Source organism: Salmo salar, unplaced genomic scaffold, assembly GCF_965601325.2.
Source record: "Salmo salar unplaced genomic scaffold, fSalSal1 ptg000432l, whole genome shotgun sequence".
NCBI classification, from domain to species: Eukaryota; Metazoa; Chordata; class Actinopteri; order Salmoniformes; family Salmonidae; genus Salmo; species Salmo salar.
Window position 1 is genome coordinate 1,990,451 of NW_027675387.1, and position 72,089 is coordinate 2,062,539.

General features: G+C 41.7%; 3 protein-coding genes across 4 annotated transcripts in view; 1 reads left to right on the forward strand and 2 right to left on the reverse strand.

The window, feature by feature from the left end:
• The window catches only part of LOC145876087 (cell adhesion molecule CEACAM6), a 222,577-nt gene extending 213,849 nt beyond the window's left edge, over positions 1–8,728 (forward strand). The window contains exons 2-8 of one of the 2 annotated variants that reach the window (XM_082971875.1): positions 2,516–2,860; positions 3,257–3,511; positions 3,774–4,037; positions 4,250–4,346; positions 4,435–4,489; positions 4,604–4,707; positions 7,044–8,728. In XM_082971875.1, coding sequence (XP_082828001.1) covers positions 2,516–2,860; positions 3,257–3,511; positions 3,774–4,037; positions 4,250–4,346; positions 4,435–4,489; positions 4,604–4,707; positions 7,044–7,125 — 1,202 coding nt within the window. In that variant the 3' untranslated portion in view covers positions 7,126–8,728. The remainder of the gene's footprint in view (positions 1–2,515; positions 2,861–3,256; positions 3,512–3,773; positions 4,038–4,249; positions 4,347–4,434; positions 4,490–4,603; positions 4,708–7,043) is intronic. The other variant, XM_082971874.1, reaches the window with a different exon arrangement.
• A 13,350-nt stretch (positions 8,729–22,078) lies between these two features.
• On the reverse strand, positions 22,079–44,950 carry LOC145876052 (uncharacterized). The gene is made up of 2 exons (XM_082971823.1): positions 44,758–44,950; positions 22,079–25,281 (listed from the first exon to the last, which is right to left on the reverse strand). Exons 1-2 carry the CDS (start codon positions 44,948–44,950, stop codon positions 24,308–24,310), a joined length of 1,167 nt encoding a protein of 388 aa, XP_082827949.1. The 3' UTR covers positions 22,079–24,307.
• Positions 44,951–70,785: 25,835 nt separating this feature from the next.
• The window catches only part of LOC145876053 (uncharacterized), a 5,168-nt gene continuing 3,864 nt past the window's right edge, over positions 70,786–72,089 (reverse strand). The window contains exon 2 of the mRNA XM_082971825.1: positions 70,786–71,706. Coding sequence (XP_082827951.1) covers positions 70,904–71,706 — 803 coding nt within the window. The 3' untranslated portion in view covers positions 70,786–70,903. The remainder of the gene's footprint in view (positions 71,707–72,089) is intronic.

A 72,089-nucleotide genomic window follows, 5' to 3' on the forward strand; every position in this document is an offset into this window, starting at 1 on the left:
GGCCAGGACGTGACAGTACCCCCCCCCCCCCTAAAGGTGCTAACCCCGGAAGCACCTCAAGAATAACAAAAACCCCAAACAACAAAAAATCCCCCTAAACTAAAGGGAGGGTGGCTGCCGTCACCGACGGCACTTGTGCTACACCCCCCCTCCCCAACCCACTTATACAGGTGGTGGTTCAGGCTCCGGCCTATTGTCCTCCAGAGTGCCGACCGACCCGATCTGCCTCGGACCGTAGGCAGACTCCCCCTGCTCTGGATCATGGGCAGACCTCCTCCTCTCCACCCTGTATGCAGACTCATCAATTAAACCGTTAATTACTTTAAGTTCTGAAATGTCAGGCTTACTCAGTTTAGGGTTGCTGCTAGACTCCCTTGATTTTTGGTCATCAGCAGACTCTGGGCAGATGGGCCACTCTGGCTGATCCTGGCTGACGGGCCGCTCTGGCTGATCCTGGCCGACGGGCCGCTCTGGCTGATCCTGACCGACGGGCCGATCTGGCTGATCCTGGCCGACGGGCCGCTCTGGCTGATCCGGGCAGTCGGGCCGCTCTGGCATCTCCGGGCAGTCGGGCCGCTCTGGCGGCTCCTGACTGACGGGCGGCTCTGGCGGCTCCTGACTGACGGGCGGCTCTGGCGACTCCTGACTGACGGGCGGCTCTGGCGACTCCTGACTGACGGGCGGCTCTGGCGACTCCTGACTGACGGGCGGCTCTGGCGACTCCTGACTGACGGGCGGCTCTGGCGACTCCTGACTGACGGGCGGCTCTGGCGACTCCTGACTGACGGGCGGCTCTGGCGACTCCTGACTGACGGGCAGCTCTGGCGACTTCTGACTGAGCCGACGCACTGGAAGCCTGGTGCGTGGTGCTGGTACTGGGGTTATCAGCCTGGGAACACGCACTTCCAGGCTAATGCGGGGAGCGGGAACAGGACGAGTCGGACTGGGCTGATGCACTTGAAACCTGGTGCGTGGTGCTGGTACTGGACGTGCCAGACTGGGAACACGCACCTCTAGGCTAGTGCGTGGAGCGGGAACAGGATATATAGGACCGTGGAGGCTTACTGGCGGTCTCGAGCTTAAACCTGGCATCGCCCTTTCTGGCTGAATGCCTACTACCCCCTGGTAAATGCGGGGTGCTGGTATAGCGTGTACTGGCCTAAAAACACTTGGCCTCGCCATAATACTCATTACCCCGAAGCACGAGACATGTCCATTAACTGGCTTCTGTGACACAGTCCGGGGATTTGGCCTGGGGCTCCAAACTTGCCCCGCCAAACTACCCATATGCCCCCCCAAAAAAATTTATTGGGGCTGCCTCTCGGGTTTAATCGGCAGTCGTGTTCCTCGGTAGCATTCCCGGTCTTTGCTCCATTTCTTCCATGGGCCCTCTCCGGCCATAACTTGCTCCCATGTCCATTTCTCCCGTTTGTCCAATTCAAATTCCCTCTGCTCCTTCCAGTCCACCTGTTGCTCCTTCCTCTGCTGCTTGGTCCTTTTGTGGTGGGAGATTCTGTCACAGTTATCGATGGTGAAGGAGGACCAAAATCCAGCAGGACTGTGTTTGTTCATCTTGAACATTTATTAAACTCAAAATGAACACCAAAACAACAAAACAAACTCACGATCCCCGAACAGTCTTCTCAGGCTCACACACGCTAGACAAGAAACAATCTCCCACAAAAACCTACACCAAACAATTACCCATATATAGGACTCTCAATCAGAGGCAACGAGGAAGCACCTGCCTCCAATTGAGAGTCCCAAACCCCAATCAACCTAACATAGAAATACATTAACCATAGAAATACATAAACATAGACCATAAACCAAAAACCCGGAAATAATAAATCAAACGCCCTTCTACCAAAACACCACCCCGAACCACATAAAACAAATACCCTCTGCCACGTCCTGACCAAACTACAATAACAATTAACCCTTATATTGGCCAGGACGTGACACACATTACAGAGATACAGACACATTACAGAGATATAGAAACATTACAGAGACACAGACACACTACATAGATACAGACACATTACAGAGACACAGACACATTACAGAGATACAGACACATTACAGAGATATAGAAACATTACAGAGACACAGACACACTACATAGATACAGACACATTACAGAGACACAGACACATTATAGAGATACAGACACATTACAGAGACACAGACACATTACAGAGATACAGACACATTACAGAGATACAGACACATTACAGAGATACAGACACATTACAGAGATACAGACACATTACAGAGATACAGACACATTACAGAGATACAGACACATTACAGAGATACAGACACATTACAGAGATACAGACACATTACAGAGATACAGACACATTACAGAGATACAGACACATTACAGATACAGACACATTACAGAGATACAGACACATTACAGATATAGAAACATTACATAGATACAGACACATTACAGAGATACGTTGGCTTAATTCTGATAGCATTGTGTTGTGTGACCTTGTTTCAGTGGTACTGGGTCAGAATGTCTGGAGTGTGACTTACACCAAGAAAAGTATCTGTGCCTTGAAGGGGTCAACAGTGGAGCTGCACTGCTCTTATACATATCCCAGTGGTACAGTCACAACAACCCTCTGGTTCACTGAATCTGGGACTGGTGTAGAACCTAAAGATCTAGGTCAGGACCCAGAGTATGCAGGTCGTCTGGAGTGTCATGGAGATCAGAAGAATTGTCACACACTGAGGATCACAGACCTGAGAGAGAGTGACTCTGCTGAATACAAGTTCAGATTCTTAACAGATCAGACCGGAGGGAAATATATTGGCAGTCCTGGAGTCACTCTGTCTGTCACAGGTACAGTTACGTACATTCAATATAGTTCAACTGTTGAATTCCATTTAGTTCAAGAAAATTGTCTTGGTTTGTTTTTACAGTATCTGTCACTCATCTCACATCTATCTAGATAGTTGTAATGTGAGTGTGGTTCTGTATGTATGCTAAAGCATATGATGTGTGTGCTTCAGTGTATGCTGTGATTTTAGCATGTATGCTAATGAGAATGTTCTGTTAAAATCTGTTTAAATTGACTCTATTGAACCCAATACTTCCTGGAAAACAGTGGAAAGTATTACAGAGTTGACTATCCTGGCTAAATAAATCAAATTCATTAATGAATGACTAATTACCTTATAAAGGGCAGCTATACAGACACAAAGGAGGAGAATAATGATTTGTTTCCTCATACTCTAGATGTTGTGTTGGAGATGGATCCTACATCTGTGTCAGAGAGGGAGAATGTCACACTGATATGTAGAACCAAATGTACACTGGACCCCATCACAGCCTACAGTTGGTATAAGAATGGACAGCCTATACCAAACAGCAACACCTCCTCTCCTGTCTATAGCCTATTCTCAGTCAGCAGTGAGGATACAGGCCGATACTCCTGTGCTGTAGAAGGCCATGAGGATCTCCCCTCTGCTGAAGAGACTCTCACTGTCACATGTCAGTACATTGTGGGTTTCATTTGATATACTGATTATGTTGATTCTTGAATTGGGAATAGATTGTTTTCCATATGAATAAATATGAATAAATATTTTTGTGTGTAACATCCATTTCCTTGAATTTGTATTACCACCATATCATCATTCTTTTTAATTATTATTTTTCTGATTGTCTTTTACTATGAATTAAATGATTTCAAACTCACCTGTAAAATGTAAACACAAATGTTGCTATAAATGAATCTGGTCTTCAACACCAGATGGTCCAAGGAACACCTCAGTGTCAGTCAGTCCCTCTGGTGAAATAATGGAGGGCAGTTCAGTGACTCTGACCTGCAGCAGTGAATCCAACCCACCTGTGGACAAATACACCTGGTACAAGAAGAATGTTACCTCACCAAAAGCATCAGGACAGAGTTACAGCATCACTAACATCATCTCTGAGGACAGAGGAGAATACTACTGTGAGGCTGAGAATACAATAGCATCTAATAACTCTACAGCTCTGATGATCATTATAGCAGGTGAAGTTACATCTTCAATACTTCAATACAAAATGATGTTCAATAAGAAATGATGTTTCAAGGTAATCTTCTTCTAGTTTGCATCATTACACTTTGGTTTAAAACTATACATAGTCTTATACATACAAGTATTGCATTAATGTCCTGTATTGCAGTATATTAATTTTCAGTTCATAATAACATGTACTCATATCATCTATATTATCTTTTAGAGAAACAAACCTCAGTTCTAACTGCTGCTGTAGGAATCATAGTGGTTGTTCTGGGTGTCATACTGGCTTCATGTCTCTCTGGCTTCATGTGGTTCAGGTGAGTGAAAATGCATATTTTAAAGATTATTTCACTTTATTATCTTCATTAATTTGTTCATTCATTCATTCGTTCATTTATAAAACAGGAAGAAGGCCTCCAAATCCACCTTTGACACAAGACACACAGCAGACGACGGACAGGTGAGTCTGTTCAGACAGATGGAAGATCATTTTCGTTGCTTTGTGGGAAATGTCCACTCTTCATGCTGTCTGTCCCCAGGTCTATTTATATTGTCTGTTCTCTCTCTCCGTCAGGGAGACTCTAGTGCAGTGTATGTCAACATCTCAGGCATGGCCATGACCCCTGCTGCAGCACAGACAGTGGCCACCTTTGACCAGGAACAGGACGAGGATGTCCAGTAAGCTGCTGTGAAATTCAACCTCTCCAGTGCTGCCACCCTCTGAGCATATTCTACCATTACAACAACATAGAGTCAATACTGTATACAACATTGTGAACACACAGACAGCATCAAGGTCATTCATATGTTGCTGCTTATTGGAGGAGTAGACAAAGTCATTCAAATAAGCAAAACAGTTGACCATTAGTGACCCCTCATTGTTCTCTGAGAACTCCCTCCATCACTATCTGATGACATTTCATTGTTCTCTGAGAACTCCCTCCATCACTATCTGATGACATTTCATTGTTCTCTGAGAACTCCCTCCATCACTATCTGATGACATTTCATTGTTCTCTGAGAACTCCCTCCATCACTATCTGATGACATTTCATTGTTCTCTGAGAACTCCCTCCATCACTATCTGATGACATTTCATTGTTCTCTGAGAACTCCCTCCATCACTATCTGATGACATTTCATTGTTCTCTGAGAACTCCCTCCATCACTATCTGATGACATTTCATTGTTCTCTGAGAACTCCCTCCATCACTATCTGATGACATTTCATTGTTCTCTGAGAACTCCCTCCATCACTATCTGATGACATTTCATTGAACTCATACTATGGTGTAAAAGTAGGCATTTTGAAAAGTCACAGTTTTAATGTCTTAAAGGTTCCAGGGGTATTCTTCAGGCCAAATGGCATTTCCTGAAACTGCACTCTACAATATACATCTCAAGACAATTACTATGACATGTCTATAACCTGTTGGGGCTACAGGTTAGCAATGAACCCCGAGACGGGATTGCTAACAAGGCTGGAAATTCAAAACATCAAAAATCTAATAATTTCAATTTCTCAAACAATCAACTATTTTACACAATTTAAAAGATAAACATCTCCTTAATCTAACCACATTGTTCGATTTTCAAAGAGGCTTTACGGCAAAAGCATAAAGTTAGATTATGTTAGGACAGTACATAGCCACAAAAGTACAAACATCCAGTTTCAATTCAAGGTCAGGCGTCACCAAAAGCAGAAACCAGCTAAAATTATGCACCAACCTTTGACAATCTCCATCAGATGACACTCCTAGGACATTATGTTATACAATACATGCATTTTTTGTTCCATCAAGTTCATATTTATATCCAAAAACAGCATTTTACAGTAGCGTGAAATTCCGATTTTTTTCTTCTCTGAAATGCTTCCGGTGAACATAACAAAATTACTATTCGAAAACATTGGTAAATTATAATATTGTCATTCAAAGAATAATATATTATCATCTCGTAATTGCTACCGAATGGCCAGATCTCAAAATAACTTTACTGGGAAATCACATTTTGCAATAAACGGGGTGCTATGCTAAGAACAATAAGCTATGCTATACAGTTAGCATCATCTAATATCGATAATAACATTGTAAATATCCCCTTACCTTTGATTATCTCCACCAGAAGGCACTGCCAGGAATCCCAGGTCCAGAACAAATGTGGTTTCTTTTGACAAAGTTCATAATTTATGTCCAAATAACACCAAGTAGTTAGCGTTCATTATGCTCCCACAAAACGTGGTGGGGGGGGTGTAAAATCACGCCGAAAAGCTAAAAAAACCTAGTAAATAATCTATTTACGTTCGTTCAAACATGTCAAACGTTGTTTAGCATTAATCTTTTGGTCCATTTTTAACGTTAAACATCAGTAATATTTTCACACAACCTATCCTATGTCTAGATAAACAATTATGACAAACTCACGCTTCTCAGATTTATGCGCAGGCGCCAAAAAATGAAGTGACGACATGTCAACTTCCATGCATTCTAATTTGCTCTCTGTTTATCATAGACGCTTCAAACAACTTTATAAAGATCGTTGACATCTAGTGGAAGCCGTAGGAGTTGCGAAATGAATCCTTTCTCACTATGGTATCTATAAAACAATGACACTAAATAGTACAGTCACAAAATTCAAAAAAAATGTTTTATCTATTTTTCACAGGTTTTTGCCTGCAATATGAGTTTTGTTATACTTACAGACACCATTCAAACTGTTTTAGAAAATTCAGAGTGTTTTCTATCCGAATGTCTTAATAATATGCATATCCTAGCTTCTGAGTTGGTGTAGGAGGCAGTTAAAAATGGGCACATATTTTCTTCAAAATTTCTCAATACTGCCCCCTAGCCCCAACAGGAGTGATGTGATGAGGGTTTTAAGGAATGGCTCTGGTTCCATTCTAAATGGCACCCTATTCCCTATTTAGTTCACTACTGGTCAAAAGTAGTGCACTATAAGGGAGTAGGGTGCCATTTGGGAGTCACATTCAGTTTAATGGATGTTTCTTTCTCCAGGCCCACGGTGGAACAAGCAGCTGAGGAGGACCCCTCTGTTCTCTACAGTACAGTCAACAAACCCAGAACCAAGAAGACCTGAACACAACAAACCCAGAACCATGAAGACATGAACACAACAAACCCAGAACCAAGAAGACATGAACACAACAAACCCAGAACCAAGAAGACATGAACACAACAAACCCAGAACCATGAAGACCTGAACACAACAAACCCAGAACCATGAACACAACAAACCCAAAACCAAGAAGACATGAACACAACAAACCCAGAACCATGAAGACATGAACACAACAAACCCAGAACCATGAAGACCTGAACACAACAAACCCAGAACCATGAAGACATGAACACAACAAACCCAGAACCATGAAGACATGAACACAACAAACCCAGAACCATGAAGACATGAACACAACAAACCCAGAACCAAGAAGACATGAACACAACAAACCCAGAACCATGAAGACATGAACACAACAAACCCAGAACCATGAAGACATGAACACAACAAACCCAGAACCATGAAGACATGTAACCTTTATTTACCAATCACGGCCAGTTGTGACAGCCTGGACTCGAACCGGGGTGTCTGTAGTGACACCTCTAGCACTGAGATGTAGTGTCTTAGACCGCTGTGCCACTCGGGAGCCCCAACATCATGTTCTAGTGCTGTCCCCACCTAAAATAAATCTTGGTCAACCAAGAGTCATCTGTCATTTCTACCAATCGATTGGTTGAAATGTTATGTGTATTTTTCCATATATAGACACACCCCATGTGTTTTAATAAAATCAACTATATGTACTGAAATGGTCTGATGCTTTTAGCATGCTGTTTGATTAAATAATTAACTTCCCTGGGCTAGGTGGGACGCCTGCGTCCCACCCTAGTCAACAGCCAGTGGAATCGTGTGGCGCGAAATACAAATACCTAAAAAATGCTATAACTTCAATTTCTCAAACATATGACTATTTTACACCATTTGAAAGACAAGACTCTCGTTAATCTAACCACATTGTCCGATTTCAAAAAGGCTTTACAGCGAAAGCAAAACATTAGATTATGTCAGGAGAGTACCCTGTCAAAAATAATCACACAGCCATTTTCAAAGCAAGAATATATGTCACAAAAACCAAAAATATGAGTCCTACAGTAGGTCTATGTTGTTGTTAGGTGAAGTTATGGGTCCTACAGTAGGTCTATGGTATTGGTATAACTAGCAGTTTCTGCATTAGCATGGAGGAGTTTCTGCAACCAAATTGCGTGTGCATCTATTTTAGCAGATTAGATTACATTTGCAGATATAGTACATCCATAACTAGTGGTTTCCTCATTACCAGATATACTACATCCATAACTAGTGGTTTCCTCATTACCAGATATACTACATCCATAACTAGTGGTTTCCTCGTTACCAGATATACTACATCCATAACTAGTGGTTTCCTCATTACCAGATATACTACATCCATAACTAGCGGTTTCCTCATTACCAGATATACTACATCCATAACCAGTGGTTTCCTCATTACCAGATATACTACATCCATAACTAGTGGTTTCCTCGTTACCAGATATACTACATCCATAACTAGTGGTTTCCTCATTACCAGATATACTACATCCATAACTAGCGGTTTCCTCATTACCAGATATACTACATCCATAACTAGTGGTTTCCTCATTAGCAGATATACTACATCCATAACTAGTGGTTTCCTCATTACCAGATATACTACATCCATAACTAGTGGTTTCCTCATTAGCAGATATACTACATCCATAACTAGTGGTTTCCTCATTACCAGATATACTACATCCATAACTAGTGGTTTCCTCATTACCAGATATACTACATCCATAACTAGCGGTTTCCTCATTAGCAGATATACTACATCCATAACTAGTGGTTTCCTCATTACCAGATATACTACATCCATAACTAGTGGTTTCCTCATTACCAGATATACTACATCCATAACTAGTGGTTTCCTCATTACCAGATATACTACATCCATAACTAGTGGTTTCCTCATTACCAGATATACTACATCCATAACTAGTGGTTTCCTCATTACCAGACATACTACATCCATAACTAGTGGTTTCCTCATTACCAGATATACTACATCCATAACTAGTGGTTTCCTCATTACCAGATATACTACATCCATAACTAGTGGTTTCCTCATTACCAGATATACTACATCCATAACTAGTGGTTTCCTCATTACCAGATATACTACATCCATAACTAGTGGTTTCCTCATTACCAGATATACTACATCCATAACTATCGGTTTCCTTATTAGCAGATATACTACATCCATAACTAGTGGTTTCCTCATTACCAGATATACTACATCCATAACTAGTGGTTTCCTCATTACCAGATATACTATATCCATAACTAGTGGTTTCCTCATTAGCAGATATACTACATCCATAACTAGTGGTTTCCTCATTACCAGATATACTACATCCGTAACTATCGGTTTCCTTATTAGCAGGGAGGAGTTTCTGCAATCAAATTGTCCTCGTGCTGCATTTTATTAAACACAGAAAGGGGCCTATATTGGAGACCAAAAGTCGTCTGGCACACTGCTTAGGATTTCAACAACTTTAATAACTTATTTCTAGCCTACAAACATCATGTTACTACTAATGTGAAAACAAGACAAAAAAATATGACTATTCTTGCTCATTTTAGGACAATTGTCAAATAATTGTAACATTCATTACTGACTTAAATTGTTTACAACATCATGGCTACGCTGTTGGCATCACCTTTTACAGTGGATTTCCGCTGTTGTGGGCCTTTAACCATCTGTCTGACTTTGTTGTTCACACAGGAGAGAGACAGGACTATCATGGATCCTCTGGGGAGCCTCAACAACCTCATGATGCTGAAGAGGCAGAGAAGAGTCTCTCCACATCAGAACACCTCAAGAAACACCTGCAGAGACGAAGATCTCTCACATGGAAATCTTACTGCAAATCTTCATCGGAACTTAAAATACACCAGCGAGTACACACAGGAGAGAAATCTCACCACTGTTTTGATTGTGGGAAGAGTTACTTAAGATCAAAATCGGCCAAACCCTCCCCTAACCCGGACAACGGTGGGCCAATTGTGTGTCGCCCCATGGGCCTCCCGGTTTCGGCCGGCTGCAACAGAGCTTGGACTCGAACCCAGAATCTCTAATGGCACAGCTTAGGCCACTTGCTCACCATTTTTGCTCCAGGCAGATATACTACATCCATAACTAGCGGTTTCTGCATTAGCAGGGAGGTGTTTCTGCAATCAAATTGTGTGTGCATCGCCCTTGTCGCAATTTTAGCAAACACAGAAAAAGATGCTTATATTTGAGAACAAAAGTGGCCTGGCACACTGCTTAGGAGTTCAACACCTTTTACTTATTTCTAGTTACTACTAATGTGAAAACAAGACTAAATATGACTATTGTTGCTCACTTGACTGTCTTAAGACAATTGTCAAGTAATTTTAACATTCATTACAGACTCAATTGTTGTACAGTATCATGGCTACGCTGTTGGCATCACCTTTTTCAGTGGATTTCTGCTGTTGTGAGCCTTTAACTATCTGTCTGACTTGTTCACACAGGAGAGAGACGTGACTATCATGGATCCTCTGGGGAGTCTCAACATCATGATGCTAACAAGTCAGAGAAGAGTCTGTCCAGATTCTATCACCTCAAGAAACACCAGCAGAGACCCACAGGGAAGAAATCTATCTGCTGCTCTGACTGTGGAAAACATTGCAAATCTTCATCAGAACTTAAAATACACCAGCGAACACACACAGGAGAGAAATCTCACCACTGTTTTGATTGTGGGAAGAGTTACTTAAGATTAAAAGCACTAAAAGTACACCTGAGAATTCACACTGGAGAGAAACCTTACAGCTGTGATCAATGTGGGAAGAGTTTTACTACATTTAGCTATCTGACTATACACCAGAGAACACATACAGGAGAGAAACCGTACAGCTGTACTGAATGTGGGAAGAGTTTTACTCAGTCAAGCAACCTGTTATCACACCAGAGGATACACACAGGAGAGAAATCTTTTAGTTGTAATCAATGTGTGAAAAGTTTTATTTCATCTAGTTACCTGACTGTACACCAGAGAACACACACAGGAGAGAAACCTTATAGCTGTGATCAATGTGGGAAGAGTTTTACTCGGCCAGACAGCCTGATAATACACCAGAGAACACACACAGGAGAGAAACCTTATAGCTGTGATCAATGTGGGAAGACTTATATTTCATCTTGCCATCTGACTAAACACCAGCGAGTACACACAGGAGAGAAATCTTATAGCTGTAATCAATGTGGGAAGAGTTTTACTCGGTCAGACAACCTGATATTACACCAGAGAACACACATAGGAGAGAAACCTTATAGCTGTGATCAATGTGGGAAGAGTTTTACTACATCTGGCTCTCTGACTCTACACCAGAGAACACACACAGGAGAGAAATCATAGCTGTGATCAGTGTGACAAGAGATTCTCCGATAAGACATCTGATCAAACATCAGAAAATACATGAAGGAGTTGTTTCATGATATCAATGAAATCTCACAATGTAGAATGTTTAACATTGTAGAAGGAGTATTTTAATAATGTCACAATGTAGAACCCTAAACGTTTGTCCCCTGTTCTATTGATTTCAACATGATATGGATATTAGCCTCAGGGGGGAAATCCAGGCTCTGAAATCGAAGAGTTACTATTTATGAGATTTAATAAAAAGTGACTAACAAAAAAAGAGTTGTGTTACACTTACCATGTTGGTGACCCACTGGAATCAAAATGTATCTGGCTGTTTTCTACAAATTGTCCTCTAACCAGTGATGTACACATTATTCCCAGATTCTGTGTGGTTTTTGAGCTGTTCGTTTTAACAGGACATGCAACCTCATCTCCCTCCTGTCGTACAATTGATTTCAACATGATATCGATGAGTTATGACAAATAAGTGTTGTGTTCCTTTGTTTACCGACCCCTAAATTTAACTGCATCACTTCAAAATGTAGCTGACTGTCTTCTGCAGGTTGTCCTCTAACCAGTGAGGTGAAAGATATCTCCATTTCCAAGTTTTTTTTTTTTTGTTGTGTTAGTTTCAAGAGCAGATTCAACCTGATTTCCCCCCAAATGGATATTAGATTTGTGTTTAGCTAGTGCGTTGCTATGGATCTTTATTTATTTTGACTGCACGTTTTTCCGTATTGGAGATACATTTTGTTTGGGCTCGTTCCAAGGGGACAAGAGTTCTAGAAGCTAGTGAGTTTTAGGAAGACGAGAGTTCTAGAAGCTAGTGAGTTTTAGGAAGACGAGAGTTCTAGAAGCTAGTGAGTTTTAGGAAGAGGAGAGTTCTAGAAGCTAGTGAGTTTTAGGAAGATGAGTGTTCTAGAAGCTAGTGGGATTTAGGATTCTATAGAAAGAAAAAGGAGAAAAATTATACTATTGTATATTATTATTTAGAAATACGTGTTTTTTTCTTGTTTTTAATTGTTGACATCCAGTAGACACCATGTTTATATTGTAGAAGGTGAAGCATTGTAGTTGATTATAATGTGAAATGGAAGTTGTTTTCTGTTGGTGGTGAGCAAACTTTTCCAACAAAAATATAGGATATATTTGTTGTCTTAAAGGGGAAGGTGTTACAGGCTTTGGTTTTTCCATTTATGTTTTGAGGTTGGACTTTAGCACGTCTAGCTCGTTAGCACGTCTAGCTCGTTAGCACGTCTAGCTCGTTAGCCCGTCTCGCTCGTTAGCACGTCTAGCTCGTTAGCCCGTCTAGCTCGTTAGCCCGTCTCGCTCGTTAGCACGTCTAGCTCCGTCAGCACGTCTAGCCCGTCAGCACGTCTAGCTCGTTAGCACGTCTAGCTCGTTAGCACGTAGGACGCACTGATTGGTGTCACCTCGTTAGTCAGTATGTGTTACACCTGTGCTGGCTTGTCCATCTCGTTAGTGGGAAGGTGTTTCACCTGAGCTGGTCCAGGTTCTATTTAAGAGTGTCTGGCCCAGTGCTCCAGTTGTCTTGATACATGTGGAGAGTCAACACCTTTAGTTGCTCCACCTTTTTGGTTTACTTCCTGTCTTTAAGTTTGGTGTGGGTTTTTCTTTTGTTTTCCTCTTCTTGGGCAGATTTAGTGGGTCTCATGGTGGGTGTCTTTTAGGTCCCAGTTGTTGTTACTAGTCAACTTTCAGTGTCCCAAGCTTATATTTTGGGTTGGATATTGCATCCAATTAACATTTTAATCATTAGTTTTTCAGTTTAGTCTTCTGTTTTTTATCCTCTTATGTTTGTTGTGTACTAAATATTTCTGTTTATTTTCAATGTTTTTAAAAATATTTTTCCTGTGAAGCCATTTTGTTGCATCCATGTCTGAAATGTGCTGTATGAATCAAGCTTGATTTGATTTGACCATATAATAAAACAAATGAACCCAGTGACTGACCAATCAACAGACTGCTGAAGTGGTAAACACCACCCCCGGCTCTACCAGGGGCTTGAGGTGGTCTCCCACAGCTCTGCTTATGTCATGTTCTGTGGCCTTGCTGTTCCATTTCTTGACTGCACCTGCAACACAGAAACACATTTAGTCATATTATATAAACCACTCAAAGTAATGGATATGGAGCATCTATGGCCTCAGTTACACCTGGCACCTAAATGTGACTTCTGTCATCTGATCTCTCCAAGCTGCATTAGGTTCAGATCTACCAGGATGGGCTTTTGATATAGTATGGATACAGTCAGGCCACTGAATATGCATCAGCAATGTAAAGAGATGTTGGGGAAAAGTACATTATACACAAATGACCTTCGTAATATCAAAGAACAAATGTGTGTGCCTGAGGGGAAATTAACTTCATACAGCCAAGGGAGGTGAGAAATTACACCAATATCAGTGGACAATTTGCACTAATGTAAATAAACATAGATGGAACATATTCCCTTTTGCTGATGTGATGAACCGCTAAGGGGACATAAATATTTACCATCTAAACCATGTGTGACCTCTCACCTCTCTGGCTGTAGAAGTGTTCTGCCTAACCAGTCCCTCAACAGCTCTCTGACTGAGCTCCACCCTCACTGGGTCTTCAGAGGAGAGGAAGGCTGAGGAGGGATGGAAGGATGAATGGATCAGTCAGTCAATAATGTGTAGAGCTGCTGTCTATGCTGTCTGACTAAATCACTATTTTAGTAGTTCATTAAAGTAAATAAGGCTTTATGACTGCTGAATACCAAATATCAATCACTTAGATCATGTATTTTCAGGTAGAGATACATCCTTGGGACGTCCCTAGCCCGTTGAAGTTGACATTTAAAATGGTTAAGGTTAGGGGTTAAGGTTAGGGTTTAGGGTAGGGATGTCCCAAGGATCCCAGATAGCATTGACCATTGTGCATTCTTCTGTCTCTTTTACATAGCAGGTGATGAGTTCTGACTTCTGAACTTGAAAATATTAAATATCCTTATTATGTGAAATTGAATGAAACAATAATGTATGTTGATGGTCATATAATGTACAATATTCCATGATGTTTCTATATGATAACAATACAGTAATATATTTAATATGATGTACAATATTCCATGATGTTTCTATATGATAACAATAGAGTAATATATTTAATATGATGTACAATATTCCATGATGTTTCTATATGATAACAATAGAGTAATATATTTAATATGATGTACAATGTTCCATGATGTTTCTATATGATAACAATACAGTAATATATTTAATATGTCATATTTTTTAACAATTTCACTAATTCATTTTAATGAACTTAATCATTATGACACACCCCTCACTATTGTCATTGGTTGCACTAATTGCACTGTTTGTCTACATAACCTGGTTCAAGTATTAATGACATCACCCTGAAGAAGGCACAGTGATGCTGAAACGTTGGTAAATACCCATTCAATTGCTGGGAGTTTATACATGGAGTGTGCGACTTTATTTATTTTGATAGTTTATAGTTTATTCGCCGTTAGTCAGCACCTCCTCACAAACTATTTTTCTGGGTGTGCGCCAGCTCATGTTTTTTAACCTGTTAGGGGTAGGGGGCAGTATTTACACGGCCGGATAAAAAACGCCCCTGATTTAATCTGGTTATTACTGCTGCCCAGAAACTAGAATATGCATATAATTGGCTTTGGGTAGAAAACACCCTAAAGTTTCTAAAACTGTTTGAATGGTGTCTGTGAGTATAACAGAATTCATATCGCAGGCAAAAACCTGAGAAGATTCTGTACAGGAAGTGCCCTCTCTGACCATTCCTAGGGCTTCTTGACTCTCTTTATTGAAAACTTAGGATCTTTGCTGTAACGTGACACTTCCTACGGCTCCCATAGGCTCTCAGAACTCGGGAAAAAGCTGAATGATGTCTTTGCAGCCCCTGGCTGAAAAACATTAGCGCCTTTGGTAAGTGGTCTATCAGAGGACAATGAGACTGAGGCGCATGCACGAGGCGACCCCATGTTTTTATTTTCTCTGTCTTTGAACTAAACACGCTTTCCCGGTCGGAATATTATCGCTTTTTTACGAGAAAAATGGCATCAAAATTGATTTTAAACAGCGGTTGACATGCTTCGAAGTACGGTAATGGAATATTTAGAAATGTTTTGTCACGAAACGCGTCGGGCGCGTCACCCTTATTTACCCTTCGGATAGTGTCTTGAACGCACGAACAAAACAGAGGATATTTGAACATAACTATGGATTATTTTGAACCAAACCAACATTTGTTATTGAAGTAGAAGTCCTGGGAGTGTATTCTGACGAAGAACAGCAAAGGTAATAACATTTTTCGTATAGTAAATCTGACTTTGGTGAGGGCTAAACTTGGTGGGTGTCTAAATAGCTAGCCCTGTGATGCTGGGCTATCTACTCAAAATATTGCAAAATGTGCTTTCACCGAAAAGCTATTTTAAAATCGGACATAGCGAGTGCATAAAGGAATTCTGTATCTATAATTCTTAAAATAATTGTTATGTTTTTTGTGAACGTTTATCGTGAGTAATTTAGTAAATTCACCGGAAGTGTTCGGTGGGAATGCTAGTTCTGAACGTCACATGCTAATGTAAAAAGCTGGTTTTTGATATAAATATGAACTTGATTGAACAAAACATGCATGTATTGTATAACATAATGTCCTAGGATTGTCATCTGATGAAGATCATCAAAGGTTAGTGCTGCATTTAGCTGTGGTTTGGGTTTATGTGACATTATATGCTAGCTTGAAAAATGGGTGTCTGATTATTTCTGGCTGGGTACTCCGCTGACATAATCTAATGTTTTGCTTTCGTTGTAAAGCCTTTTTGAAATCGGACAGTGTGGTTAGATTAACGAGAGTCTTGTCTTTAAAATGGTGTAAAATAGTCATATGTTTGAGAAATTGAAGTAATAGCATTTCTAAGGTATTTGAATATCCCGCCACGGGATTACACTGGCTGTTGCGTAGCCCAGAGAGGTTTTTTAAGGGTAGGTAACAACACACCCGCCACGCTGATCCTCAACACAGGGGCCCCTCTGGGGTGCTGCTCAGTCTCCTCCTGTAGTCCCTGTTCACTCATGACTGCACGGCCAGGCACGACTCCAACACCATTATTAAGTTTGCCCATGCCACAATAGTGGTAGGCCTGATCACCAACAACGATGAGACAGGGAGGTCAGGAGGTCAGAGACCTGGCCATGTGGTGCCAGGAAAACAACCTCTCCCTCAACGTGATCAAGACAAAGGAGATGATTGTGGACTACAGGAAAAGGAAGACAGCACGCCCCCATTCTCATCGACGGGGCTGTAGTGGAGCAGGTTGAGAGCTTCAGGTTCCTTGGTGTCCACATCACTAACAAACTATCATGGTCCAAGCACACCACGATAATCGTGAAGAGGGCACGACAAAACCTATTCCTCCTCAAGAGACTGAAAAGATTTAGCATGGGTCCTCAGATCCTCAAAAGCTTCTACAGCTGCACCATCGAGAGCATCCTGACTGGTTGCATCTCTGCCTGGTATGGCAACTGCTCTGCCTCCGACCGCAAGGCACTACAGAGGGTAGTGCGTACAGCCCAGTACATCACTGGGGCCAAGCTCCCTGCCATCCAAGACCTCTTTACCAGGCGGTGTCAGAGGAAGCCCCCCCCCCCCCCCCCCCCCCACTCTCTGTTATCATCTATGCATAGTCACTTTAATAACTCTACCTACATGTACATATTCACCGTCTCACCTCATACTGTATTGGAGCAGCAGCAGCTGACTGCCTGGTTCAACATCAGTTCACCGTCTCACCTCATACTGTATTGGAGCAGCAGCAGCTGACTGCCCAGTTCAACATCAGTTCACCGTCTCACCTCATACTGTATTGGAGCAGCAGCAGCTGACTGCCCGGTTCAACATCAGTTCACCGTCTCACCTCATACTGTATTGGAGCAGCTGACTGCCCGGTTCAACATCAGTTCACCGTCTCACCTCATACTGTATTGGAGCAGCAGCAGCTGACTGCCCGGTTCAACATCAGTTCACCGTCTCACCTCATACTGTATTGGAGCAGCAGCAGCTGACTGCCCAGTTCAACATCAGTTCACCGTCTCACCTCATACTGTATTGGAGCAGCTGCAGCTGACTGCCCAGTTCAACATCAGTTCACCGTCTCACCTCATACTGTATTGGAGCAGCAGCAGCTGACTGCCCAGTTCAACATCAGTTCATCGTCTCACCTCATACTGTATTGGAGCAGCAGCAGCTGACTGCCCAGTTCACCGTCTCACCTCATACTGTATTGGAGCAGCAGCAGCTGACTGCCCAGTTCACCGTCTCACCTCATACTGTATTGGAGCAGCAGCAGCTGACTGCCCAGTTCATCGTCTCACCTCATATTGTATTGGAGCAGCAGCAGCTGACTTGATCGTTGATACTAATCATCATGTTTGAATCTGAGAGTAAATAGAGCCGACTACACTCTAAAAATGAAGGGTTCAACTGGAGTTGTTCTCAGATCCCCTAAGAACCGTAGGGTTCTTGGTCAATGAAAAAAAGCCCAAAAGGTTCTTCAAAGAACTTGTTAGAAGGTGGGTTCATCGAGGAACCTCCGTTGTTGCTGGACTTCTTCCGGGAACTTCGCAATTACAACTGAAAACGATGGTGACAAGTTTGGATGCGACAACAGTTAAAAAGGTTAAGTTGGGTTGATGTTTGGCTCTGAATATGTCTCGAAATAATGTATTATAATAATATAACATACTAATAATAGTTTTCTGTGAATATCTTCCATAACGTTACAAAAGTTAATGAACGTAAATATTAGAAAGCCGGGTTTGACCGTCGGCGTTGTATGAGCTACAGTACAGTACCGTTAGCTAGCTAGCTAACGTTATGTCCTAACTAGGCACAACTAGGTTTGGATTATTTCCTCAACTATATTCTTTCCCATATATTGTATATCGTTTCCATAAAGCCAACACGGCTTTACACTCATTAATGTAAGTTTCCAATCTAGAGCAGTTTTCACTTTTGTGATAATGAACTAGCTAACGTTAGCTTCGTTAACTAACTAACTAACTAACTAACTAACTAACTAACTAACTAACTAACTAAGGACGGTGACCTGTCCAGACGAGATGTTACAACGAACTGAATCATCAATGGAGGTCTTCCTCTTTATATAGCCTGCTACAGCATGCAATACTATTAACTCACAAGGGGGCATAACGTTACATGGACAATACTATCCCATTCTGGAAACGTTACATGTACAATACTATCCCATTTTGGAAACGTTACATGTACAATACTATCCCATTTTGGAAACGTTACATGGACAATACTATCCCATTTTGGAAAAGTTACATGTACAATACTATCCCATTTTGGAAACGTTACATGGACAATACTATCCCATTTTGGAAAAGTTACATGTACAATATTATCCCATTTTGGAAACGTTACATGGACAATACTATTCCATTTTGGAAACGTTACATGTACAATACTATCCCATTTTGGAAACGTTACATGTACAATACTATCCCATCTTGGAAACGTTACATGTACAATACTATCCCATTTTGGAAACGTTACATGTACAATACTATCCCATTTTGGAAACGTTACATGTCCGCCCCCTTGTGGAGGGAAATTAATATCTTAGATGGTACAGAACATGGACACAATGCAATTGGGATCAAGAAGAAGGTACAGATATGTTGTAGGACAGCTGCATTTGAAGTGTACATTTAACCTACATAGCAGTCAATACAAACTGACATCTATTAGCATACAAATGTGTGCAAATGATCTTTTCAGATCTTCTCAGAAATGAATTAGGTCCATGGAATGGATATAGACAAAAAGAGAATTCAAGGACTATCAGAGGTAGAGAGGCGAGGCAGGGGTGAGGACATCATCCTGCTATTTTGACAGTCCCTGAAGGACAATACAGAAGAGGGATTTGCTCTTATTCCTTCCCTTTCTCTAATGTATTTTGTAATAAAATTATTAAGTGTAGTAAGATCATTGCTTTACTTTACTAGGACTGGAGACCACAGCAGTGATTCTGCTCTTGCCCTACCTCTTCAATGAGGACCCGAGTGGCCTTTATGTCCGTGACAAGGTATGTCTATGCACCAATCATCTGTTTCTTCATAAACATAGGGGTGCATGCTTATATAAAACTACAGCTGAACATTTGTTATGTTCTTTGTTAATTGTTTGTGTATTAATCTTTTCTTACTTTTGTTGACACAGATTTCACCGCTCTTCACTCCTTTACTGCACATCGGTGGAAATCCATTTCACCATGAGAGTGAAATCCCGCTGGCCTTTGATGGGGAGAACATCCAGGCCCTCGAGGACGTCCCCATGGGACTTGGGGCTCTGCTACGTCTGGATTTTTATTTTCCCTTAAATTTCCCCAAAATGCCAGAAAAACACTTATGTTGTTAAGTGACTGTGTTCTGGGGATAAGAGAAGTTGGGGTGAAGTTACCAGGGCCGGTCATAAAGATGGAAAACTTCCTAACATAACTAAGTGAATATGATATACACACTAAAGCTGAAAAATCTGTATTTAGCATCAAGTCTACAATATTGTTAGTTTACCTATGATTCATTTTTAATGTTGTTTTTATTGTACATCATTATTTATAAATGTCATGAAAAGCACTAAGTAAATGTATTATTTATTATGGTCTGACATGTCTGCAGAAATGTTGCAATTTTGTAATGTGTTTTGTTTGGTAAATGGTTTTGTAAATATTAATTCACATTTGTGGTGCCACTAAATAAACAATTTATTATTTAAATCAATATTGTGAATATTATTATTATTATTATTCAAATGTTTTTATAATGGAGGGAGGATGGACAGGGAGTTAAAAAAAATTACCCCAAAAGGTTATTTGAGGAACCATGATAAGGGGTTCTTCAAAGAACTTTTAGGGGTTCCCCCACAGTTCCAATTTGAAGAACCCCTAAAGGATACTCCAGGAACCTTTACTTTTTAGAGTGTATATTGATAAAAGTCACCTTGTCCGAGAGGGCAGTTTTATTTCAAATGTAGTACCTGGAAGGAGAACACTACATTACACTCATTAACGTAAGTTTCCAATCTAGAGCAGTTCTCACTTTTGTGATAATGAACTAGCTAATGTTAGCTTCGTTAACTAACTAACTAACTAACTAAACTCCCCCCCAACTCCTCTCATACCAGGAAGAACCCCCCCCCCCCCATTTCAAATGTAGATTTACATGTATTTGAAATGTAGTACCCGGACTGAGAAAATCCAATAAGCGTTTTATAGTTACATTGTTAGGGTAACTTACCCTAAAGTGGACATACTCCCATCAGTTTCTGAGACAACTGCTCAGACTTTGTAGACAGTTTAATAATGCTTAAACCTCATCTTTATCAAATGATCCATTAAAGATACCAACTCAAAGCCTATGTTCGTCTACATATGGGTTGTTTAAATTGTATCTAATTATATTCCCAGTATTACTTTATCAAATCTCTAGTAATCATTATACACACATACAATTCATCATATTTTCATATATTCACAGAATCCACATAAAACGTAAGAAATTCTCAGGTAGTCACGACAACCATTCCATCTGCTTTTTCAGGGACTCTCCATAGCAACGAAGCATCTCTCCAAACATCCTCCCAGCAGAACCAAAAATAAACTTTAGTTTCCCAGACAATGACCATGGGATCCTCAACGGTTCTCTAACCTCCCAGAGACCACGGCAAAATCAAGCCTCCCAGGAACTATAGACCTTCCGCTGCTTTCTAAAATATCATTCCCCTCTCAATACCACCCCGTGATATTCTATGATGGGCAGTGAAGGAACGGAACCCCAAGATAACGTTAGTTGGTAGAGCATGGTGTTTGCAACGCCAGCATGGTGTGTGCAACGCCAGGGTTGTGGGTTCGATTCCCACGGAGGGGTGGTACAAAAAAAAAAAAAAAATGTATGAAATGTATGCATTCACTACTGTAAGTCACTCTGGATAATAACATCTGCTAAATGACTAAAATGTATCCACATGTCAGTCATCTGATTAAGCATATTTCTATATGAGGAACTACAGATCTGTTACTATCCAAACATCAGATTAAGACTCAGTCACACAATGCTATTCCCAAACGTACCTAATGAAGTAGTTGTTTTTCCAACAATATTTTAACCTGCAGGAATATTTTCACATTTCTATCTCATGCTCATCTATACTCGGCTCGCTGCCTCTCAGATCAAAGGTGAGTCCATTTGCTCCGTTCCCGAAGTGTGGTCTCCCTGAGATCCCAAGTTAGAGGGATCCCTCGTGCATCATTTACCCAGGTCGTCAGGAGCGGTTACCAAGTCTAGATTCACATCCCCGTCGTCAAATGTGGTTAATTTCTTTAATATCAAATGAGGAGAGACAAACTTATCACACAAGTCAGAGTTAATCTTAAACTAAATCTTTATTCACTTATTAATAAGGGAGCAGGTCAATACAACATGCAAATATAGGGTGAATCAATTGAGTGCTCTACGATAATGATGGCTGGTCGACGAATCACCCCCAGATGATTCGTTGAGAACCACGATACAAAAGGTATTTTATTGCCCTTTTAACCTACATGACGAACATCAGATGTATAGAACGGGTCACAAGGTTAAGATTTGTATGAAAGATACTTATAATTCTCAGCAGACAGTATCTGCTGTAAAAACAGTACTCTTTGTGTAGAGACCAGGGTCTGGCCCTGAGGTCATCTCTCCCTGGTACCATATAGAACAGAAACATTAACTCTTGTTCTGGAATGCAGTCTCTTTAGGTTTTATCACCCAAAAGACATTGTAAATCTCCTGTCAGTGTTTTCTCCCAGAGGCCCATCCTCAGTAGAACACAGACACAATAGTTCTAAGAACCCTCTATTCTGTTGCATAAAACAACCATTTGATGCAATAAAAGTATTATAACATAATCTTGCAGTTTTGCTCTCAGTGTCCACTGAAAGTTGACTAGTAACAACAACTGGGACATAAAAGACACCCACCATGAGACCCACTAAATCTGCCCAAGAAGAGGAAAACAAAAGAAAATCCCACACCAAACTTAAAGACAGGAAGTAAACCAAAAAGGTGGAGCAACTAAAGGTGTTGACTCTCCACATGTATCAAGACAACTGGAGCACTGGGCCAGACACTCTTAAATAGAACCTGGACCAGCTCAGGTGAAACACCTTCCCACTAACGAGATGGACAAGCCAGCACAGGTGTAACACATACTGTCTAACAGAAATGGAAAAACCAAAGACTGTAACAACTTAAGAGAATGCTTACCACCAACAGAAAACAACTTCCATTTCACATTATAATCAACTACAATGCTTCACCTTCACCAATATAAACATGGTGTCTACTGGCTGTCAACAATTAAAAAAAACAATTTTTTCCTCACTAGCTTCTAGAACTCTCCTCTTCCTAAAACTCACTAGCTTCTAGAACTCTCATCTTCCTAAAACTCACTAGCTTCTAGAACTCTCGTCCCCTTGGAACGAGTCCAAACAAAACTCATCTCCAATACGGAAAAACATGCAGTCATAATAAATTGTGATCCATGGCAACTCACTGGCTAAACACAAAACTTTTTGACTGCCCACCCTTGAGACAATCAGAAACCAAGTTGTCCTTAACACGGACATTTGAGAATGAGAATTAACCCTGATATTCTAAAAGCAGGGCAACAATGTCAATGTAATTGTACCCAAAAATGGTCAGTTGGTTGCATTAATAATAATCATTACCAAATCTGACATGAAATGTAAATATGAAATATTTGGTTGCATAGTCTTATTTTCAACGGCTTTTCAATGACATGTTGCTAGGTGGGATATCCCCAATGTCAAAACACAGTTTTATCGTGTCCTAATCAATAACCAATATGCAGAAAGTTTGTGATACATTGAAAACCTAAACAAAAAATGTGCTATGTACACAAACATCTGCCACAATAATCATATTACTTGTATTTTTTTAAACAAGCACCTTATAAACTGCACAAGCACCAGAAACGCTGTTGTTTTGACAAGTAGCAATAAATCACTGATATCAATTAGGGGGGAAATCAGGTTGTACGTGCTGTTGAAACTAACACAACTAAAAAAACACATGGAAATGGGAGATATATTTTACCTCACTGGTTAGAGGACAACCTGAAGAAGACAGTCAGCTACATTTTGGAGTGATGCATTTAAATGTAGGGGTCACTAAACAAAGGAACACAACATTTATGTCATCACTCATCAATATCATGTTGAAATCAATTGCGTGAGAGGAGGGAGATGAGGTTGCACGTCCTGTTAAAACTAACAGCTCAAAAACCACATGGAATCTGGGAGTAATGTGTACATCACTGGTTAGAGGACAACTTGTAGAAAACAGCTATCTACATTTTGAAGTGTTGCAATTTGATTCAAGTGGGTCAACAACGTGGTAAGTGTAACACAGCTCTTTTTTTGTTAGTCACTTTTTGTTAAATCTCATAAATAGTAACTCTTCCATTTCAGAGCCTGGATTTTCCCCCTGAGGCTAATATCCATATCATGTTGAAATCAATAGAACAGGGGACAAACGTTTAGGGTTCTACATTGTGACATCATTAAAATACTCCTACTACAATGTTAAAACATTCTACATTGTGACATTAATTCGTTGATATCATGAAACAACTCCTTCATGTATTTTCTGATGTTTGATCAGATGTCTTTTACCGGAGAATCTCTTGTTACATTGACCACAGCTATACGGTTTCTCTCCTGTGTGTGTTCTCTGGTGTCGAGTCAGATGGTCAGATGTTGTAAAACTCTTCCCACATTGATCACAGCTATAAGGTTTCTCTCCTGTGTGTATTCTCTGGTGTCGAGTCAGATAGCCAGAATCAGCAAAACTCTTCCCACATTGATGACAGCTATAAGGTTTCTCTCCTGTGTGTGTTCTCTGGTGCACTGTCAGCTGTCCAGATTGACAAAAACGCTTCCCACATTGATCACAGCTAAAAGGTTTCTCTCCTGTGTGTGTTCTCTGGTGTTGAGTCAGATGGCTAGATGAAGCAAAACTCTTCCCACATTGATCACAGCTATAAGATTTCTCTCCTGTGTGTATTCTCTGGTGTCGAGTCAGATGGTCAGATGTTGTAAAACTCTTCCCACATTGATCACAGCTATAAGGTTTCTCTCCTGTGTGTGTTCTCTGGTGTCGAGTCAGATAGCCAGAATCAGCAAAACTCTTCCCACATTGATCACAGCTATAAGATTTCTCTCCTGTGTGTGTTCTCTGGTGTCGAGTCAGATGGCTAGATGAAGTAAAACTCTTCCCACATTGATCACAGCTATTAGGTTTCTCTCCTGTGTGGATTCTCTGGTGTGATATCAGGCTGGTTGACCAAGTAAAACTCTTCCCACATTGACCACAGCTAAAAGATTTCTCTCCTGTGTGAATTCTCTGATGAATTTTAATGCCTGATGAGGAGGTGAATCTCTTCCCACAGTCAGAGCAGCAGTGAGTTCTCTTCCCTGTGGATGTCTGCAGGTGTTTCTTGAGGTGTTCTGATCTGGAGAGACTCTTCTCTGCCTCGTCAGCATCATGAGGTTGTTGAGGCTCCCCAGAGGATCCACGATAGTCACGTCTCTCTCCTGTGTGAACAACAAAGTCAGACAGATGATTAAAGGCCCACAACAGCGGTAATCTACTGTAAAAGGTGATGCCAACAGTGGAGCCATGATGTACAACAACTGACGTCTGTAATGAATGTTACAATTATTTAATTTCTTAAAATGAGCAAGAATAGTCATATCTAGTCTTGTTTTCACATTAGTAGTAAAACTGATGATTGTAGGCTAGAAATCAATTATTAAAGTTGTTGAAATCCTAAGCAGTGTGCCAGACGACTTTTGGTCTCCAATACAGGCCCTTTCTGTGTTTGCTAAAATTGCGGCACGAGGGCAAAGCACACACAATTTGGTTGCAGAAACTCCTCCCTTCTAATGAGGAAACAGCAAGTTATGGATGTAGAATATCTGGTAATGAGGAAACCACTAGTTATGGATGTAGTATATCTGCTAATGAGGAAACCACTAGTTATGGATGTAGTATATCTGCTAATGAGGAAACCACTAGTTATGGATGTAGTATATCTGCTAATGAGGAAACCACTAGTTATGGATGTAGTATATCTGCTAATGAGGAAACCACTAGTTATGGATGTAGTATATCTGGTAATGAGGAAACTACTAGTTATGGATGTAGTATATCTGGTAATGAGGAAAACACTAGTTATGGATGTAGTATATCTGGTAATTAGGAAGCCACTAGTTATGGATGTAGTATATTTGGTAACGAGGAAACCACTAGTTATGGATTACTACATCTGGTAATGAGGAAACCACTAGTTATGGATGTAGTATATCTGGTAATGAGGAAACCACTAGTTATGGATGTAGTATATCTGGTAATGAGGAAACCGCTAGTTATGGATGTAGTATATTTGGTCATGAGGAAACCACTAGTTATGGACGTAGTATATCTGGTAATGAGGAAACCCCTAGTTATGGATGTAGTATATATGGTAATGAGGAAACCACTAGTTATGGATGTAGTATATCTGGTAATGAGGAAACCGCTAGTTATGGATGTAGTATATCTGGTAATGAGGAAACTACTAGTTATGGACGTAGTATATCTGGTAATGAGGAAACCCCTAGTTATGGATGTAGTATATCTGCCAGGAGAAAAAAATGGTGAGCAAAGATTTTAGTTTTTCACGATGTATTCTGAATATTACAGCACAAGATCAGGAGTGGTACTCAAGGAAACTCACATTAAGCTCTGTGTCTATTCACTAATTCACCAGCATGGGGGAAATCTCAGGGGAGTTCTCATAGGCTGACTGCAAAAATAGCCTCCATTTCCAGGTTGATTATGAGTGCATTTCACACTACTATTAGATTATAACTGTAAGGATCGTTTGAATCTCCAACTTAACTTTGTGATATAAACCAACTGATTTATACTTAAACACTTCAACCAGTAAAATGCTCTTTGGCAAGTTTAGCTTTGCCATCAGCCTGACAATGAGGGTTTGTACGCTAAGTGTTTAACTTCTTACGGATCAGTGTTCTGCTAGCGTTCCACTTAGACAACATCCGGTAAATTGCAGAGCGTGAAATTCAAAATACAAAAATCGTAATATTAAACATTCATGAAAATACAAGTGTCATACATGATTCTTTAGTTTAGAATCTTGGTAATCGAACCGCATTGTCCGATTTACAATAGGCTTTACGGTGAAAGCATAGCATTTTATTATCTGAGGACAAAGCTAACCTACAAAGCATTACATGGGCTTCCTCCTACCTATCTTTCCGATTTGGTCCTGCCGTACATACCTACACGTACGCTACGGTCACAAGACGCAGGCATCCTAATTGTCCCTAGAATTTCTAAGCAAACAGCTGGAGGCAGGGCTTTCTCCTATAGAGCTCCATTTTTATGGAATGGTCTGCCTACCCATGTGAGAGACGCAGACTCAGTCTCAACCTTTAAGTCTTTACTGAAGACTTCTCTTCAGTAGGTCCTATGATTAAGTATAGTCTGGCCCAGGAGTGTGAAGGTGAACGGAAAGGCTGGAGCAACGAACCGCCCTTGCTGTCTCTGCCTTGCCGGTTCCCCTCTTTCCACTGGGATTCTCTGCCTCTAACCCTATTACAGGGGCTGAGTCACTGACTTACTGGTGTTCTTCCATGCCGTCCATGGGAGGGGTGCGTCACTTGAGTGGGTTGAGTCACTGACGTGGTCTTCCTGTCTGGGTTGGCGCCCCCCCCTTGGGTTGTGCCATGGCGGAGATCTTTGTGGGCTTTACTCGGCCTTGTCTTCGGACGGTAAATTGGTGGTTGTAGACATCCCTCTAGTGGTGTGGGGGCTGTGCTTTGGCAAAGTGGGTGGGGTTATATCCTGCCTGTTTGGCCCTGTCTGGGGGTGTCATCGGATGGGGCCACAGTGTCTTCTGATCCCTCCTGTCTCAGCCTCCAGTATTTATGCTGCAGTAGTTTATGTGTCGGGGGGCTAGGGTCAGTCTGTTACATCTGGAGTATTCTCTTGTCTTATCCGGTGTCCTGTGTGAATTTAAATATGCTCTCTCTAATTCTCTCTTTCTCTCTTTCTTTCTTTCTCTCGGAGCACCTGAGCCCTAGGACCATGCCTCAGGACTACCTGGCATGATGACTCCTTGCTGTCCCCAGTCCACCTGGCCATGCTGCTGCTCCAGTTTCAACTGTTCTGCCTGTGGCTACGGAACCCTGACCTGTTCACCGGACGTGCTTGTTGCACCCTCGACAACTACTATGATTATTATTATTTGACCATGCTGGTCATTTATGAACATTTTAACATCTTGACCATGTTCTGTTATAATATCCACCCGGCACAGCCAGAAGAGGACTGGCCACCCCTCATAGCCTGGTTCCTCTCTAGGTTTCTTCCTAGGTTTTTGGCCTTTCTAGGGAGTTTTTCCTAGCCACCGTGCTTCTTTCACATGCATTGCTTGCTGTTTGGGGTTTTAGGCTGGGTTTCTGTACAGCACTTTAAGATTTCAGCTGATGTACGAAGGGCTATATAAATACATTTGATTTGATTTGATAGCGCCCCGCATACTTGCTGCATAGAAATATTTCTCAAACCAGCACAGCCGTCACAAAAATCAAAAATAGCGATAAAATAAATCACTTACCTTTGAAGATCTTCCTCTGTTTGCAATCCCAAGGGTCCCAGCTACACAATAAATGGTTGTTTTGTTTGATAAAGTCCCTCTTTATATCCCAAAAACTCAGTTTGGTTGGCGCGTTTTGTTCAGTAATCCACCCGTTCAACATGCAGACAAAATAATCCAAAAAGTTACCAATAAACTTCATCCAAACAAGTCAAACAACGTTTCTAATCAATCCTCAGGTACCCTAATATGTAAATAAACAATAAAACTGTAAATCAAGCAAAGTGTTTTCTATCAAATACAACCAATTATATGCATATCCTAGCTTCTGGGTCTGAGTAACAGTCAGTTTCCTTTGGGCATGCCAGACTCTCCGAACTTCCGAACACTGCCCCCTAGCCCGAAGAAGTTAACAAATTGGCCCATAACTTCAACAAACAATAACATAGACATACTGCAGGACCCATAACTTCACCTAACAACATAGACCTAGGACTATAAATAATTTCATACTTCAGGTGAAACATGGAAACTAAAATGTCTTTCATGACATTTCATAACCTGATCACCAGATAATTTTGTGAATAATCCCACTAGGCTATTCTGTAATGTGTTGTCATTCTAAATGTCCTGAATAAAGGAAAATAGCTCTGTGTGTTGTACAATAGCCTATCCATCAAGGAACAGTTCTCTACACATTATGAGCTAAGTATCTCTGTGTGCAAACAGACTAACGAGACGCTACTGTAAATCAGGCAGACAATAACACATTATAAACATCAATTTCTTAGGGATGTTGGATCCAACGTGGAGCACGGCATAACTGTCTTTACCAGAGTAATGAATGAAGAAGCACTTTGGTTGTTGTTGCATGTCGTGATGTTTGTCATGTGACTGTCATTCAGAAAATGATTTCCTGGATCAGCTGATGATAGTTGAACATGTGACTAACTAAACAGCTACAGTATTAAGAATTATGTGTAATTATTGAAGAACTGCGTTAATGACAGTATCCATTTGGGTGTTGTCAATAAAGTAAAGATGACTCTTGGTTAGAACCATTGGATTTAGCAAACTCTGAAATGATTTAGGATTTCTGTGCCCATGAAAACTATTTTCCCAGCGTACCATAAGGAGACACTAAATGTTATGTAATTAGAGAGCATTTCAGAGATCTGAATACAAAAAAACTGTCCGACAGCAAAGTTCATCATTTGACAAGCGTAACGTTATGACTATAACTACTGTTCCCTGAAGGAGGGAAACTAGGTACAACATACTATTAAATCCACACGTTATGACTATAACTACTGTTCCCTGAAGGAGGGAAACTAGGTACAACATACTATTAAATCCACGCCTCGCTGGAAGCCCCGCCTTCTACAGGTGATGAGCGCGAGGCTCGGATTTCTTCCTTAAATTTAATACCGCTCTTCACCGACCCAGGAAGGGGTGGGGCCAAACAGGTGTTGTACCTCGTTTCCCTCCTTCAGGGAACAGTAATTATAGTCAAAGTTACATTTGGGGATGTCTGATAGTATTTCTGATTGTCTTAACACACCACCACTAATGAGTTGGCGTGTTTAAATTTTTGGGCTTTATGTAGGTCATTTTAAACTTAGCAATGGAAATAAAAATGTATATTTATAATTTTCATTTAAATAGAATGTAGATTAACCACAGAGAATGATGTTGAGATAAAGACAATTATAATTATTAATACTATTATAAATTAAATGAAACTGTTCCAGTAAAATGTGAATATGAAAATCATAACTAGCACCAGATCAGTAGAAATGATCAGAAATTGGCACCAAATGGAAAAGGTTGCTGACTGCTGGTGTAGCCTAATACCAGAAACTATAGGAGCATAACGACTGCTGGTGTAGTCTATTACCAGAAACTATAGGAGCATAACGACTGCTGGTGTAGTCTATTACCAGAAACTATAGGAGCATAACGACTGCTGGTGTAGCCTATTACCAGAAACTATAGGAGCATAACGACTGCTGGTGTAGCCTATTACCAGAAACTATAGGAGCATAACGACTGCTGGTGTAGCCTATTACCAGAAACTATAGGAGCATAACGACTGTAGTCTATTACCAGAAACTATAGGAGCATAACGACTGCTGGTGTAGTCTATTACCAGAAACTATAGGAGCATAACGACTGCTGGTGTAGTCTATTACCAGAAACTATAGGAGCATAACGACTGCTGGTGTAGCCTATTACCAGAAACTATTGGAGCATAACGACTGCTGGTGTAGTCTATTTCCAGAAACTATAGGAGCATAACGACTGCTGGTGTAGTCTATTACCAGAAACTATAGGAGCATAACGACTGCTGGTGTAGCCTATTACCAGAAACTATAGGAGCATAACGACTGCTGGTGTAGCCTATTACCAGAAACTATAGGAGCATAACGACTGTAGTCTATTACCAGAAACTATAGGAGCATAACGACTGCTGGTGTAGTCTATTACCAGAAACTATAGGAGCATAACGACTGCTGGTGTAGACTATTACCAGAAACTATAGGAGCATAACGACTGCTGGTGTAGTCTATTACCAGAAACTATAGGAGCATAATGACTGCTGGTGTAGCCTATTACCAGAAACTATAGGAGCATAACGACTGCTGGTGTAGTCTATTACCAGAAACTATAGGAGCATAACGACTGCTGGTGTAGCCTATTACCAGAAACTATAGGAGCATAACGACTGCTGGTGTAGTCTATTACCAGAAACTATAGGAGCATAACGACTGCTGGTGTAGTCTATTACCAGAAACTATAGGAGCATAACGACTGCTGGTGTAGTCTATTACCAGAAACTATAGGAGCATAACGACTGCTGGTGTAGTCTATTACCAGAAACTATAGGAGCATAACGACTGCTGGTGTAGTCTATTACCAGAAACTATAGGAGCATAACGACTGCTGGTGTAGCCTATTACCAGAAACTATAGGAGCATAACGACTGCTGGTGTAGCCTATTACCAGAAACTATAGGAGCATAACGACTGTAGTCTATTACCAGAAACTATAGGAGCATAACGACTGCAGGTGTAGTCTATTACCAGAAACTATAGGAGCATAACGACTGCTGGTGTAGTCTATTACCAGAAACTATAGGAGCATAACGACTGTAGTCTATTACCAGAAACTATAGGAGCATAACGACTGCTGGTGTAGTCTATTACCAGAAACTATAGGAGCATAACGACTGCTGGTGTAGCCTATTACCAGAAACTATAGGAGCATAACAACTGCTGGTGTAGCCTATTACCAGAAACTATAGGAGCATAACGACTGCTGGTGTAGTCTATTACCAGAAACTATAGGAGCATAACGACTGCTGGTGTAGCCTATTACCAGAAACTATAGGAGCATAACAACTGCTGGTGTAGTCTATTACCAGAAACTATAGGAGCATAACAACTCTTCTAAGGAAGAGGTTTTTCTGATGGTTAGGCTCTTGTATCTGAGGGGTGTCATCAATAGCCCATAATGACATAATGACAAAGTGAAAACAGGTAAAAAACAGAAATACCTTATTTACTGAAGTATTCAGACCCTTTGCTATGAGACTCGAAATTGCTTTCAGGTGCATCTTGTTTCCATTAATCATCCTTGAGATGTATCTACAAGTTGTTCGGAGTCCACCTGTGGTAAATTCAATTGATTGGATATGATTTGGAAAGGCACACACCTGTCTATATAAGGTCCCACAGTTGACAGTGCATGTCAGAGCAAAAACCAAGCCATGAGGTCGAAGGAATTGTCTGTAGAGCTCCGAGACAGGATTGTGTCGAGGCACAGATCTGGGGATGGGTACCAAAAATAATTCTGCAGTATTGAAGGTCCCCAAGAACACAGTGGCCTCCATCATTCATAAATGGAATACTCTTCCTAGAGCTGGTCACCCGGCCAAACTGAGCGATTGGGGGAGAAGGGCCTCGGTCAGGGAGGTGACCACAAACCTGATGGTCACTCTGACAGAGCTCCAGAGTTCCTCTGTGGAGATGGGAGAACCTTCCAGAAGGACAACCATCTCTGCAGCAGTCCACCAATCAGACCTTTATGGTAGAGTGGCCAGACAGAAGCCACTCCTCAGTAAAAGGCATATGACAGCCTGCTTGGAGTTTGACAAAAGGCACCTTAAGACTCTAAGACCATGAGAAACAAGATTCTCTGACTTGATGAAACCAAGATTGAACTCATTGGCCTGACTGCCAAGAGTCACATCTGGAGGAAACCTGGCACCATCCCTACGGTGAAGCATGGTGGTGGCAGCATCATGCTGTGGGGATGTTTTTCAGCAGCAGGGACTGGGAGACTAGTCCGGAAAGTATTATGTGAAATTATTTTGATGTGATATTTAAATATTGTGTGAAATTACTCTGAATTGATATGAAAGTACAGCAATTTATGCTTCTAGAAACGTATTGCAATTGAGAATCGATTCACATTTAGATGGATTATTTGACTATTTTACCTGAACAGAGCCAGTCTACCTCTGAAAATAACATACAGTCCTTGGACCTTGAGGAGTAACGGGGGCAGCAATCAGCAGTAGAAACAATAACAAAGCGAACTCCCTGCCCGTTTCAGTAAAAAGCTGAGGGATGGGGCTGGAGAAATGTAACCATCCATGATATCAACATTCTAGTTTTAACCATGTTTTGAGGATATACAGTGTTTGTTTATATTTACTGACAAACATTGGAGTAAAAGAAGCTTATATTTTGGGTTCTGATGGGGTTCGACAGTTGAACTAAGCTCATGAGGCATTTATAAGTGATTTATTCAAGAAACAGATGGGTACATATCATGAATGTATAAGTCCCAAAATGGATGTAACAACTGCTGATTGCCCCTTTAAGAGAACATCTTGGGCTAATCTAATAGGAGATATTGAGGACTACAGTATTTCAGGCATTGTCATTGGATGCATTCGATCAATTGTTAACGTTTTGTTGATGGTCCACTCTTGATGTTCTACACGTTAAAGTGTAGCTTCAGCCATTCCTACAGAACAACATTAAAGTGTAGAACCCCTTTACTGCATATTGGTTCAACGACTGCAGAGACGGTACTTACTGGTGTTAAACAGATCTCCAACCTCCTCTTCTTCCTCCAATGTGACAGTCATCTCCCCCTCCTCCCCTTTCACTCCAAAAACTGAATCCTCCTCTTTCTCTGCCGCCTCTTCTTTTACAGTAACATCCTCCTCCTCTTTCACTCTGAACGCGTCTTTCTCTTCTTTCACTGTAACGTCTTTCTCTTCTTCTTTCACGCTAACAGCTTCACCCTCTACTTGTTTTTGTATTGTAACAGCCTCCTCTTCCTCCTCCTCTTTCACTAGAGCTTCTTTCTCCGTCCAGCAGACCTCCGCTTCTTTAGCAGGAGGAGAGTAGCTTAGTGAACTCATGGTCGGGGATGTTAGCTAGTTAGCATTAGCGACTAGCCTAGTTCTAAGCTAACTTAGCAAACCAGCTAGCTGACAAACAACGTAAATATATCATTAAATGGGTCAACAAGTACATACGACAGAAGTGTGTTTAATACACAGCGACTAATATACACCAAACCAGTGTAAAGAGCGTGAATGTTGTAGCTATGTTTGTTAGAAAGCTACCGAGGTGTCTGACTAGCTGTTGTTGTTGAAGGAGCGTCCCGTCCACTAGATTAGACGTCACACTGGCAGCATCGCCTGAACCTAAAAGACGCACATCGCCATCTGCTGACTGTACTGGGCAACGCAGTTGAGGAACCAAACGTTTATTTTTAATTTATTTCATAAACGTTAAACATTATACTAAGTCGTTCAAAGAGAAGCATGTGTTGATTGATTCGTTTTTAATGAGTGAGAATTTAAAACAAACTTTACACCCACTACATATTTGCATTGAACCATACTTCTGACATGGATCATTTTGACCCCAGAGGCATATCTTTTATCATAGCCAAAATGTAGTTTATTCAATTCTTAATGACTTTGTCAATCAACTTGTTCTTAATAAATCTAAATCATGGTTTAGTGTTTCTATATCAATATGGACTTTTAACCAATTCAAATCCTTTGGAGTCATTTTGACTCCAGCCAAAAGCATCTTTGATAAATAGGACGTTTATTTCAAATCAAAATCACATTTTATTGGTCACATACACGTGTTTAGCAGATATTATTGTGGGTGTAGTGAAATGCTTGTGTTTCTAGCTGCGACAGTGCAGTAATATCTAACAAGTAATATCTAACAATTTCACAACATAGACCCAATACACACAAATCTAAGTATTTGAATCTAGGTTTCTCTGTAGACATGATCCATCCCACCAGAGGGTGGAGGGGCACCTGTATCAGTGGTTTTGACCAGATAGACACCTGCAGACACACAGTATAGTGCCTCCCATGTACTCTCCTAAGATTGGACTCTTCTATACCACGTATCACATGACTGTGTACAAAACTGCAAGGGGTATACAGTGCATTCATTAAGTATTCAGACCCCTTCACTTTTTAAACATTTAGTTACATTACAGCCTTATTCTAAAGTTGAATAATTTCATAATTGAATAATCAATACCCCATAATGCCATCACAATAACCCATAATGAGAAAACAAAATCATTTTTAAAAAACATTTTTCCAAATGTATTTACTTAAGTATTCAGACCCTTTGCTATGAGACTCGAAATTGAGCTCAGATGCATCCTGATTCAATTGATCTTCCTTGAAATGTTTCTACAACTTGATTGGAGTCCACTTGTGGTAAATTCAATTGATTAGACATGATTAGGAAAGGCACACAACTGTCTATATAAGATCCCACAGTTTACAGTGCATGTCAGAACAAAAACCGAGCCATGAGGTCAAAGGAATTGTCCATAGAGCTCTGAGACAGGATTGTGTCGAGGCACAGATCTGGGAAAGGTACCAAAAAATGTCTTCAGCATTGAAGGTCCCCAAGAACACAGTGGCCTCCATCATTCTTATATGGAAGAAGTTTGGAACCACCAAGATTCTTCCTAGAGCTGGCTGCCTGGCCAAACTGAGCAATCTGGGGAGAAGGGCCTTGGTCAAGGAGGTGACCAAGAACCCGATGTTCACTCCAGAGTTCCTCTGTGGAGATGGGAGAACCTTCCAGAAGGACAACCATCTCTGCAGCACTCCAGCAAACAGGCCTTAATGTAGCAATGATTAAATTGTCAAAATGTATTTCAATGGACAATTCAGTGACCTGTTCTGTGAAAGGTGTTGGCTAGAGATGACATGCAGGAGCTTGCAGGGATTTGTAGTCTTGCATGTCGTCTACTTTGATGCTAATTAGCTTTTTCGAATCCGAGAGAAAAGAGACACAAATATATTGATACAAGTATTTGTAATGGATCCCCATTAGTTCCTGCCAAGGCAGCAGCTACTCTTCCTGGGGTTTATAATGGATCTTCATTAGTTCCTGCCAAGTAAGGTCGGGGAGCATGCCAGCCTGCCTGAACCGCCCCTGAACTAACAGGTATAAATGATGGGTTATGAACTAACAGGTATAAATGATGGGTTATGAACTAACAGGTATAAATGATGGGTTATGAACTAACAGGTATAAATGATGGGTTATGAACTAACAGGTATAAATGATGGGTTATGAACTAACAGGTATAAATGATGGGTTATGAATTAACAGGTATAAATGATGGGTTATGAATTAACAGGTATAAATGATGGGTTATGAATTAACAGGTATAAATGATGGGTTATGAACTAACAGGTATAAATGATGGGTTATGAACTAACAGGTATAAATGATGGGTTATGAACTAACAGGTATAAATGATGGGTTATGAACTAACAGGTATAAATGATGGGTTATGAACTAACAGGTATAAATGATGGGTTATGAACTAACAGGTATAAATGATGGGTTATGAATTAACAGGTATAAATGATGGGTTATGAACTAACAGGTATAAATGATGGGTTATGAACTAACAGGTATAAATGATGGGTTATGAACTAACAGGTATAAATGATGGGTTATGAACTAACAGGTATAAATGATGGGTTATGAACTAACAGGTATAAATGATGGGTTATGAACTAACAGGTATAAATGATGGGATATGAATTAACAGGTATAAATGATGGGTTATGAACTAACAGGTATAAATGGGTTATGAATTAACAGGTATAAATGATGGGTTATGAATTAACAGGAATAAATGATGGGTTATGAACTAACAGGTATAAATGATGGGTTATGAACTAACAGGTATAAATGATGGGTTATGAATTAACAGGTATAAATGATGGGTTATGAATTAACAGGCATAAATGATGGGTTATGAATTAACAGGCATAAATGATGGGTTATGAATTAACAGGCATAAATGATGGGTTATGAATTAACAGGCATAAATGATGGGTTATGAATTAACAGGTATAAATGATGGGTTATGAACTAACAGGTATAAATGATGGGTTATGAACTAACAGGTATAAATGATGGGTTGTGAATTAACAGGTATAAATGATGGGTTGTGAATTAACAGGTATAAATGATGGGTTGTGAATTAACAGGTATAAATGATGGGTTATGAACTAACAGGTATAAATGATGGGTTATGAACTAACAGGTATAAATGATGGGTTATGAACTAACAGGTATAAATGATGGGTTATGAACTAACAGGTATAAATGATGGGATATGAATTAACAGGTATAAATTATGGGTTATAAATGATGGGTTATGAATTAACAGGTATAAATGATGGGTTATGAATTAACAGGTATAAATGATGGGTTATAAATGATGGGTTATGAATTAACAGGTATAAATGATGGGTTATGAATTAACAGGTATAAATGATGGGTTATGAATTAACACATCCCCTGCGAGCCCAGGCATTTCAATACATTCAGGATTTCTTACGGTCCATGTGCAATGTATATGGTTATCTCTGTCTCTCTCTCCATCTCTTCTTTAACAAGCAGCCATGTTGTTGTCATTCCACTAGGGACCTGTTTTCAGCTTTTTAAGTCTCCAGTCAATAACCGGTGTACTGGAATGATCCCTCTACACCCTTTACACATGTACTGCACTGGGATTATCCCTCTACACCCTTTACACATGTACTGCACTGGGATTATCCCTCTACACATGTACTGCACTGGAAATATCCTTCTACACATGTACTGTACAGGAATTATCACATTGGCTGGCAGAAACTTACTGGTTTTTTTTTATTGGGCCATCGAAGCTGTCTCAGTGAGAGACTAGTTGATTATGGATTAACAGTCTAACAGTCTGAAGGTCACAACTCACGTTATTCTGGTTAAACAGAGAGAGACCAGTTGATTAAGGAGTGGGGATTTTTTGACAATTAGGAAATAATGTCATGTTTTACTCGTACCTCAGCCAGCATTGTGAATGGTTAGGAAATAATATGTCATGTTTTACTAGTACCTCAGCCAGCATTGTGAATGGTTAGGAAATAATATGTAATGTTTTACTCGTACCTCAGCCAGCATTGTGAATGGTTAGGAAATAATATGTCATGTTTTACTCGTACCTCAGCCAGCATTGTGAATGGTTAGGAAATAATATGTCATGTTTTACTCGTACCTCAGCCAGCATTGTGAATGGTTAGGAAATAATATGTCATGTTTTACTAGTACCTCAGCCAGCATTGTGAATGGTTAGGAAATAATATGTCATGTTTTACTAGTACCTCAGCCAGTATTGTGAATGGTTAGGAAATAATATGTCATGTTTTACTCGTACCTCAGCCAGCATTGTGAATGGTTAGGAAATAATATGTCATGTTTTACTAGTACCTCAGCCAGCATTGTGACTGGTGTCTGAGGCGATGACATACTAGACCATGACAGTAAATATAATACTTAGGTGTTTTTAGTCATCCATGAAAGGTCTGGGGTGGTTCTGTGGTTATAAGTTACTGACCTTGGAATACATTTCTGGCCATGCTGGCAGGGTCTGAATCAAACCCAATGTCCACCTGGTACACTGGCAGGGTCTGAATCAACCCAATGTCCACCTGGTACACTGGCAGGGTCTGAATCAAACCCAATGTCCACCTGGTACACTGGCAGGGTCTGAATCAACCCAATGTCCACCTGGTACACTGACAGGGTCTGAATCAACCCAATGTCCACCTGGAACACTGACAGGGTCTGAATCAAACCCAATGTCCACCTGGTACACTGGCAGGGTCTGAATCAACCCAATGTCCACCTGGTACACTGACAGGGTCTGAATCAAACCCAATGTCCACCTGGTACACTGACAGGGTCTGAATCAACCCAATGTCCACCTGGTACACTGACAGGGTCTGAATCAACCCAATGTCCACCTGGTACACTGGCAGGGTCTGAATCAACCCAATGTCCACCTGGTACACTGACAGGGTCTGAATCAACCCAATGTCCACCTGGTACACTGGCAGGGTCTGAATCAACCCAATGTCCACCTGGTACACTGACAGGGTCTGAATCAACCCAATGTCCACCTGGTACACTGACAGGGTCTGAATCAACCCAATGTCCACCTGGTACACTGACAGGGTCTGAATCAACCCAATGTCCACCTGGTACACTGACAGGGTCTGAATCCAACCCAATGTCCACCTGGTACACTGACAGGGTCTGAATCAACCCAATGTCCACCTGGTACACTGACAGGGTCTGAATCAACCCAATGTCCACCTGGTACACTGACAGGGTCTGAATCAACCCAATGTTAAGGGGAGGGAAGATTGGTCAAGAGGGTGATGATTATTGTTGTTCTACTGCCTGATTGTTATGCAACAACACTGTTTACAAAAGCTTTGTTAAATCAGCACAACAGTTTTCAGCTGTGCTAACATAATTGCAAAAGGGTTTTCTAATGATCAATTAGCCTTTTAAAATGATAAACTTGGATTAGCTAACACAACGTGCCATTGGAACACAGGAGTGATGTTTGCTGATAATGGGCCTCTATACGCCTATGTAGATATTCCATAAAAAATTTGTCGTTTTCAGCTACAATAGTTATTTACAACATTAACAATGTCTACACTGTATTTTGGATGAATTTGGTGTTATTTTAATGGACAAAAAATGTGACTTTCTTTAAAAAACAAGGACATTTCTAAGTGACCCCAAACATTTGTTACACCATGTAGGAGCAGTATAGACCTAGTCTGTTCATTATATACATCTACATGATGTATTGTTACACCATGTAGCAGCAGTATAGACCTAGTCTGTTCATTATATACATCTACATGATGTATTGTTACACCATGTAGCAGCAGTATAGACCTAGTCTGTTCATTATATACATCTACATGATGTATTGTTACACCATGTAGGAGCAGTATAGACCTAGTCTGTTCATTATATACATCTATATGATGTATTGTTACACCATGTAGGAGCAGTATAGACCTAGTCTGTTCATTATATACATCTACATGATGTATTGTTACACCATGTAGGAGCAGTATAGACCTAGTCTGTTCATTATATACATCTACATGATGTATTGTTACACCACGTAGGAGCAGTATAGACCTAGTCTGTTCATTATATACATCTACATGATGTATTGTTACACCACGTAGGAGCAGTATAGACCTAGTCTGTTCATTATATACATCTACATGATGTATTGTTACACCATGTAGGAGCAGTATAGACCTAGTCTGTTCATTATATACATCTACATGATGTATTGTTACACCATGTAGGAGCAGTATAGACCTAGTCTGTTCATTATATACATCTACATGATGATGTATTGTTACACCATGTAGCAGCAGTATAGACCTAGTCTGTTCATTATATACATCTACATGATGTATTGTTACACCATGTAGGAGCAGTATAGACCTAGTCTGTTCATTATATACATCTATATGATGTATTGTTACTCCATGTAGGAGCAGTATAGACCTAGTCTGTTCATTATATACATCTACATGATGTATTGTTACACCATGTAGGAGCAGTATAGACCTAGTCTGTTCATTATATACATCTACATGATGTATTGTTACACCACGTAGGAGCAGTATAGACCTAGTCTGTTCATTATATACATCTACATGATGTATTGTTACACCATGTAGGAGCAGTATAGACCTAGTCTGTTCATTATATACATCTACATGATGTATTGTTACACCATGTAGGAGCAGTATATACCTAGTCTGTTCATTATATACATCTACATGATGTATTGTTACACCATGTAGGAGCAGTATAGACCTAGTCTGTTCATTATATACATCTACATGATGTATTGTTACACCATGTAGGAGCAGTATAGACCTAGTCTGTTCATTATATACATCTACATGATGTATTGTTAGTCCATGTAGGAGCAGTATAGACCTAGTCTGTTCATTATATACATCTACATGATGTATTGTTACACCATGTAGGAGCAGTATAGACCTAGTCTGTTCATTATATACAGCTACATGATGTATTGTTACACCATGTAGGAGCAGTATAGACCTAGTCTGTTCATTATATACATCTACATGATGTATTGTTACACCATGTAGGAGCAGTATAGACCTACAGTAGCTAATTGCTAATTTAGATGTTGTTTGACTTAATGATGGTAGGTTTGGTCGATGTGTTGATGGTAGTTGTGGTAGGTAAGTTTGGTAGGTGTGGTAATGAAATATACAGTAGGAACATGGTGATGGTAGGTGTGGTAGTTGTGGTTTGTAGGTTTGGTGATGGTAGGTTTGGTCGATGTGTTGATGGTAGTTGTGGTAGGTCGGTGTGGTAGGTGTGGTAGTTGTGGTAGGTAGGTGTGGTAGTTGTGGTAGATAGGGGTGGTAGTTGTGGTATGTAGGTGTGGTAGTTGTGGTAGGTAGGTTTGGTGATGGTTGGTTTTGTAGTTGTGGTGGGTGTGGTAGGTGTGGTGATGGTAGGTGTGGTAGTTGTGGTAGGTCGGTGTGGTAGATGTGGTAGTTGTGGTAGGTAGGTTGGTGTAGTAGTTGTGATAGGTAGGTGTGGTAGTTGTGGTAGTTGTGATAGGTAGGTGTGGTAGTTGTGGTAGATAGGGGTGGTAGTTGTGGTATGTAGGTGTGGTAGTTGTGGTAGATAGGGGTGGTAGTTGTGGTACATAGGTGTGGTAGTTGTGGTAGGTGTGGTGATTAGGCTTGGGCTGTATCCAGATTTTCATATTGTCATAACGTCCTTCTCTCATACCAGGATTTGAAGTACTACCAGCATAGCACATGAGGGGATGCTAAAAACACAAGAAAAGCCTATGGGCATCTATTTCCAGAATCCTAACAAATTAGCACAAACTGTTAGCAAATTCACATAGACGCTGTTAGCTAAATGCTAACAACTGAAAACGAACAAACTAATTGCAAAGCAGAGGAGGCTTCTGAGGGGAGGACAGCTCATAATAATTTCTGGAATGAAGTCAATTGAGTGGTATCAAACACATGGAAACCACATCTTTGATGGGTTGATACCACTCCATTGACTCCATTCCAACCATTATTATGAGCTGTCGTCTCCTCAGCAGCTTCCACTGTTGCAAAGAAAGGCAAATCCAGCTCATAAAGTTATGTCAGGGATAATCAACGAGGGACTATGTGTTCTATGGTAAATAATGAACACTGTGGAACTGACCTTCCATGGATTTGCATTATTTTCCAGAGAACCATAAAGCCCTGAGTTGATTATCCCTTTTATAAAGTATTTTTTATGTAAAGTTATTTATTTTACATTTTATAGATTTTATAGAAGTAAAAAAAAATGTAACTAATTGTATTGGAGAGAAGAGGTCTCTTTACAGTGTCAAATTTATTTGAGATCTCTATGCCATGTAGTTGAGAAGGAATTTATCTTTTTCATTTACAGGCAATTATTTGCGTTGCAGTTTTAAGACGGTTCCTTAACCCTCTGAGCAGAGGATAGCACATTTTTAGCTACATTTCACCTCCAAAAAGTAAATAGGTTCTACATAAAGCTGTCCCAACTATTTGTGGGCACCGTTTGTCACCGTTATAGTGCAATTTATGTGTATAGAGGACTCATCTCTAATATAACATGTCACACATTGTGTCAGACTGATGGAATGTTAGGTGTCTCATTGAAAGTCTAACATCTACCATGACTACTGGATGTTTCAATTCTAATAAATAACAACAATCCACACCGTAACAACAATATTGCTTTTTTAATAACTGCTTTTATTAAAGCGTACAACTTTGCTAATGAAAATGACATCAACAAACATCACTGGCCTGACTTGAGCAGCTCTGCCCGGGGATGGAGCCAGCAACTTAGCTGCAACCGGTCCGGTCCAGGCTACCTGCAGACCTCCTCTCCGACCTCCTTTTCAGCACCTCCCCTTAACAGGTGAGGTGGTGGAAATGATCAGAGTTGCATTCAACTTGAATAAAGATGAGAAACTCTGGTCTGTGGAGCCACTGGTCTAAGGGGAGGACTTCTGTTTAAACCATGTCCATTTGGCGATATTTTCTAGGACAGTAGAGGTGGTGAGCAGAGATAAATTCAACTTGGATAAAGATGAGAATCTCTGCTCTGGGGAGGAGAGTCACTGACCTTAGATGGTTTGTTGCCTTGATAAAGAGGATACTTTCTGGCTTGAGGAGAATATCATGTTTTGTGGAGGAAATGTGGCTTGATGACTTAAATAGGAGGAGGAATTATTGGGTGACACTTTTAATTACCAATGTAACCTCAGTGGAACTGTGGCTTCATCGAGTTCCAGCTCTAGGCAGACAGCACGTCAGGAATGCTGTAAGACATCACAGAGACAGGTAAGTATCTATATATTTACATGTGTGTTGCATGTACACTAAACCCTCACATTTGGATAATGTCACTTTTAAAGTGACAACATATATATAAACAGTGTAACATGAATACATGTTTAAACATTATTTACCTCATCTTAATTCTCTTCCAGATGCCTGGCCTTTTCTTGTTCTTGGAGGTTGGCTCTGATGTTTCAGCCTCTTCTGGAGCTTCTAGCTGCTGGCTCTCTGGCTCCCCCTGTTGGTTCTCTGGCTCCCCCTGTTGGCTCTCTGGCTCCCCCTGCTGGTTCTCTGAACTCCCCTCCTGGCTCTCTGGCTCCCCCTGTTGGTTCTCTGGCTCCCCCTGTTGGTTCTCTGGCTCCCCCTGCTGGTTCTCTGAACTCCCCTCCTGGCTCTCTGGCTCCCCCTGTTGGTTCTCTGAACTCCCCTCCTGGTTCTCTGGCTCCCCCTGTTGGTTCTCTGGCTCCCCCTGTTGGTTCTCTGAACTCCCCTCCTGGCTCTCTGGCTCCCCCTGTTGGTTCTCTGAACTCCCCTCCTGGCTCTCTGGCCACTCCTGCTGGTTCTCTGAACTCCACTCCTGCTGGTTCTCTGAACTCCACTCCTGGTTCTCTGCCCATGCCTGCTGCCTCCTTGGCCCCTCCTGCTGGCCATCTCCAGATCCAACAGGCTCTTGGCTTACTTGTTGGCCTGTGGCCCATCCCGGTAATGCCTGACCGTGGTTGGAATCGTGGCTGTGTTGGGTGGTTAGACACCGGGTGTTGATTTGAGCATCAGCCTCCAGATTCATCTGCTCCAGGTACTTTTCCATCATCCTCTCCCTCTCCTCCTTCAGATTCTGATGAGTCCTTTTTTTAAGCAGGGACTGCTCTCTCCACTGCTTATTGAAATCCTCCAACTTCTTCCTTCTCTCCTCATCCTTCAGCAGCTCCTTCCTCTTCTCCCTCTCTCTCTCTGCCCGGGTCATGGTGGATATTACCCTTGGGTGTCCAGGGAAGGCTGGGAGGGGAGAAGAAGTAGAGTTCACATTCAACTTAGTGGATCTGGTATCAACTAAAATGTAATGGACACAGGGAATTAAGAATAGAAAACACAGTTGGAGCTCAATGATTCTTTAATCTTTTCAATTGAGCAAGGCATGGAATTTGTCAATAAAGTGCAATAATTCCCATCCCGAATTGACCTGACCCTAAGTTGAACATGAGCCCCAAATGGCACCTATTCCTTGTATAGTGCCAGGGCCTATGTGATAGCTTAGGGCTCCATGGCAACTAGCGGACCCCCGACCCCCCCAAAAGCTTTTTTTGTGTGTGTTTTTTAGGAACTCTTTCTGGGTCTCTACTTAGTCTTGAGAGTTAGACTAGTAGATGACATAAGGTATCATTTAAAAACGTGGTTGTTACATCAGCAGTATTTTTCTTGTTATGTCAGTCAGTCACTCAATTAGCCATGTCAGCTAACATATTCTTTGGACAGTAGTTTTATATTGAAACAATGATGCAACATGATGACTGGCTTGGAACTTATGTGTGTAGAGGAGACTAAAGAGGATGATGTCATAAGCAGAGGTAAAACAGGTCTTACCTATGTGGACGATCTTATAGCCCTCCTCAGCCTCTCTCTGATACGTTCTCTCGATCTTTTTGAGGTTCCTCTTCTCCCACTTCTTATTCACCCAGTCCACAGCTCTCCTTCGGATACTTTTATCAGGTGGGATAAGGTCCTCCTTGTCATCTTCCTCCTCCTCCTCCTCTTCACTGTTCTCTGTCTCACCCATCTTGTAATTCCCAGGGATCTCTCTTCTTTCCTCTTCTGACATCTCCTCTCTTATGTTTGCCTTTATGATGTTCTCTCTCTCTCTGATTAAAGCTAAATGGCTCTTCAATGGCTCTCTGCCTCTCCTCCTCTCTCTTTTCCTCTCTCTGCCTCTCCTCCTCTCTCTTTTCCTCTCTCTGCCTCTCCTCCTCTCTCTTTTCCTCTCTCTTTCTCTCCTCCTCTCTCTTTTCCTCTCTCTGCCTCTCCTCCTCTCTCTTTTCCTCTCTCTGCCTCTCCTCCTCTCTCTTTTCCTCTCTCTGCCTCTCCTCCTCTCTCTTTTCCTCTCTCTGCCTCTCCTCCTCTCTCTTTTCCTCTCTCTGCCTCTCCTCCTCTCTCTTTTCCTCTCTCTGCCTCTCCTCCTCTCTCTTTTCCTCTCTCTGCCTCTCCTCCTCTCTCTTTTCCTCTCTCTGCCTCTCCTCCTCTCTCTTTTCCTCTCCTCCTCTCTCTTTTCCTCTCTCTGCCTCTCCTCCTCTCTCTTTTCCTCTCTCTGCCTCTCCTCCTCTCTCTTTTCCTCTCTCTGCCTCTCCTCCTCTCTCTTTTCCTCTCTCTGCCTCTCCTCCTCTCTCTTTTCCTCTCTCTGCCTCTCCTCCTCTCTCTTTTCCTCTCTCTGCCTCTCCTCCTCTCTCTTTTCCTCTCTCTGCCTCTCCTCCTCTCTCTTTTCCTCTCTCTGCCTCTCCTCCTCTCTCTTTTCCTCTCTCTGCCTCTCCTCCTCTCTCTTTTCCTCTCTCTGCCTCTCCTCCTCTCTCTTTTCCTCTCTCTGCCTCTCCTCCTCTCTCTTTTCCTCTCTCTGCCTCTCCTCCTCTCTCTTTCTCTCCTCCTCTCTCTTTTCCTCTCTCTGCCTCTCCTCCTCTCTCTTTTCCTCTCTCTGCCTCTCCTCCTCTCTCTTTTCCTCTCTCTGCCTCTCCTCCTCTCTCTTTTCCTCTCTCTTTCTCTCCTCCTCTCTCTTTTCCTCTCTCTGCCTCTCCTCCTCTCTCTTTTCCTCTCTCTGCCTCTCCTCCTCTCTCTTTTCCTCTCTCTTTCTCTCCTCCTCTCTCTTTTCCTCTCTCTTTCTCTCCTCCTCTCTCTTTTCCTCTCTCTGCCTCTCCTCCTCTCTCTTTTCCTCTCTCTGCCTCTCCTCCTCTCTCTTTTCCTCTCTCTGCCTCTCCTCCTCTCTCTTTTCCTCTCTCTGCCTCTCCTCCTCTCTCTTTTCCTCTCTCTGCCTCTCCTCCTCTCTCTTTTCCTCTCTCTGCCTCTCCTCCTCTCTCTTTTCCTCTCTCTGCCTCTCCTCCTCTCTCTTTTCCTCTCTCTGCCTCTCCTCCTCTCTCTTTTCCTCTCCTCCTCTCTCTTTTCCTCTCTCTGCCTCTCCTCCTCTCTCTTTTCCTCTCTCTGCCTCTCCTCCTCTCTCTTTTCCTCTCTCTGCCTCTCCTCCTCTCTCTTTTCCTCTCTCTGCCTCTCCTCCTCTCTCTTTTCCTCTCTCTGCCTCTCCTCCTCTCTCTTTTCCTCTCTCTGCCTCTCCTCCTCTCTCTTTTCCTCTCTCTGCCTCTCCTCCTCTCTCTTTTCCTCTCTCTGCCTCTCCTCCTCTCTCTTTTCCTCTCTCTGCCTCTCCTCCTCTCTCTTTTCCTCTCTCTGCCTCTCCTCCTCTCTCTTTTCCTCTCTCTGCCTCTCCTCCTCTCTCTTTTCCTCTCTCTGCCTCTCCTCCTCTCTCTTTTCCTCTCTCTGCCTCTCCTCCTCTCTCTTTCTCTCCTCCTCTCTCTTTTCCTCTCTCTGCCTCTCCTCCTCTCTCTTTTCCTCTCTCTGCCTCTCCTCCTCTCTCTTTTCCTCTCTCTGCCTCTCCTCCTCTCTCTTTTCCTCTCTCTTTCTCTCCTCCTCTCTCTTTTCCTCTCTCTGCCTCTCCTCCTCTCTCTTTTCCTCTCTCTGCCTCTCCTCCTCTCTCTTTTCCTCTCTCTTTCTCTCCTCCTCTCTCTTTTCCTCTCTCTTTCTCTCCTCCTCTCTCTTTTCCTCTCTCTGCCTCTCCTCCTCTCTCTTTTCCTCTCTCTGCCTCTCCTCCTCTCTCTTTTCCTCTCTCTGCCTCTCCTCCTCTCTCTTTTCCTCTCTCTGCCTCTCCTCCTCTCTCTTTTCCTCTCTCTGCCTCTCCTCCTCTCTCTTTTCCTCTCTCTGCCTCTCCTCCTCTCTCTTTTCCTCTCTCTGCCTCTCCTCCTCTCTTAGTCTGAACATGTCTTTCTGTCTGGCAATTCCAATCTGTCGTTTTTTATCCTGCTCCTCTTGTTGTCTTGCCCTCTCCTGTTTTCTTTCCATCTCCAGCCGTCTTTCCTCCTTGTCCCTCCTGATTTGTTGTCCTCTTTCTATGTGTTCTCGTTCCCCCTTCAACACTTCTAACCTCCTCTCTTTACGTCTATTGAAGACTTCCCGTGCTTTAGCTTTAACATGAACTACTACATCTTTCTTCATGCTTACTTCCTTTCCTCTCTCTTCTCGTTCCATGTAGTCTTCCTCTGCTTTCTTAATAATCACTTCCTGCTTTTCTTCCATCTCTCTCTCCTGTTCTATCTCCAGTTCATTCTGCCCCTCATTTGTTCTTCCTGCTTCCTCCCTATCTCTCATAATCATATTTTCTTTCTCCATCTTTTTCTGTTGCTGATCTTTTAATTCCATCTCTCCCTGATTCTCATTGTCTTTCTCCCTTTCTTTCTCTTTCTCCATTTGTTTCTGTCTCTCCTCTTGTTGTTGTCGTCTGTGTATCTCTTCTATCTTTCTCTGTATCTTGTTCTCCCTCTCTCTTCCCTCCTTCTCCATGTCAATTTGCTTCTGTTTCCATATATCTTCTTCTTCTTGATCTCTCTCAAACTTTCTCTTTCTCTCCTCTTGTTGTTGTCGTCTCTCTTTCTCTCCCATCTCTCTTTTTCTCCCTCTCTCTTTCTTCCATCTCTATTTGCTTCTGTTTACATCTTTCTTCTTCTCCTTCGTTCTCCATCTCCTTCTTCTTATCTACTTGTCTCTGTTTTGGTATTGTCTCCATTCTCTTTCTTTCTACCTCTTTCTGTTTGTTGTTCTCACCCTCCATCTTCTCCTCCATGTCCATTTGGTTCTGTTTCCATTTATATTCGTCTGTTTCCATATTTTCTAATTCTAGCAGCTGTACCTTGATTTTCTTGAAGACTTCCTCCAATTCAGACGTCTTTTTGTCATTGATGTGGGCTGTCTCCATCTCCATCTCTCTCTCCACTCTATTTTTCATCTCCTCTTCACTTCGTCTCCAATCATTTTCTCTCTCTCTGTCTCTATCAAATGTTCTCTCTGGTTCAGTCTCGTCTTTCAATCTAATCTCTTCTTTCATTCTCACAACCTCTCTGTCTAACACTAGTACATTTTGGTTAAACTGTTTCACTCTCTCATTCTGTCTTCTATATGCTTCTTTCGCTCTTTCAAATTTGATTTTGTATTGAATCTCTTTTGTTGTCATATCTTCTTTCAGTCTCTCAACCTCTCTCTCTAACTCTTTTACCTTTCCGTTAACCAGTTTGACTTTCTCATTCTCTGCAATACACATGTCTCTTTCTCTTTCAAATATGATTTCCTTTTCCATCTCTTTCAATGTCTCAATCTCTCGTTCTAACGCTTTTATCGTTTCTTCTGCCTGTTTCACTTTCTTCTTCATTTCTTGTCTTTCCAATTCTGCTTTTCTCTCCCTTTCCATCTCCCTTTCTCTCTCCCTTTCTCTCTCTCTTTCCCTCTCTCTTTCTGTCTCAATAGGTTTGTTGTTCCAGGCCAGTCTTGGTCGCTGATCCTCCATGACTTTCTGCCATAGCCTCAATCTCTCTATCTCTTGCTTCATTTTAAAAGGTGAAATTAGTGATAATCTATGACCAAGACATACTTTCAAAGGATTTGCAGAGAATGATACATAGAAATACAACCTAGACCTAGGTAATTGAATCAAACACTGGACAACATCAATAGCAGGGTTATTTTGATCAATTCATCTGGACAATTCATTGTCAATTAATGTATTGACATGTTTGAAAGAATTATGAGACATTTTATGGACAAATACAAACACACAACTAGCTTGCCCATTCAGTTAGGGGTTTGAGAAATTCCTGTTGCAATTTGTGTGATGTTATAACAATGTTGCCTCTGATGTTTATGCTTGTAGAAATTACTCCTACAAATGATGTTTCACTAATGCAATTATTTACAACCTGCACACATACAGTTATCAACAACAACAACAGTAATGATGTTAATAAGGAAGTGGATATTCAACCGGCAGAAGAAAGGCATAGGGGTTGAGATAAATGAAGGTTAGGTTCAGGACCTAGGGTTGGGTTAAGGTAAAGGTTAGGTATAGTTTCAGTGAGGTCAAGGTAAGGGTTAACGTTAAGGAAAGGCATAAAAGTTAACATTGGGTTAGTGTACCGCTGTCCACCGTCATTCATTTTCAGCTGGGTGAATATACACGGCCATTTAATAATAACAATGACATGTCTTACGTGGGCCAGTTGTAGATCCACCATCAGTAGCTCCAGCAGATGTTTGACTCTCTTGATCTCCTGCATTTTTCTCTGGTTCTCCATCGCTTCTGTGACTCTCTCTGCCTCTCTCTGTCTCTCTGCTTCTCTCTGTCTCTCTGCTTCTCTCTGTCTCTCTGCCTCCCCCTGTCTCTCTGCTTCTCTCTGTCTCTCTGCCTCTCTCTGTCTCTCTGCTTCTCTCTGTCTCTCTGCTTCTCTCTGTCTCTCTGCCTCCCCCTGTCTCTCTGCTTCTCTCTGTCTCTCTGCCTCTCTCTGTCTCTCTGCTTCTCTCTGTCTCTCTGCTTCTCTCTGTCTCTCTGCTTCTCTCTGTCTCTCTGCTTCTCTCTGTCTCTCTGCTTCTCTCTGTCTCTCTGCTTCTCTCTGTCTCTCTGCTTCTCTCTGTCTCTCTGCTTCTCTCTGTCTCTCTGCTTCTCTCTGTCTCTCTGCCTCCCTCTGTCTCTCTGCTTCTCTCTGTCTCTCTGCTTCTCTCTGTCTCTCTGCTTCTCTCTGTCTCTCTGCTTCCCTCTGTCTCTCTGCCTCCCCCTGTCTCTCTGCTTCTCTCTGTCTCTCTGCTTCTCTCTGTCTCTCTGCTTCTCTCTGTCTCTCTGCTTCTCTCTGTCTCTCTGCTTCTCTCTGTCTCTCTGCTTCCCTCTGTCTCTCTGCCTCCCCCTGTCTCTCTGCTTCTCTCTGTCTCTCTGCTTCCCTCTGTCTCTCTGCCTCCCCCTGTCTCTCTGCTTCTCTCTGTCTCTCTGTCTCTCTGCTTCTCTCTGTCTCTCTGCTTCTCTCTGTCTCTCTGCCTCCATCTGTCTCTCTGCTTCTCTCTGTCTCTCTGCTTCTCTCTGTCTCTCTGCCTCCATCTGTCTCTCTGCTTCTCTCTGTCTCTCTGCCTCTCTCTGCTTCTCTCTGTCTCTCTGCTTCTCTCTGTCTCTCTGCCTCCCTCTGTCTCTCTGCTTCTCTCTGTCTCTCTGCTTCTCTCTGTCTCTCTGCTTCTCTCTGTCTCTCTGCCTCCATCTGTCTCTCTGCTTCTCTCTGTCTCTCTGCCTCCCTCTGTCTCTCTGCTTCTCTCTGTCTCTCTGCTTCTCTCTGTCTCTCTGCCTCCCTCTGTCTCTCTGCTTCTCTCTGCCTCTCTGCTTCTCTCTGTCTCTCTGCTTCTCTCTGTCTCTCTGCTTCTCTCTGTCTCTCTGCCTCTCTCTGTCTCTCTGCTTCTCTCTGCCTCTCTGCTTCTCTCTGTCTCTCTGCCTCCCTCTGTCTCTCTGCTTCTCTCTGTCTCTCTGCTTCTCTCTGTCTCTCTGCCTCCCTCTGTCTCTCTGCTTCTCTCTGTCTCTCTGCTTCTCTCTGTCTCTCTGCTTCTCTCTGTCTCTCTGCCTCCCTCTGTCTCTCTGCCTCCCTCTGTCTCTCTGCCTCCCTCTGTCTCTCTGCTTCTCTCTGTCTCTCTGCCTCTCTCTGTCTCTCTGCTTCTCTTTGTCTCTCTGCCTCCCTCTGTCTCTCTGCTTCTCTCTGGCTCTCTGCCTCCCTCTGTCTCTCTGCCTCCCTCTGTCTCTCTGCCTCCCTCTGTCTCTCTGCTTCTCTCTGGCTCTCTGCCTCCCTCTGTCTCTCTGACTCCCTCTGTCTCTCTGACTCCCTCTGTCTCTCTGCCTCCCTCTGGCTCTCTGACTCCCTCAGTCTCAGGATTTCAACCTTCCACTCATTCATTAGATCCCTTTCTACTCTTCTTCTCCTCCTTTCCTCTTTTAAAAGGGATCTGAGATGGTCTGTCTCAGACTGTAGATGTTCAATGATCTTGTCCTTCTCCGTTCCACCATTCCTCTTCTTCTTTTCCTCCTCCCAGAGGCAGACTTGAAGTCTGTCCATCTCCTTCTTCTGATTTCGGATCGTTCGATCCTTCCCTCTCAACTCAAGCATGTGGGCTTCCTTCTCTGTACAGGTCTTCTTCTCTTCTCTCAGGAACTGAACCTCCATCTCTGCCTGCTTGTAGCTGGGAGCAAATGAATGTCAACACATTATTTAGGAAGTGAACTCAGACAATTTATTACAGCGTTAAAATAATAATTAAACCTCTGCGTAATTAAACTGTCTTTAATAACACAACTAACACAACTGTGACTTACAGTACGTGAATGTAATGAGTTGACTGTCCATGATGGCCAGAGGTGGGTAATGTGTAGCTCTGGTCCAGGGCGTTACGTACAGCTTGCAGACACTGAGCCTTCCTTCAGCAAGCCGCACATAATGCCCTGGACCAGAGCTAGGTTATGTGATGAATGACTTACAGACTGTTCCACATGATAGGAGGGGGTAAGAAGACAGTCCCAGTAGGAGACGGAGATCGTCCAGAAGAAGAAGAGGTGTCCATCTCCTCAGAGACTGCAGGAAAGGTCTACAAGTTTTATTTCTGGAAAATAAAGAGATGCCTTCGTTCAGCAACAATGTGTGTTTCTATGTTTCTGTCACTAGATGGGGCCATTGTACACAACATTTACTCACCAGGTCAGTTAATTCAGAAATAGTCTACACACTACAGTACTCAAGCTCTCGCTTACAACCCATCATGCATCAGCACAAGTAATATAATAATACCTCATCACAACTTCATAATCACAGTACACCTGGATTGTGTTCACAAAGTGTTTCAGGGTAGGAGTGTTGATCTAGGATCAGATCCCCCCTGTTCATCAAAACGTATTCAGTTTGATTTAAAAGACAAAATTGATTATTGATCAGCACTCCTTCTATGAGACTTTGTGAATATGAGCCTGTGTGAAAGAACCTTTCTGGCATATGCTGGCTAGACAGTACACAGACAGACAGATAGTCCGACAGACAGACAGATAAGTCAGCAAGACAGACAGACAGAAGAGTAGATATAGATGGACTGATTGATAGCAACAGAAAAAAACAAAGATATAATTGTATTTTATAATGTCAGAAAGAAAAAATACTTCAAATACATTAACGTTCACCTTCACATGTGTTATCTTACCATGACAGAATTATAGGCTAAGTAGGCTAGCGGTTGGTTCATGTATTGTAAACTTGTGTAAATATTTGACTCACCTCAAATCACACGTGTCAAAGCGCAGTTTTAGTGTGGAACCGAATAATATCTTTGGCATGAACTTTCTCTGGTCTGGAGCTGTATTGTTGCGTCATTTGAAACGCTTGAGCGTCATAATCGGTTCACCGCGCCTGCTTGATTGACAGCTAGAGGTTCTCCTGCGCATCAGTGTCCAAAAGTCGATATTGTTGAGCTACTCATAATTGATAAAGACATTTATAACCATTTTCACTTGACTTTTATTTCGTGTATTTTTGCCTAAGGTTATTTGGTAGTCTATGTTGTGTGATTTCTCTTTGTATGGACCTAAAGTTCAATGAAATACAAACAGCAACCATAGCCTACAAACATTTCCCACACAAATACAAATGTGGGTGTTTAGTGAGTACACAAAATAATAACAGGACAGCCATAACTGTACAAACAAACATACAATCACAACTCTTGGGCACCAAATATTCAATGTAAAAGCCAAAAGGTAGGCTAACATGAAGTCCGATTCTGAAATGCGCGTCAACAATTGAAGAACTCGTTTTTAAGCATGAAATAAATCCTCGTGGACCAGATTGACCCGCTCTCCCCACTATGTATTGTTTCTGCAGTGAGGATTCACCCCCTTTAGACAATGATGTTGTAATTTATCTGCAGAAAAACGTTGATCTGAGCTCAACAAGCAGTAGTAGCAGTATGCAAATCAGAGAGCCAGATGAATGGATCTTTCACCGATGCATTTCGGTTCCCGACGTTCAACAAAAAGATCCATTCAAAAAGAGCCGTTCGTGAACGACACATCACCACACTGTAGTTCTCCACCATTGCGTATCGTGAGCTGGAGGAGCGTTCGTCCAACCTCTCATCCAAGTAAATTGCAGCGGCGCATCATCCATCCGCTGAATGTCCCATGGGAGGGAGGATAGTTTACGATGCAACAAGCGTTTGGGGAGTACATTCATTGAAACGCAATGAGTGTTTTTAAATTGTTGAGGGACTCTTGCTCCAGGGGAAATCTCAGCAGCGATGTCTCTGCTGTGCGTCCGAGGTGGGATCTTTACCTTCTTCACTATGCTTATTATACTGTACATATCTGTCACATTAATCACATTGCACTCAGGAAAGTTGTCTGTTGGCTATTGGGGAGATGCGCATAGCCTGTTGAGTTGTCACGTTCCAGTCCAAACATGACCTGGGATGTGAGCAGGGAGCTATTCTATAACACATGTAGATGACATGTTGTCTTTATATGTAGATTATATTTTGGTTTTATATTTCATATTTGATTGATGATTAGGCCTATGACTTTTGATTCCACTTTGGCTACCTTGCACCATATTGTCCTCTCTTGCTATATCTTACACTTTATGCCCTTGTGCTGATCTTCTCTCTAAACAATAATCATGATAGTGTGAATGAGTTGAGTAAACTACACTGTTGTTATCTTCTCAGTCTGTACTGTACTGTCCCTGGAAGACCCTCCACATAGTTCACCTAGATCCAGTCCACTTTGTACCGCTGGTCAACTAATCATCAAAACCTCTGATTAGTGAATCAGGTGTGCTGGTGGTGGAATACATGATATGAACTGGTTAGGGGGAGGACAGGTTTGAGAAGGGAAAGACTAAATGGACTTTTCGGACCAACATCCCATTGACAGCCCGTCTGGCCAAAACCTGAAACCTAAAACTGACCCTAACCTTAACCTTGACCCTAACATTAACCAAACCTTTAAGCCTTAAAGGTAGTCTCATCATGGGTGTGATTCAGACTGTAGTTTCTCCCTGTGTCCAGTAAACCTCCTCTCATCATGGGTGTGATTCAGACTGTAGTTTCTCCCTGTGTCTCCAGTAAACCTCCTCTCATCATGGGTGTGATTCAGACTGTAGTTTCTCTCTGTGTGTCCAGTAAACCTCCTCTCATCATGGGTGTGATTCAGACTGTAGTTTCTCCCTGTGTGTCCAGTAAACCTCCTCTCATCATGGGTGTGATTCAGACTGTAGTTTCTCCCTGTGTCCAGTAAACCTCCTCTCATCATGGGTGTGATTCAGACTGTAGTTTCTCCCTGTGTCTCCAGTAAACCTCCTCTCATCATGGGTGTGATTCAGACTGTAGTTTCTCCCTGTGTGTCCAGTAAACCTCTCATCGTGGGTGTAATTCAGACTGTAGTTTCTCCCTGTGTCCAGTAAACCTCCTCTCATCATGGGTGTGATTCAGACTGTAGTTTCTCCCTGTGTGTCCAGTAAACCTCCTCTCATCATGGGTGTGATTCAGACTGTAGTTTCTCCATGTGTGTCCAGTAAACCTCCTCTCATCATGGGTGTGATTCAGGCTGTAGTTTCTCCCTGTGTGTCCAGTAAACCTCTCATCGTGGGTGTAATTCAGACTGTAGTTTCTCCCTGTGTCCAGTAAACCTCCTCTCATCATGGGTGTGATTCAGACTGTAGTTTCTCCCTGTGTGTCCAGTAAACCTCCTCTCATCATGGGTGTAATTCAGACTGTAGTTTCTCCCTGTGTCCAGTAAACCTCCTCTCATCGTGGGTGTAATTCAGACTGTAGTTTCTCCCTGTGTCCAGTAAACCTCCTCTCATCATGGGTGTGATTCAGACTGTAGTTTCTCCATGTGTGTCCAGTAAACCTCCTCTCATCATGGGTGTGATTCAGACTGTAGTTTCTCCCTGTGTCTCCAGTAAACCTCCTCTCATCATGGGTGTGATTCAGACTGTAGTTTCTCCCTGTGTGTCCAGTAAACCTCCTCTCATCGTGGGTGTGATTCAGACTGTAGTTTCTCCCTGTGTCTCCAGTAAACCTCCTCTCATCATGGGTGTGATTCAGACTGTAGTTTCTCCCTGTGTCTCCAGTAAACCTCCTCTCATCATGGGTGTGATTCAGCCTGAAGCTGGAGAGGCCAGTGGCAAACCAGCCCGACCACTTTATTACTAGTTGGGGATAGATTGTATCTCTAGAGTTACAGTAGGGCATTTCCATGTAAAAGGACCCAGGAGCACCAACGTGATGTTCATAGGAGCATGTGTAATTTGGTGTCAAATGAAATCTAAGAGTCTATATTTTTGGTAAATGTAACTCTAGATTCATTTTTCAACCAGTGAAGGCTTTGATTTCTGGGTAAACATGGGAAAAGGGATATTAGAAAACATCTTCCAGAAAAAGTCTTAAAAGGTCCAAAATCAAAACTACATAAAAACAGAATCATGTTGACGTAAAGTCTTATAAGATATTGATGTTTTTTAAAGTATTTTTTGTGTAAAGTGATTTATTTTACATTTTGTAGATTTTATAGAAGAAAAAAAAATGTAACTAATTGTATTCGAGAGAAGAGGTCTCTTTACAGTGTCAAATTTATTTTGATCTCTATGCAACGTAGTTGAGAAGGTATTGATATTTTTCATTTACAGGCAATTGTTTGCGTTGCAGTTTTAAGACGGTTCCATAAATATGCTGTGGTAAACATTTTTTATTCGCACTAATCAATCAGCACATTCAGGTATTTGTATGTCTCAATATAATAGTATTATTTATTTAAATCCATGTAAAATAATCTTTGTCCGTAAATAAAATCTGATCCTCAAGTGCGTTTCCCTCCAGTCAGCAGACGGCGATGTGCGTCTTTCAGGCGATGCTGCAGCGTGACGTATAGTCTAGTGGACGGTTCTTCATAAACAGCTCGTCAACCACCTCGGTAGCTTGCTAGACAACATAGCCGAAATATTCAAGCTATTTATACGCTTTCGGTCTATATTAGCTACTGTGTTTTAGACACACTTCTGTCGTATCTACTTGTTAACCTATTTAATTTAATATTACGTTATTCTGTCTGCTGGACGGAGAAAGAAGCTCTGGGGCTGAACATTGTCGTGAAAGAGGAGAAGGAAGAGGAGGATCTTACAGTGAAACAAGAAGTAGAGGGTGATGCTGTTACAGTGAAAGATGAAGAGAAAGACGTTTCAGTTAAACAAGAGGAAGAAGAGGATGATGCTGTTTTTGGAGTGAAGAAGGAAGGAGAGATTACTGTCACATTGGAAGATGAAGAGGAGGAGATAGGAGATCTGATTAACACCAGTAAGTACCGCCTTCAATTAGTTTTTAACTTTGGATATTCGGAGTTGGCTCGTCAATACCTCTTCAACGGAGGGCCCTGGGATGATGACTGATATGTCTAGAATCAGACGACGTAGAGAACAAGCTACCCCTTGTTTTCTCCGTTCCGTTTCCAAAAAGTGACTTAACATATATATTTGAGGAGGGTCTATCTGCTGACCGCAGACTGGGGGCCACGGCATGTAGTGATTTTAATGTAGTGATGTTTTACTACACACCGTGCCCCCCAATAGAGCCATGTGAGAGTTGGGTTGGCTACACCAAAGATTATGGATATACTGACAAGATGTCTCTCCGTCCTGACAAGGGGAGTCGTTGTCCACAAAGCTGCACTGTGGGTTGTCTATCTCCCGCCTATCCTGTCTTTGGATTGGTGGATACATCTTATTATTGTAATCTATTGTTTATATTCTATGAGGGTTGTTGACGTCAACCGCCTGTATTCAATGGAGAGAGATGCTAAGCTACTAGCATGAATATGCATAGCGATCTGGAGACAACTCCAATAGTGTTTTTATCAAAGTTGTCGGTATGTCACTTGTCCACATAACTTAATCATTACGAAACTTCTGTTAGATCAAGTAAACCTCACGTAGCAAATAAGCCATTCATTTTGTTGTTGACCAAATTCAACACTTTCCACATTGGGTTGATAATTGTTTCCACTTGGATACAACCTACTGTAACCTACTGGCATGACCTAGAGAGATACAACCTACTGTAACCTACTGGCATGACCTAGAGAGATACAACCTACTGTAGCCTACTGGCATGACCTAGAGAGACCCAACCTACTGGAGCCTACTGGCATGACCTAGAGAGTTACAACCTGCTGTAACCTACTGGCATGACCTAGAGAGATACAACCTACTGTAACCTACTGGCATGACCTAGAGAGATACAACCTACTGTAGCCTACTGGCATGACCTAGAGAGATACAACCTACTGTAACCTACTGGCATGACCTAGAGTGTTACAACCTACTGTAACCTACTGGCATGACCTAGAGAGTTACAACCTACTGTAACCTACTGGCATGACCTAGAGAGTTACAACCTACTGTAACCTACTGGCATGACCTAGAGTGTTACAACCTACTGTAACCTACTGGCATGACGTAGAGAGTTACAACCTACTGTAACCTACTGACATGACCTAGAGAGTTACAACCTACTGTAACCTACTGGAATGACCTAGAGAGTTACAACCTACTGTAGCCTACTGGCATGACCTAGAGAGATACAACCTACTGTAACCTACTGGCATGACCTAGAGAGTTACAACCTACTGTAACCTACTGGCATGACCTAGAGAGTTACAACCTACTGTAACCTACTGGAATGACCTAGAGAGTTACAACCTACTGTAGCCTACTGGCATGAACAAGAGAGATACAACCTACTGTAACCTACTGGCATGACCTAGAGAGTTACAACCTACTGTAACCTACTGGCATGACCTAGAGAGATACAACCTACTGTAACCTACTGGCATGACCTAGAGAGTTACAACCTACTGTAACCTACTGGCATGATCTAGAGAGATACAACCTACTGTAACCTACTGGCATGACCTAGAGAGATACAACCTACTGTAACCTACTGGCATGACCTAGAGAGATACAACCTACTGTAACCTACTGGCATGACCTAGAGAGATACAACCTACTGTAACCTACTGGCATGACCTAGAGAGATACAACCTACTGGCATGACCTAGAGAGTTACAACCTACTGTAACCTACTGGCATGACCTAGAGAGTTACAACCTACTGGCATGACCTAGAGAGATACAACCTACTGTAACCTACTGACATGACCTAGAGAGTTACAACCTACTGTAACCTACTGGAATGACCTAGAGAGTTACAACCTACTGTAGCCTACTGGCATGACCTAGAGAGATACAACCTACTGTAACCTACTGGCATGACCTAGAGAGTTACAACCTACTGTAACCTACTGGCATGACCTAGAGAGTTACAACCTACTGTAACCTACTGGAATGACCTAGAGAGTTACAACCTACTGTAGCCTACTGGCATGAACAAGAGAGATACAACCTACTGTAACCTACTGGCATGACCTAGAGAGTTACAACCTACTGTAACCTACTGGCATGACCTAGAGAGATACAACCTACTGTAACCTACTGGCATGACCTAGAGAGTTACAACCTACTGTAACCTACTGGCATGATCTAGAGAGATACAACCTACTGTAACCTACTGGCATGACCTAGAGAGATACAACCTACTGTAACCTACTGGCATGACCTAGAGAGATACAACCTACTGTAACCTACTGGCATGACCTAGAGAGATACAACCTACTGTAACCTACTGGCATGACCTAGAGAGATACAACCTACTGGCATGACCTAGAGAGTTACAACCTACTGTAACCTACTGGCATGACCTAGAGAGTTACAACCTACTGGCATGACCTAGAGAGATACAACCTACTGTAGCCTACTGGCATGACCTAGATATATATATATATATATATATATATATACATACAAGCATTTCTAAACTTTTTTTCTCACTTTTATGGGGTATTGTGATGTCTTTATGAGGTATTGTCTGAAAATTCTATTTTATAATAAAAATGTGTAAAAAAAGAAAGGGTCTGAATGCATGTATGTTGTATGTTCTAGGGCAGATTTAAAAAAAAAAATAGTATTTTCTTTCTACCAATTGATTGGTTGAAATGTTATGACGTGTATTTGTTCATATAGACACTCCCCATGTGTTTAATAAAATCAACTGTATGTGCAGAACTTGAACTGAACTGATGCTTCAAGCGTTTGATTAAATAATTAACACACACAAATGACTTGAGGAAGCCAGAGGTCAATATAACCAGAAGAAAATAACCAATTCCCCACCTGCTGCTGGCCTTCGTTAATTCTGACGTTATGCTCCTGAAGTTTCCGGTAAAATAGGCAAACTTTTTCCATTTCCGTTTGAAGTGCCAATTTATCTTACCATTTCTACCGATCTGCGTGCCAGTTATGAACGAGTTACAACACCTGTTTGGCTCCTCCACTTCCTGGGTCGGTGAAGTGAGGTATTACATTTAAGGATTAAATCATTTAATGAATATATCCGAGTCTCACGCTCATCACCTGTGGAATGCGGGGCTTCCAGCGAGGTGTGGATTTAATAGTATGTTGTACCTAGCTTCCCTCCTTCAGGGAACAGTAGTTATAGTCATAACATGTGGATTTAATAGTATGTTGTACCTAGTTTCCCTCCTTCAGGGAACAGTAGTTATAGTCATAACGTTAAGCTTGTCATATGATGAACTTTAACTTAAATACTGGATCTTGCTGTGGGACAGTTTTTTTGTATTCAGATCTCTGAAATGCTCTCTAATTACGTAACATTTATTGTCTCCTTATGTTACGCTGGGAAAACAGTTTTCATGGGCACAGAAATCCTAAATCATTTCAGTTTACTAAATCCAATGGTTCTAACCGAGAGTCACCTTAACTTTATTGACAACTCCCAAATGGATACTGTCATTAATGCGGTTCTTAAATAATTACACATAATACATAATACTGTAGCTGTTTAGTTACAGTCACATGTTCAACTATCATCAGCTGATCCAGGAAATCATTTTCTGCATGCCAGTCAAATGTAGTTCTTCATTCATTACACCGGTAAAGACAGTTATGCCGTGCTCCATGTTGGATCCAACATCCCAAACAAATTGATGTTTATAATGTGTTATTGTCTGGTTGATTTACAGTAGGGTCTCGTTAGTCCGTTTGGAAACGGAGATACTTAGCTCATAATGTGTGGAGAACTGTTCCTTGGTGGATAGGCTATTGTACAACACACAGAGCTATTTTCCTTTATTCAGGACATTTAGAATGACAACACATTACAGAGTAGCCTAGTGGGATTATTCACAAAATGATCTGGTGATCAGGTTATGAATTGTCATGACAAAGACATTTTAGTCTCCTTGTTTCACCTAAAATATTAAATGATTTATAGTCCTAAGTCTATGTTGTTGTTAGGTGAAGTTATGGGTCCTACAGTAGGTCTATGTTATTGTTAGGTGAGATTATAGACCATTTTGGCATACACTTAGTGGACAAAATCTCATTGTCAGGCTGATGTCAGGCTGATGGAAAACTGGCCAATGATCATTTTACTGGTTGAAGTCGTTTTTAAATATAAAGTAGTACATTTTCGACAATAACACAAACATTATATTAAATCAGGACATTCAAACGAGCCTTACAATTATAATCCAAAGTAGTGTCAAATGATAATAATAATCATAATCAACCTGGAAATGGAGGCTTTATTTGCTGTCAGCCTATGAGAACTCCCCTGAGTTTTCCCCCACGGTGGTGAAGTAGTGAATAGACACAGAGCTTAATGTGAGTTTCCTTGAGTAGCACTCCTGATCTAGTGCTGTAATATTCAGAATACATTGTGAAAACGAATCTTTGCTCACCTTTTTTTAAATATATATATTTTTTTCACCCCTTTTTTCTCCCCAATTGGTACTTACAGTCTTGTCTCATCGCTGCAACTCCCATACGGACTCTGGAGAGGCGAAGGTCGAGAGCCCTGCGTCCTCTGAAACACAACCCAACCTAGCCGCGCTGCTTCTTGACACAATGCCCATCCAACCCGGAAGCCAGCAGCACCAATGTGTCGGAGGAAACACCGTACACCTGGTGACCTGGTCAGCGTGCACTGCGCCCGGCCCGCCACAGGAGTCGCTAGTGCGCGATGAGACAAGGATATCCCTGCCGGCCAAACCCTCCCCTAACCCGGACGACGGTGGGCCAATTTTGCGTCGCCCCATGGGCCTCCCGGTCGCGGCCGGCTGCAACAGAGCTTGGACTCGAACCCAGAATCTCTAATGGCACAGCTTAGGCCACTTGCTCACCATTTTTGCTCCAGGCAGATATACTACATCCATAACTAGCGGTTTCTGCATTAGCAGGGAGGTGTTTCTGCAATCAAATTGTGTGCGCATCGCCCTTGTCGCAATTTTAGGTGTTGGCTTTGGGGGTGACCAGTGAGATATACCTGCTGCTGTGATGTGATGCTGGACGGGCGAGCAGGTGCGGGCAGTGATCGATTGAATAGCATGCATTTAGTTTGGAAGGAGCCATGGAAGGAGAGTTGTATGGCATTGAAGCTCGTTTGGAGGTTAGTTAACACAGTGTCCAAAGAGGGGCCAGAAGTATACAGAATGGTGTCATCTGCGTAGAGGTGGATCAGAGACTCACCAGCAGCAAGAGCGACATCATTGATGTATACAGAGAAGAGAGTCGGCCCGAGAATTGAACCCTGTGGCACCCCCATAGACTGCCAGAGGCCTGTACAACAGGCCCTCCGATTTGACACACTGAACTCTATCAGAGAAGTAGTTGGTAAACCAGGCGAGGCCATCATTTGAGAAACCAAGGCTGTCGATTTTTCCAATAAGAATGTGGTGATTGACAGAGTCGAAAGCCTTGGCCAGGTCGATGAATACGGCTGCACAGTAATGTCTCTTATCGATGGCGGTTATGATGTCGTTGATGTAGTTAGTATGCCAAAAGTTCCCGGATGTCGTACTAAATTCGCCAAAATACGACGTATACACGCAGTACTTTAGGGCCCATAATGCAATTCTTCATGAAATGGACGTAGCTTCACATCATTTTCAGATTTGAAGAAAATGGCGGAAAATATGCAGCCGAAGTCCAACGAGAGCCGAAACAAATTCATTGCTTTAACTAATTATGACAAATGTTAAGAACATGTTAAGCAATGTAATAAAGACATTTCTTTTCAAGTAAGTTACCTTACACAATATTTTGGCTGACAATTTGCTTGCATGTTATTACAGCAGTATGTACCGGCATGTTAAAACCTCTCTGGGGTAGGTGGGACGCTACCGTCACACTCGCCAACAGCCATTGAAATAGCAGGGCGCCAAATTCAAAACAACAAAAATCTCATAATTCAAATTTCTCACACATACAAGTATTATACACCATTTTAAAGATACACTTCTCATTAATCCAACCACAGTGTCCGATTTCAAAAACGCTTTACAGCGAAAGCATAGCATTAGATTATGTTGGGACACCACCTAGACAAGAAAAACCACACAGCCATTTTCCAAGCAAGGAGAGGCGTCACAAAAACCAGAAATACAGCTAAAATTAATCACTAACCTTTGATGATCTTCATCAGATGGCACTCATAGGACTTCATGTTACACAATATATGTATGTTTTGCTCGATAAAGTTCATATTTATATCCAAAAACCCCATTTTACATTGGCATGTAATGTTCAGAAATGTTTTGCCTCCAAAACCTCTGGTGAATGAGCATATCAATTTACAGAAATACTCATCATAAACGTTGATAAAATATACAACTGTTATGCATAGAATTAAAGATATACTTCTCCTTAATGCAACCGCTGTGTCAGATTTCAAAAAAGCTTTACGGCGAAAGCACACTTTGCAATAATCTGAGTACAGCGCTCAGACACCAAAACAAGCCATACAGATACCCGCCATGTTGTGGAGTCAACAGAAGTCAGAAATACCATTATAAATATTCACTTACCTTTGATGATTTTCATCGGAATGCACTCCCAGGAATCCCAGTTCCACAATACATGTACGTTTTGTTCGATAAAGTTCATGTTTATGTCCAAATACCTCCATTTTTGTTCGCGTGTTAGGTTCACTATTCCAAATGCAGAAGGCGCGCGCACTAAAGTCCAGACGAAAAGTCAAAAAAGTTATATTACAGTTTGTAGAAACACGTCAAACGATGTGTAGAATCAATCTTTAGGATGTTTTTATCATAAATCTTCCATAATATTCCAACCGGACAAGTCCTTTGTCTTCATAAAGGAAAGAGAACTGAGCTCGTGCTCATGGCTGCGCACATAACTAAAATAAGACACCTGACTCAATCAGCTCTTATTCTCTCCCCATTCGCAGTAGAAGCCTGAAACAACATTCTAAAGACTGTTGACATCTAGTGGAAGCCTTAGGAAGTGCAATATGACCCCATAGACACTGTATATTGGATGTATATTGTGTGTTAGATAGGCAATCACTTGAAAAACTACAAACCTCAGATTTCCACACTTCCTGGTTGGATTTTTCTAAGGTTTGCCTGCCATATGAGTTCTGTTATACTCACAGACATTATTCAAACCGTTTTAGACACTTCAGTGTTTTCTATCCAAATCTACTAATTATATGCATATTCTAGCTTTTGGGCCTGAGTAGCAGGCAGTTTACTCTGGGCACGCTTTTCATCCGGACGTGAAAATACTGCCCCCTACCCCGATGAAGTTAAGCATTTCCAATCCAAAATGAAATCTAGAATCAGCTTCATATTTCGCAACAAAGCCTCCTTCACTCACGCTGCCAAACATACCCTCGTTAAACTGACTTTCCTGCCGATCCTTCACTTCGGCGATGTCATTTTCAAAATAGCCTCCAACACTCTACTCAGCAAACTGGAGGCAGTCTATCACAGTGCCATCCGTCTTGTCACCAAATCCCCATATACCACCCACCACTGCGACCTGTATGCTCTCGTTGGCTGGCCTTCTCTACATATTCGTCGCCAAACCCAGTGGCTCCAGGTCATCTATAGGTCTTTGCTAGGCCGCCTTCACTCAGCTCACAGGTCACCATAGCAACACCCACCCATAGCACGCACTCAAAGAGGTATATCTCACTGGTCATCACCAAAGCCAACACCTACTTTGGACACATTTCTTTCCAGTTCTCTGCTGCCAATGACTTGAACGAATTGCAAAAATCGCTGAAGTTGGAGACATATATCTTCCTCACTAACTTTAAGCATCAGCTATCTGAGCAGCTTACCGATCGCTGCAGCTGTACACAGTCCATCTGTAAATAGCCCATCCAACTGCCTACCTCATCCCCATGTTTTTATTTACGTTTTTTTGCTCTTTTGCACACCAGTATTTCTACTTGCACATCATCATCTGCACATCTATCACTCCAGTGTTCATTTGTTAAATTGTAATTACTTCGCTACTATGGCCTATTTATTGCCTTACCTCCGTACTCCATTTGCACACACTGTATATAGATTTTTCTATTGTATTATTGACTGTGTGTTTGTTTATTCCATGTGTAACTCTGTGTTGTTTGTGTCGCACTGCTTTGCTTTATCTTGGCCAGGTCGCAGTTGTAAATGAGGACTTGTTCTCAACTGGCCTACCTGCTTAAATAAAGGTGAAAAACTAAATGTAATTAAAAATACATTTAAAAAATCATAACTTTATTGACAACACCCAAATGGATACGGTCATTAACTCGGTTCTTAATACTGTAGCAAACATTATATTAAGCAGGACATTCAAGCGAGCTTTACAATTATAATCCAAAGTAGCGTGAAATGCACTCATAAGCAACCTGGAAATGGAAGTTACTTCCCTGAGTTTTTCCCCGTTCACATTCAGAATACATTGTGAAAAACTAAAATCTTTGCTCACCATTTTTGCTCCAGGCAGATATACTACATCCATAACTATCGGTTTCCTCATTAGCAGATACACTACATCCATAACTATCGGTTTCCTCATTAGCAGGGAGGAGTTTCTACAACCAAATTGCATGTGCATCGCCCTCATGCCACAATTTTAGCAAACACAGAAAGGGGCCTATATTGGAGACCAAAAGTCGTCTGGCACACTGCTTAGAGTTTCAACAACATGAATAACTTATTTCTAGCCTACAATCTTAGATGTTACTACTAATGTGAAAACAAGACAAAATATGACTGTTCTTGCTCATTTTAAGACAATTGTTAAATCATTTTAACATTCATTACAGACGTCAATTGTTGTATAACATCATGGCTACGCTGTTGGCATCACCTTTTACAGTGGATTTCTGCTGTTGTGGGCCTTTAAATCATCTGTCTGACTTTGTTGTTCACACAGGAGAGAGATGTGACTATCGTGGATCCTCTGGGGCGCCTCAACAACATCATGATGCTGACAAGGCAGAGAAGAGTCTCTCCAGATCAGAACACCTCAAGAAACACCTGCAGAGATCCACAGGGAAGAGAACTCACTGCTGCTCTGACTGTGGGAAGAGATTCACCTCATCAGGCATTAAAATTCATCAGAGAATCCACACAGGAGAGACATCTTATAGCTGTGGTCAATGTGGGAAGAGTTTTAGTAAGTCTGGCTCTCTGACTTTACACCAGAGAACACACACAGGAGAGAAACCTTTTAGCTGTGATCAGTGTGGGAAGAGTTTTGGTCGATCTGGAGAGCTGACAGTGCACCAGAGAATACACACAGGAGAGAAACCTTTTAGCTGTGATCAGTGTGGGAAGAGTTTTGGTCGATCTGGAGAGCTGACAGTACACAAGAGAACACACACAGCCTTATAGCTGTGACCAGAGATAATCTGATAAAAGACCTCTGATCAAATATCAGAAAATACATGAAGGAGTTGTTAAATGATATCAATATATTTTAATGATGTCACAATGTAGAACCCTAAATGTTTGCCCCCTGTTCTATTGATTTCAACATGATATGGATATTAGCCTCAGGGGGAAAATCCAGGCTCTGAAATGGAAGAGTTACTATTTATGAGATTTAACAAAAAGTGACTAACAAAAAAAGAGCTGTGTTACATTTACAGCATTGGTGACCCACTTGAATCAAAATGTATCTGGCTGTTTTCTACAAGTTGTCCTCTAACCAGGGATGTACACATTATTCCCAGATTCCGTGTGGTTTTTGAGCTGTTAGTTTTAACAGGACGTGCAACCTCATCTCCCTCCTCTCGCACAATTGATTTCAACATGATATCGATGAGTGATGACAAATAAGTGTTGTGTTCCTTTGTTTAGTGACCCCTACATTTAAATGCATCACTCCAAAATGTAGCTGACTGTCTTCTGCAGGTTGTCCTCTAACCAGTGAGGTAAAATATATCTCCATTTCCATGTGTTTTTTTAGTTGTGCTAGTTTCAGGAGCAGGTTCAACCTGATTTCCCCCCAAATGGATATAAGATTTGTGTTTTGTGTTTAGGCAGTGCGTTGCCATGGATCAGAATTTATTTTGACTGCATGTTTTTCCGTATTGGAGATGAGTTTTGTTTGGCCTCGTTCCAAGGAGACGAGAGTTCTAGAAGCTAGTGAGTTTTAGGAAGAGGAGAGTTCTAGAAGCTAGTGGGATTTAGGAAGACGAGAGTTCTAGAAGCTAGTGGGATTTAGGAAGACGAGAGTTCGAGAAGCTAGTGAGTTTTAGGAAGACGAGAGTTCTAGAAGCTAGTGAGTTTTAGGAAGACGAGTGTTCTAGAAGCTAGTGAGTTTTAGGATTCTATAGAAAGAAAAAGGAGAAACAAATAATACTATTGTATATTATTATTTAGAAATACGTGTTTTTTTCTTGTTTTTAATTGTTGACATCCAGTAGACACCATGTTTATATTGGTGAAGGTGAAGCATTGTAGTTGATTATAATGTGAAATGGAAGTTGTAGAGATACTCTGAATGATTGGCTATGAAAAGCCAACTGACATTTACTCCTGAGGTACTTGTTGCACCCTCGACAACCACTGTGATTATTATTATTTGACCCTGCTGGTCATCTATGAACATTTAAACATCTTGGCCATGTTCTGTTATAATATCCACCCTGCACAGCCAGAAGAGGACTGGCCACCCCTCATAGCCTGGTTCCTCTCTAGGTTTCTTCCTAGGTTTTGGCCTTTCTAGGGAGTTTTTCCTAGGGAGTTTTTCCTCGGCACCGTGCTTCTACACCTGCATTGTTTGTTGTTTGGGGTTTTAGGCTGGGTTTCTGTACAGTACTTTGAGATATCAGCTGATGTAAGAAGGGCTATATAAATAAATTTGATCTGAATTGATTGATTGTACAACTGAATGCATTCAACTGAAATGTTGGTGTCACCTCGTTAGTCAGTATGTGTTACACCTGTGCTGGCTTGTCCATCTCGTTAGTGGGAAGGTGTTTCACCTGAGCTGGTCCAGGTTCTATTTAAGAGTGTCTGGCCCAGTGCTCCAGTTGTCTTGATACATGTGGAGAGGCAACACCTTTAGTTGCTCCACCTTTTTGGTTTGCTTCCTGTCTTTAAGTTTGATGTGGGTTTTTCTTTTGTTTTCCTCTTCTTGGGCAGATTTAGTGGGTCTCATGGTGGGTGTCTTTTAGGTCCCAGTTGTTGTTACTAGTCAACTTTCAGTGGACACTGAGAGCAAAACTACAAGATTATGTTATAATACTTTTATTGCATCAAATGGTTGTTTTATGCAACAGAATAGAGGGTTCTTAGAACTATTGTGTCTGTGTGTTCTACTGAGAATGGGCCTCTGGGAGAAAACACTGACAGGAGATTTGCAATGTCTTTTGGGTGATAAAACCTAAAGAGACCGCATTCCAGAACATGAGTTAATGTTTCTGTTCTATATGGTACCAGGGAGAGATGACCTCAGGGCCAGACCCTGGTCTCTACACAAAGAGTACTGTTTTTATAGCAGATACTGTCTGCTGAGAATTATAAGTATCTTTCATACAAATCTTAACCTTGTGACCTGTTCTATACATCTGTTGTTCGTCATGTAGATTGAAAGGGGTGTATCTTGGCTGTAAAAGACCTTTGTACTTTTGTCTCGGGGCTCTCAACGAATCATCTGGGGTTGATTCATCTCTCAACGAATCATCTGGGGGTGATTCATCTCTCAACGAATCATCTGGGGTTGATTCATCTCTCAATGAATCATCTGGGGGTGATTCATCTCTCAACGAATCATCTGGGGGTGATCATCTCTCAACGAATCATCTGGGGGTGATTCATCTCTCAACGAATCATCTGGGGTTGATTCATCTCTCAACGAATCATCTGGGGTTGATTCATCTCTCAATGAATCATCTGGGGGTGATTCGTCGACCAGCCATCATTATCATAGGGCACCCAATTGATTGACTTTATATGTGTGTTGTATTGACCTGCTCCCTTATAAGTGAATAAAGATTTAGTTTAAGAATAACTCTGACTTGTGTGATAAGTTTGTCTCAATTAATATTAACCACCACATTTGGCGATGGGGATGTGAATCTTGACTTGGTGACCGCTCCTGGTGACCTGGGTAAATGGTGCACCAGGGATCCCTCTAACTTGGGATCTCAGGGAGACCACACTGCGGGAACAGAACAAATGGACCCACCTTTAATCTGAGAGGCAGCGAGCCGAGTGGATACCACATCTCAAACCTAGTTTAAAAAAAGAGGTGAGTGAAACACGCAAAGTGGAGTTTTTAGAAAAGCCTCGTAGGCTCTGAGTGTGTATTCCTGTGTGGAGGTGTAAACAGGGCCCAGTCAGGAGGCTCTGAGTGTGTATTGCTGTGTGGAGGTGTAAACAGGGCCCAGTCAGGAGGCTCTGAGTGTGTATTCCTGTGTGGAGGTGTAAACAGGGCCCAGTCAGGAGGCTCTGAGTGTGTATTCCTGTGTGGAGGTGTAAACAGGGCCCAGTCAGGAGGCTCTGAGTGTGTATTCCTGTGTGGAGGTGTAAACAGGGCCCAGTCAGGAGGCTCTGAGTGTGTATTCCTGTGTGGAGGTGTAAACAGGGCCCAGTCAGGAGGCTCTGAGTGTGTATTGCTGTGTGGAGGTGTAAACAGGGCCCAGTCAGGAGGCTCTGAGTGTGTATTCCTGTGTGGAGGTGTAAACAGGGCCCAGTCAGGAGGCTCTGAGTGTGTATTCCTGTGTGGAGGTGTAAACAGGGCCCAGTCAGGAGGCTCTGAGTGTGTGTTCCTGTGTGGAGGTGTAAACAGGGCCCAGTCAGGAGGCTCTGAGTGTGTATTCCTGTGTGGTGTAAACAGGGCCCAGTCAGAAGGCTCTGAGTGTGTATTCCTGTGTGGAGGTGTAAACAGGGCCCAGTCAGGAGGCTCTGAGTGTGTATTCCTGTGTGGAGGTGTAAACAGGGCCCAGTCAGGAGGCTCTGAGTGTGTATTCCTGTGTGGAGGTGTAAACAGGGCCCAGTCAGTAGGCTCTGAGTGTGTATTCCTGTGTGGAGGTGTAAACAGGGCCCAGTCAGGAGGCTCTGAGTGTGTATTGCTGTGTGGAGGTGTAAACAGGGCCCAGTCAGGAGGCTCTGAGTGTGTATTCCTGTGTGGAGGTGTAAACAGGGCCCAGTCAGGAGGCTCTGAGTGTGTATTCCTGTGTGGTGTAAACAGGGCCCAGTCAGGAGGCTCTGAGTGTGTATTCCAAACTTAAAGACAGGAAGCAAACCACTGTGGAGCTTCTCTCTCTTTTCAGGGTTCACTAGATAGGCATGTTGTTGGATCGGGCCCAGTCCCCAATGTCATGCTCTAGTACATTTGTGTTGGCACATCTGAGAATGAACCCTGATATTCTAAAAGCAGGGCAACAATGTCAGTTTGTGATATATTGAAAACCTAAACATAAAATGTGCTATGTACACAAACATCTGCCACAATAATCATATTACTTGTATTTTTTAAAACAAGCACCTTATAAACTGTACAAGCACCAGAAACACTGTTGTTTTGACAAGTAGCAATAAATCACTGATATCATTTAGGGGGGTAATCAGGTTGTACGTGCTGTTGAAACTAACACAACTAAAAAAAACACATGGAAATGGAGATATATTTTACCTCACTGGTTAGAGGACAACCTGCAGAAGACAGTCAGCTACATTTTGGAGTGATGCATTTAAATTTAGGGGTCCCTAAACAAAGGAACACAACACTTATTTGTCATAACTCATCGATATCATGTTGAAATCAATTGTGCAGAGAGGAGGGAGATGAGGTTGCACGTCCTGTTAAAACTAACAGCTCAAAAACCACATGGAATCTGGGAATAATGTGTACATCACTGGTTAGAGGACAATTTGTAGAAAACAGCCAGATAGATTTTGATTCAAGTGGGTCACCAACATGGTAAGTGTAACACAACTCTTTTTTTGTTAGTCACTTTTTATTAAATCTCATAAATAGTAACTCTTCCATTTCAGAGCCTGGATTTTCCCCCTGAGGCTAATATCCATATCATGTTGAAATCAATAGAACAGGGGACAAACGTTTAGGGTTCTACATTGTGACATCATTAAAATACTCCTACTACAATGTTAAAACTTTCTACATTGTGACATTAATTCATAGATATCATGAAACAACTTCTTCATGTATGTATTTTCTGATATTTGATCAGAGATTTTTTTTATCAGATTATCTCTGATCACAGCTATAAGATTTCTCTCCTGTGTGCGTTCTCTGGTGCACTGTCAGATGGCCAGATTGACTAAAACTCTTCCCACATTGACCACAGCTATAAGATTTCTCTCCTGTGTGTATTCTCTGGTGTAGAGTAAGATAGGTAGATGCCGCAAAACCCTTCCCACATTGACCACAGCTATATGGTTTCTCTCCTGTGTGCGTTCTCTGGTGTAAAGTCAGATGGTCAGATCTAGTAAAACTCTTCCCACATTGATCACAGCTATAAGGTTTCTCTCCTGTGTGCGTTCTCTGGTGCACTGTCAGCTGGCCAGATGTAGTAAAACTCTTCCCACATTGATTACAGCTATAAGATTTCTCTCCTGTGTGTGTTCTCTGGTGCACTGTCAGATGGCCAGATTGACTAAAACTCTTCCCACATTGACCACAGCTATAAGATTTCTCTCCTGTGTGTATTCTCTGGTGTAGAGTAAGATAGGTAGATGCTGCAAAACCCTTCCCACATTGACCACAGCTATACGGTTTCTCTCCTGTGTGTATTCTCTGGTGCACTGTCAGATAGCAAGATTGACTAAAACTCTTCCCACATTGACCACAGCTATAAGGTTTCTCTCCTGTGTGTATTCTCTGGTGCACTGTCAGAGATGTAGATTGAACAAAACTCTTCCCACATTGAGTACAGCTATAAGGTTTCTCTCCTGTGTGTGTTCTCTGGTGTACTGTCAGATGATCAGATGTAGTAAAACTCCTCCCACATTGATCACAGCTAAAAGGTTTCTCTCCAGTGTGTGGATTATCTGATTAATTTTAATGCCTGATGAGGTGAATCTCTTCCCACAGTCAGAGCAGCAGTGAGTTCTCTTCCCTGTGGATCTCTGCTGGTGTTTCTTGAGGAGTTCTGATCTGGAGAGACTCTTCTCTGCCTCTTCAGCATCATGAGGTTGTTGAGGCTCCCCAGAGGATCCACGATAGTCCCATATCTCTCCTGTGTGAACAACAAAGTCAGACAGATGGTTAAAGGCCCACAACAGCGGTAATCCACTGTAAAAGGTGATGCCAACAGCGGAGCCATGATGTTGAACAACAATTGACGTCTGTAATGAATGTTAAAATTGTTGGACAAATGTCTTAAAATGAGCAAGAATTGTCATATTTTGTCTTGTTTTCACATTAGTAGTGA

Excerpts from the sequence above, each read along its gene's own strand:
- LOC145876052 (XM_082971823.1), bottom strand. The coding sequence starts at position 44,950 with ATGGGTGAGACAGAGAACAGTGAAGAGGAGGAGGAGGAGGAAGATGAC. Across the intron at positions 25,282-44,757 it reads CTATAAGATCGTCCACATAG|GAGAGAGACGTGACTATCGT; the intron begins GTAAGACCTGTT and ends TTGTTCACACAG.